The sequence below is a fragment of the Eptesicus fuscus genome, chromosome 22 (genome assembly GCF_027574615.1).
Source record: "Eptesicus fuscus isolate TK198812 chromosome 22, DD_ASM_mEF_20220401, whole genome shotgun sequence".
Lineage (NCBI taxonomy): Eukaryota > Metazoa > Chordata > Mammalia > Chiroptera > Vespertilionidae > Eptesicus > Eptesicus fuscus.
The window spans coordinates 12,756,783-12,828,871 of NC_072494.1; the positions used below are offsets into that span (position 1 = coordinate 12,756,783).

General features: G+C 43.7%; 2 protein-coding genes across 2 annotated transcripts; both read left to right on the plus strand.

Moving 5' to 3' along the window:
• The first annotated feature begins 2,783 nt into the window (after positions 1 to 2,783).
• On the plus strand, positions 2,784 to 5,442 carry CRNN (cornulin). Its single transcript, XM_054712251.1, has 3 exons — positions 2,784 to 2,921; positions 3,958 to 4,542; positions 4,774 to 5,442. Exons 1-3 carry the CDS (start codon positions 2,784 to 2,786, stop codon positions 5,440 to 5,442), a joined length of 1,392 nt encoding a protein of 463 aa, XP_054568226.1.
• A 23,606-nt stretch (positions 5,443 to 29,048) lies between these two features.
• LOC114233571 (filaggrin-2-like) lies at positions 29,049 to 54,099 on the plus strand. Its single transcript, XM_054712252.1, has 4 exons — positions 29,049 to 29,186; positions 29,984 to 35,603; positions 40,455 to 41,414; positions 53,990 to 54,099. Exons 1-4 carry the CDS (start codon positions 29,049 to 29,051, stop codon positions 54,097 to 54,099), a joined length of 6,828 nt encoding a protein of 2,275 aa, XP_054568227.1.
• Positions 54,100 to 72,089: the final 17,990 nt, after the last annotated feature.

The window sequence follows — 72,089 nt, forward strand, 5'->3', positions numbered from 1 at the left end:
TGTAAAAAGCCACCTATAGGATGATAGGTGGAAGGTATTAACCTTCTTTGTTTTAATCAAATATGAGACCCAACTATAGAGAAATGAGATTGGATTCCTTGCATGTCTCATAAACTGGGTATAAAAAGCAATTCCAAAACAAGAATTCCAAGAATGCTCTAAATAATGACATCACCAGAAAAAACATGTATAGCTTCCCAAAGCCACCATTTTGAAAAGGATAATCCTCAACAGATGAGTATGTTCTTGAATGTGTGTATTAAAAAAAACAAATCCCCATGACTCTGCAGTCACACAAGAGACCAGGAATGTTCACCAGGACCCACCCATGCTGACCACGGCTGGGCCCATCACATGGGACAGGAGCCTCCCTGTCATGAGAAGAAGACCCAGGAGAGATGAGGGCTGAGAGGGGGGCTCCACGAATGGTAGGAGGGGTCAGATCCTTAGGCCAACACAGCCACTTGTCAGCAGGTGAAACGGGAGAAAGGTGGGGCTTGGCTGAGCCTTGGGTGAATCAAGCCTTTCAATGGGGTGGGGCATCTTGTCCAAACCCTAGCGCTAACTCAATTAAATCCCCTATAAAAGGCTCCTGCCGCTGACCTGGCACTGCACACACCGCTTAGCAGCCACTTGCCTCACCCTGCCTGTGCATTAGGTAAGTGCCCTCCTGAGGAACCTCTTCCTCACTCTCAGTTCTTGGTGATCTGACCTCATAAAACCAGGGCTGTGGGCAGAAAGTGTCCGCTCTGACTGGGCCTCGGGCAAACCAGTGCACGGGGGAAAGGGCACTTTCCTCCCTGCACTGGCCGGGCAGCAGCGCCTCTCACTGGGAGACTGTGTTGGCAGCAGCAGCAAGACCACCCACATGCCTTCCTGGGTCAGCCACCGTCTCTTATTCCTTTTTTCTTTTTTTTAATATATATTTTTACTGACTTCAGAGAGAAAGGGAGAGGGAGAGACAGAAACGTCAACGATAAGAGACAATCATTGATTGGCTGCCTTCTGAGCGCCCCCTACTGAGGATCGAGCATGAGACTCATGACCTCCTGGTTCATAGGTCAATGCTCAACCACTGAGCCACACCAACCAGGGAGGTCTCTTGTTCTTAAAGTTCTGGAAGCTTCTTGGCAATGCTCAGGGTTTGTGAGACCAGAATCAGGTTACGGTACTTCTGCCAACCCAGACAATGGGGTTGAACCTTCTCAGGGAGCAAGGGGCTCTGACCCCAGGGCAATACCTAGGCAAGATGAGTTTGTGGATTTATTCTAAGGGATCGGAAGTGTAACTAAAAGGCCATCTCAATATTTTTTCTGCGTATAGGTCAGTAGTTGAGGTGGGCTATATGGTTAAAAACAAAATCAAAAACAAAAAGCAGGATCTGTTCATGTCTCTGTCGAGGTGCAATGTTCTGCGTTTTGTGCTGTGATGTACACAAGAAAACAGTCTGAATTTGTGGCTGCCAGATCGTAGAAAGGACACTTCCTGAAGAGCCACGGGGGGTGGGGGGCGGAGGGTGGGGGGCGGGGGGGCGGAGGGGGGTCTCCTTCCTTTTTCCCTCCCCTCTCTTGGCAGGCCCTCCTCTTCCTGCACCCTGTCCTTTCCACCTCCACAGCGCCCCCTCCCCCACCCGTCCACCTCCCTCTGCATCTGAACCCTGCCTCTCAGACACCATCTCCTCCCTGGGGCCTGCCTGGGGCTTCTGCTTCTGCACCTCCAGGTCTCTTTGCCTCTTGCCATCCAGCCACACCCAGAACCCACTTCCACCTGAGCCCACCCCCTGGCTGATGAGAAAAAAATATCTCCCTTCAATTGGGAACCTTTCCTCACAGGCCACCGGGGTTACGGGCTTGAAGGAGCCACATACCTCTGAGCAGGCTGATAAGTCCCATCCTGGAGGACAGAGCTCACATCCAGAGAAACCAGGACTCTCAGAACTGGCAGGCCTCCAACCAGGGAGAGCACCCCTCCTCAGCGGTCCCCACAGGTGGTGGCCCAGCCTCTTGCTGAACACCTTCCTAAAGGGCAGTGAGGAAGGGCAGAGTGGGGCCCTCAATTCTGCCTGGCCCCTACCGGAGGCAGGAATTGACTCACATACGTACTTACTGCCGGTTGGTGTTCCCAGCAGGACTCTTACAGCCTGTGACAGGCAAAGACAGGCTGGATAGGCTGTCCAGAGGGCAGCGTCTCGAAGGTCATTGCATTTGAGTTCAGGAGATGTGGGTTCTAGGATTTCTTGGTCCCTTACAAGGTGTGGCCTTGGGCAAATCAACTTCTCTGTCTGCTCCATCACCTATAAAAGGTGGCGATAATAAGGATGATGCAGAGAGAGAGAGAGAGGATGCATATGAAAGTACTTAGTGAGCAGTAGACTATATAGAGATGTATGCAAACATATGTATATAATGATATTTAATGGGTAACATTTTGTATAAACCAGCATCTATCAAGTGCTTTTAATGAATTATCTCTCTTAATCTGCAAACTAATCCTCTAAAGTAAATACTTGCATTGCCTTCATTTCATGGTGAGTAAACTAAGGCATTAGAGGCAAAGCAACCTGCCGGGTAGGTGGCAGCTGACTCAGGAGCCTGCCTCTAACCACCATGTGCCCCTGCGTCCCCTCCATAAATACGTTATGAAGGAAAGGAAGACAACAGAGACCAGAAGCAGAGCCCAAACATAGGGAAAGGACTTAGAAGCAGGAGTGCTCCCCAGGAAACCACTGGGGCTGATTATGGAGCCCCCGGGGCTTTTCTTCTTCCTCCAGCTTGACTACCAAGATGCCTCAATTACTGCGAAACATCAACGGGATCATCGACGCCTTCCAACGCTACGCCAGGACGGAGGGCAACTGCATGGTGCTCACCCGGGGGGAGCTGAAAAGGCTCCTGGAGCAGGAGTTTGCTGACGTCATCGTGGTATGATGGGCCCAGCCAGATGGGGAGGGGCTCAGGGGAGAGCGAGATGGTTTGTCTGCAGACCAGACCCTCTGCCCCAGGAATCGAGGAGGCAGCCAATAGATCCAAGCCCACAGGTCCTCCTGGAGGCTGTGCAGGCAGAGAAGCAGGCGGGAACAAGGGACAGCCACTGGAGGTGACAGACCAGGTCTTTAGAGAAAACACCTTGCCTTCAGTTGATGCAAATTGGGAGACAAGGTGAAAAGACTCTAATGGGACAGCTCAGGGAGAAACACAGCCTTGGAATATTCTAGAAATAAAAATAATTGCTACTTCTGCGGCTATGGTGATCATCTACTCTGTCTAGCAGAGATTTCGTCATCCGTTAATAAGCATTGATGAGAAGCTCAGGTCCGTGCCTTGTACACAGCATTTGCTCAAAAACATTAGCTGAGTGCTCACATCAGCGATGAGGTCTGGGAGAGCAAACCAGACCCAGGTGCACCTCCCTGCTCTTCCTGCCTTTGGCTCACAGCAAAGCACTGGGTGGTCAAGGTCTTGGGGACAGGGATGTGTGGGTGTATCAGGGTGCTGCGTCCACCTGCTCAGGGCAATCTGTGGTGCCTGGGGATCCCCAACCCCCTAAGTTTGGGAAACACCTGAGCCTCAATAAGGATCTCATAGAATTCCCCCGTAGCCAGGTTCCCACCCTGTTTCTCTTGGTGAGAATGTGGCCTCCGTGCCGGGGCCCAGGGTCCGAGGACAGCCCAGAGAATCACTCCGCATGCAATCATTTATCCATTCTTTATGAAATCTTCGTTCACTTCTCCTGTGGGCCAGAAATTATGCCAGACACAAAGGATACAAAATAAAAGGTGTTTGCTACCCACGAGGGAGCGAGATAGGACTAAAAAAGGAAAGTGATTTTGTGTTCATGCTGCTGTAACCGTGTGGGAAGGGGGGGGCTCGGGGCAGAGCAGGTAGGCTCCAGGCTCGGGGGTGGGGTCCTGGCAGCTGAGTGGGGAGGGCTGCTGACTTTGCCTGATCTTCTCCCCAGAAACCCCACGACCCGGCCACCGTGGATGAGGTCCTGCGCCTGCTAGATGAAGACCACACAGGGACCGTAGAATTCAAGGAATTCCTGGTCTTGGTGTTTAAAGTCGCACAGGCCTGTTTTAAGACATTGAGTGAGGGTCCTGAGGGAGCTTGTGGACCTCAAGAGTCTGGAAGCTTCCCCCGTGGGGCCTCGGCGGAGCTGGGAGAAGGACAGAGAAGTGTCACAGAAGTGGGGGGCGTTGGGAAAGGACAGCGTCACGAGGGGAGCAGTGGTGGCCAGGGCAGGCAGGCTTCCAGAGGGCAAGACGGGGCTGGGGCACACACCCAAGGACCGGACATCAGCTCTTCTCAGGTCAGTCACCAGGATGGGCAGCACGCATCCCAGAGACAGGAGAGAGAGAGCCAGCAGACTCAAGCGAGGGGGCACGTGGAGCCTAGCCAGAGAGTGGGAGAAGACCAGAGTCATCGGACCAGAGAGTGGGTGTCGGAGAGACAGTCACAGACTAGAGAACAGAACAGAGCCCACCAGACTCATGGGACTGTTACTAGCACCGTAACTCAGACCCAGACAGGTGCCACCCAAACCATGGAGTGGGACAGGAGCCAGATGAGCCAGGTAGCCACTAGAGGACACGTTCAGATACCTACAGGGTCACACACCCAGACCGTACAGCATGACAGGAGCCACCAGACAGGAAGCACTAGCACCCAGTCCACCCATGGCCAAACCAGAGGGATTGACACCCACACTCAAGACAGGAGCCAGATGAGCCAGGTAGCCACAGGAGGGCACGTTCAGATACCTACAGGGTCACACACGCAGCAGGGCAGGAGCCATCAGACAGGAAGCACCAGCACCCAGCCACAGGAGTCCACCCATGGCCAAACCAGAGGGACTGAGACCCACACTCAAGACAGGAGCCAGATGAGCCAGGTAGCCACAGGAGGGCACGTTCAGACACAGACAGGGTCACACACCCAGGACAGGAGCCACCAGACAGGAAGCACCAGCACCCAGTCTCAAGAGTCCACCTATGGCCAGACCACAGGGACTGAGACCCACAGTCAAGACAGGAGCCAGATGAGCCAGGTAGCCACAGGAGGGCACGCTCAGATACATGCAGGGTCACATACCCAGACCGCACAGCAGGACAGGAGCCAGACAGGGGCTAGAGAACAGGGACAGACCCAGACACAGTCAGGCAGCTGTGAGGCAGAAGAGACAGTGCCAGGCGGTCAAGCGCAGGCTGGGACCAGCACCCCGACAGGCAGACAGGACGGCAGCAGCACTCACCCAGGGGGCAGTGTGGCAGGAGGGCAGGATGAAAGAGAGCCCCTGGTCAAGGAGGAGTGGGTTGATGACCAGGCCAGGGAGGCAGTGATTGGAAGGCAGGACCAGGGCAGCCTGCACACCGCCCAGCCAGAAGGGAAGCGAGAGCTCACAGCCAGGGGGCTGTATTCCTACTTCACAAGCAACAAGCCATGAGCGTCCCTGCCCTGGATCCCAGTGCCCAGTGCCCAGTGCCAGAAGAAGTCAGCTGGAGAGGCGTTGGCTTGTGCTTCCCTGGCCAGTCTGGCTGGCATGTCCCTGGACATCACATGGTGCCTCTCTCTTAGGCCTTTCTCAGTGAGGCCATTTCTGCAAGTTGCTTTCTCTCCTACACTCTTCTCTCTTGCTGCTTTGCTGTGCAGACCTTCTCAGCAGCAGGAAGACACAGAACAAGTCATCCCTTTCACCGAATGTTCCTCAGCTTGTGGAGTTTTCAGAACTACTTTTCTCTCTGCCCTCTGTCCACCACCCCATCTATCCTGGTGCATCAATAAAACCCATCTAAACAGCTGGGCTCTGTGTCCCCTTCAACCACTATTGACGTAATAGGCTAAGGGCCACGGGGCTGTGATGATGAACTACACATGGTCCCTACCTTTGAAGAGCATCCACTTGAGAAAATATTGCATGAGATTCCAAGAGTTATAAAGAGTCGAAGAGAGGCCCTAGATGGCTTGGCTCAGTGGATAAAGCGTCAGCCTGTGGACTGAAGGGTCCCAGGTTCAATTCCAGACAAATGCACATGCCCGGGTTTCGGGCTTGATTGAGAGGCATGCAGAAGGCAGCCGATCAGTGATTCTCCCTCATCATTGATGTTTCTTTCTCTCTCTCCCTCTCCCTTCTTCTCTCAAATCAATAATATATATATATATATATATATATATATATATATATATATTTTTTTTTTTTTTTAAAGAGTCAAAGAGAGGAGATATCATACTTTTATACTTGGCAGAGATGGATCAGGAGAGGTTTCAACTAGAAGAGGTTGCTTTTGTAATGCCCTTAAAGGACAAGTAGGAATTAGGTAGGTAAAGCTATTCTCAGTCTTTCATGACCTCTAATTCTAGAATGATAAGTCTCTGTTCACCTGTAAGGGCAGAGAGGATGGCTGACTTAAGGTTGCCAATAAGTGGAATAAGACTGCGGGACCGAGGTAGGGGACAGGAAAGGTGTGTGTTATCAGGAACTTAGCCAGAAGCCCTGAGCTTCCCTCTGCCACCTCCTCATCCATGCCAGCCCTGACCGGTCATGATGCCTCACCCTCTGGATATGAAGTTATGGCACAGAACCTTTCAACTCTGGTTTTTTGTAAGAATCACCTCTGGAGTAGCTTTCAAAGTACAGATTTTATTTTGGAAGGACAGAAGGATAATTCTTCTGCATCATACCCAACATATTGAAATGTGTCTACAGACCACTTAAAAATATAATTTATTGCGGTATTCACCTTGTTGGAGTGGACTGGAACTGAATCCACAATGTCTGAGGTGTGCCTGCACACTGCACTGCTGCCCCTGGTGGTGGTGAAGTTACTGCAGTGAATCTTTCTGCTGGAATGGGACGTGGTATCAGCCCAGGGAAGGCCATTGTGGCATTGGGCAAGCAGCACCTGCAGGGAGTGGCCCTGAAATCTCAGTATCGACCCACCACTGGCTGCTCTGAGCCACAGGGCCTATAGTGGGGGAAGGAGGGGTTGCTATGTGTATGTTTGTTATAGAGGTGCCCTTCACAGAGCCACTCCTGCTAACAAATGATCTCTCAGCATCTGGTTTGGGACAGGCCCTGCCTTGATGCTCCAGTGGAGCTAGACCTCTTGCCAGGCTTTGGCTCTATTGGGCAGGGATGGCCCTATGGGTGCCCGCTGGTCTCACCTGGCAAAGTTCGTTTCTGGAGCAGTCCCTGTGGAGAAGCAGGGAGGTAAACACCCCTTGGCTCTCCCTTCTCAAGACAGAAAACAGCAATCTGTACACCTCTCCTGGGGGTCCTGAGACCAGGCTGTAGCCCACCCTAGTCCTGGCCACTTATAAGAACACTATGAATTCATCTCCCAGGACTGATGCAGGCCACTCGGCCCTGTGTGAGCGTTCTCAGTGCTCCCCATTTATACATGAGCTACAAGTAGTAAATGACGGCTCTCTTCTCCACATTGCTGGGAATTGCACTAAGTTTGGAGTGGGATACATCCTATTCTTACATATTTCCATTTAACAGGGGAAAAAACTAAGAAAAAAGAAACCAAATGGCTTTGATTCTATTGTCTGCCTGAGTGGTGAGTGGCTTACAGAGCCACAAGGCTCAGTAACTATGGAGGGGTTGAGGATTAGAGTGTGGGGCCTATTGAAACAGACAAGGCTGAAAGGGGCCCCCAAATCTTACTGTAAAGTGCTAAACAGATAGCTCTGCCGCAGAAGAGGCTCCTCATTCCTAGGAGCTAGGGCAGTTTTGAGGCAAAATGTGGAGAGTTCATTTGTTCTAGTTTATCTGGGGACTCTCTGAAAAACAGCTGACACCACAAAGATAAAATGGAGCCAACTGAAGAGGAATGCCTGGTGGAGAGGTGTCCTTGGGCCCATACAGTAATGCACGCCTTTGGAAACCTCTACTTTCCTTTCTAGAAAAGAAAATAAACCAGTATGGCAACCAGACAGCCAGGTGCCACTCTGGACCCAGGTTCTGTGTGGGTTTTGTGTAATTCTGTACTAAGTGGGCAGGAACTCAGTCAATACATGTCTTTAAATGTCCTAAATAAAGAAACATAAATCTTCAATAGGGTAGTGAAGACTTGGGGGGGGGGGGTAGGGGCTGGGTGGAGGAGTGTAAAGGGTGGGGGGAAATGGGAGATATCTGTAATACTATCAACAATAAAAAATATATTTTAAATAAATAAAAAAAAATATTTTTATTAAGAAAATTTAGTGTCAAATCATTATGTTTGTTATAAAGCAAACAGATGAATACAATAAACACCAATACTCTTGACCCAAAATATCCATTGTTATTTAATTCCAGACCCTCTTCTATATGCAAATTACCATGTAAATCAGCAGTTCTCAACCTGTGGGTCGCGACCCCTTTGGGGGTCGAATGACCCTTTCACAGGGGTCGCCTAAGACATCCTGCATATCAGATATTTACATTATGATTCATAACAGAGGCAAAATTACACTTATGAAGTAGCAACAAAAATAATTTTTATGGTTGGGGTCACCACAACATGAGGAACTGTATTAAAGGGTCGCGGCATTGGGAAGGTTGAGAACCACTGATGTAAATATATGAAAAGTATGTCTATGATTATATGTGCCAATTACAGGATGTGGCAAAAGTAGGGTTACAGTTGTTTGTATGGAAAATAATACAATAATTAATAAGTAATACCAGAATAAACTCTGTTTCAAGTACTCACAACTGTAAAGCTACTTTTGCTCCATCTTCTATATGTAAATCATATCTATAAGTTATATATTTGCAAACATATAAATTATACTTCTATGCAAATTATATTTATGTCTACACATATATAAACATTACACAAACATGTATGGTTATGCAAGCATGTATGATTACACAAACATGTATGATTACACAAACATGTATGATTACGCAAACATATTTCCATGGGATGATCTCAGTGATTAAGAGCAGCCCATGTCAGTTGCATTTGATGGTTGAGACCCAGTGTTTAGGGACTAAGGTTGCCAAGGTTCAAACCTCAGCTGTGTACTTTACATGAGGTGTGCTCTTGATCAAGGTACTTGTATAAGTTATCACACCTAAAAAGTGGAGAAAATAATGGTATTTCCTCACAGTGCTTATGAGGATAGAGAAATCCATATATATGTAAGTTTATGTATGCCTGGCACATGGCATGATAAACATTAAAAATATGTTAAGAACAGAAGGAAGCATTCTTTAAGGTCAGCCATTTATAAAGCAAAGGATGGTACTAAATCAGTCAGCCCAACCTTGACCCAGTATAGAAGATTCTCAGGGGCTGGGCTTTCTCCCTATGAGGGTAATTGTAGCTTTTAGCAGCTGCTCTGGGCAATGGCTCAACCATGGGGATTTCCATCTCAAAGAAAACCTAAGGATTAGGACAGTCATAGTATTGTTTTAAATGTACCCACATAACACGCCCCCCCCCCCCTTCTCTCTCAAGCCCCCATCCAGTGTATCAGGGCAAAATCAGTGTCTTACTGGGCCATCTCTCTCCCTCTATTATTAGGCTGTTACCTAAGAAGAGGGTAGGGAGTATATCTCTAATTGGCTTATTTTCCATAAGACTCATGCGGAGGAATGGAGGGTAGGTGTGTGGTTGGGGAGGGCCCAGTCATCATTAGTGCCTCAACTATTGCATCTGACTTAGAGAGGAACCTTTAACAAACTACAACAATCTGGGCCACAAGCAGAAAAATCAGGGGATTTTTTTTGTTTTATGATATGGTTCATCATGCATCGTGACATACTCTTCATTTGGGTTCTTTTTTCTCCCAAGGGAAAGTCACCATCCACGGAGGCAAATTCCCATACTCAAGCTGAACGCTACTTTATCTTTAATCCTTGTCCCAAATATAAACAATTGTTCCTAATAAAAATTACTGGTATGTTACATGGTTATTTGTATATTACTATGACTTTACTAAGCACTAATTTTGTGATGGGTATATTATAAAATGAACCAGACCTAATCTCTTCATCAAGGAGCTCACACAAAATTAATAGATATAATGGAATATTGAAATGACCAAAGAATCCTAGCTCAGTGTGCAAAAGCCCACGCCGCTGCAGTGGGCCCCCCTAAACTACCTTCGCCGTGGTATGATTCCAGGTGGCTCTACCACAGCCACCATCAACCCAAAATGGCTATTGGGGCCTCATTCTCTGATGCAGAGAGAGATGTGTGTGTAATGAAACTACTCACCATAGCTACAACCTCTCCCTCCCAAAGCACCCTCTGCCCTTTCATCAGGGATCTTTTCCATTGCCTGCCACTTACAACAAACACGTAGCTGCTCTTGTAATGGGGAGGACTAAAATCCAGTTCCATTTTCCATGATACACCAGCCAGGAACTCATTGCTCTAATTACCATCTATTTTGTGATAATATCAGTAGCCATGCCTATTGTTGAAGTATTTATTTGTTCTATGAGTGGATGTTGTAAAATCTAATTATACTGCCTTACCTACCATCAATGAAAGATTAAGTCACACCTTAACATAACACAGGGCCTTACTTATCCCAAATTAAGCAGCAATGCCACAATTTGAGGTAAACCACAGATTTATGGTTTTCCACCCATGACCTATTTTCTCTCACTTAACAGGTCTGGTCTTCTGCTTCCTCTCTAGAGTTTTGCCATCAGATTAAGCTGCTGACTTCTCTGCTCTCCCGCCCCCATCCTTATATAAGCACCTCACCTGGGTGGATGTGGGGCCTGTAGTGGCTCTGTTGTGATTTGTGGTATCTATTGAAATCAATCAAATTATCCAGTGCAGTGGCATGCCACAAGTGCTAAACCCACACACCTTCAAAAATAAATTTGACCTTCCAACAAATGGAGGCACCTTTCATCCCCCTTACACAGAATGGCAACCCTCACCTCTCCCTAGATCCAAGAGCTGACAATAAAATTTGTCTATGCTAAACTTTTCCGGGTTTTTTAAAGTTCTATTTTTATTAAATTTATTGGGGTGATATGGGTTAATAAAATTATATAGGTTTCAAGTGTACAATTCTATAGTACATCATCTGTATGTTGCTTAGTGTGTTTATGACCCAAAGTCAAGTCTCCTTCTGACAGCATGTATTTGACCCCCTTTATCCTTTACTATTCTTCCAACCCCCTTTCTCTCTGGTAACCACATACTGTTGTCTGTGTCTATGAGTTTTTGTTTGTCTTCTTGTTCACTTGTTGCTTTCAGTTTTATATCCCACATATGAGTGGAAGTATATGGTTCTTGACTTTTTCTGTCGGACTCATTTCACTTAGCACGATAGTCTCAAGATCCACCCATGTTGTCATAAATGGCAGTATTTCATCTTTTCTTATGGAAAGCCTCGTCAATAAATAGTGCTGAGGCCCTAGCTGGTTTGGCTCAATAGATAGAGCATCGGCCTGCGGACTGAAGGATCCCAAGTTCGATTCCGGTCAAGGGCACATGCCTGGGTTGTGGGCTTGATCCCCGGTAGGGGGCATGCAGGAGGCAACCAATCAATGATTCTCTCTCAGCACTGATGTTTCTATCTCTCTCTCCCACTCCTTTCCTCTCTGAAATCAATAAAAATATTTTTAAGTAAATAAATAAATAAAAATAAATAAATAAATAAATAGTGCTGAGGAAATTGGAAAGCCATATGCCAAAGAATGAAACTAGACTGCTGTTTGTCCCCATGTACAAAAATTAACTCAAATGGATAAAGATCTAAATATAAGACCTGAAACAATAAATTACATTAAAAAATACAGGTACTAACCTTATGTTCTGTGGTTTTAGAGAAAACTTTATGAGTTTGACTCCAAAGGCAAGCAAAGTAAAAGCAAAAATAAATGAATGGGACTACATCAAACTAAAAAGCTTCTGCACAGCGTCAGCAAAACAAAAAGGCAAACAACCAAATGGCTGAAGGTATTTGCAAATAATAGCTCTGATAAGGGGTTGATATCTAATATATATATACAAAATAAACAATAACAACAAAAATAATCCAATTTAAAAATGGGCAGAGGACTTGAACAGACACTTCTCCCAAGAAAACACACAAATTACAAGACATATATGCAAAGATGCTCAACTCACTAGCTATTATGGAAATGCAAATCAAAACTACAAATCAAAACTACCATATGCCGCCGAAACCGGTTTGGCTCAGTGGATAGAGCGTCGGCCTGCGGACTGAAAGGTCCCGGGTTCAATTCTGGTCAAGGGCATGTACCTTGGTTGTGGGCACGTCTCCAGTGGGGGGTGTGCAGGAGGCGGCTGATCGATGTTTCTCTCTCATCGATGTTTCTAGCTCTCTATTCCTCTCCCTTCCTCTCTGTAAAAAATCAATAAAATATATTTAAAAAAAAAACTACCATATGCCTGTTTAGATCGCTATTACCAATAAGACAAGCAATGTAAATTATTGGAGAGATTGTGGGGGGAGGGGAAAGGAACCCTCATTCATTGCTGGTAGGAATATAAACTGGTACAGTCACTATGGAAAACAGTATGGAGTTCCTTAAAAATTAATAATAGAGTTACCATATGACTCAGCAACCCCTCATCTGCGTATCTACCCCCAAAAATTGACAACATTTATTTGCAAAGATATATGGACTCCTATGTTCATTGCAGCATTATTCAAGGGGGCTAAGATATGAAGACAAGGAAAGTGTCCTTCAATAGATGATTAAATAAATAAATTCATATTACATCTGCCCCATTTTTCCCTCAATGACCTCTCTCAGCTCGCCCCTGCTCCCCACTCCAGGCTTTCACCCCCCTATTGTCTGTGTCCATGGGTTATGCATTAATAATCACTCCAATTGCATTTCCCTGATGATTGGTGATGTGTCTTTTCATGTACCTATAGGCCATCTGTATGTCTTCTTTGGAAAAATGTCTTTAGATCCTCTGCCCACGTTTTAAATGGACTATAGGTTTTTTGTTGTTGTTATTGAGTTGTATAAATTTATACTCTACTATAAAAATTGGTTAATGAATATATACAATACAAAAAGAAAATTCTGACATCAATATTAAGTGTATGGGAGAGGCAGTAAAAGCATAAAATATTTGTATGCAATTGAAGTTAGATTGTTATCAGCTTAAAAGAGACTATTATAACAATAAGAAGTGTTATACAAGCCTCATAGTAACCAGAAGGGGAAAAAACCTGTAGCAGATATAAAAAAGATAAAGAGAAAATAAAATATATCACTATTAAAAAATCATCAAGTCACAAAGGAAGATAATCAAACTGGTTACGGTCAAAGTCATGGATATGAGTAAATCAGAAAAAGGGAAAAGATAAAGAAAAGAAGACAGCTTCAGATGGAACACAGGGGAATGCAGTATTTAAAATGTGCATGGAGGACAGAAGACAAAACCACACACAATGATGAGTGGGAAAATAAAATAATTAGAGGGTAGTGATGTATTACAGCAGCCAAGAGAGAAGATAGTATCAAGGATGGCGCTGACAAGTGTTCAAATGCTACAAAAGAACCAAGAAAATGTTAGGACTGAAAATGGCCACTGAAGTTAGAAATTAGGGTGACTTTGATTTTAATAGTACAGTGAAGTGTGGTGGAAAAGGAGTAAAAATCATACTGAACTGAATATAGTAAAATTAGAACGAGAGGAGTCAAGGGGAGACGACTCTTTCAAGAAGCTTAATTCTGCAGGAAAAGAAATAAATGGAGTGAGATCAAGGAAAAAATTATTTTTAAGATGGCAGAGATCTGAGCATGCCATTATGCTAAGGATAAAAAGAAAATGTATAGAGAGGAGGAAGGGTGGGGGGGAGAGAGAGAGAGAGAGAGAGAGAGAGAGAGAGAGAGAGAGACTGACAGATCGAAGAAGTTTCAAGAGAATATGGGAGATGATGAGATGATCCAGGATACCAAAGATTAGCCTTGGACCAGAGTTGGGACTCTTTTTCCACTGAAAGAGAATATAAGGAGATCAGGAGGAGTGCAGAAGAAGGTAGGTTTCTAAAGGTGTCACACAAAAGTAAGAAATGATCATTATTTTCTCTAAAAGTAGAGAGTGAGGTTGGTGTTTGACTTATAGCTCAATGAAAGTGGTAATAGTTTAGAACAGCTATTGGGGTTGGAAGAACATGTTGGAGTGAAGCTAAAGTTGAATAATCCCTCTGTGCATAGATAGTAGGAAGGTGTAGGTGGTAAGACTGATGCAAAATAGGGATGCTAAGCCGCGGTAGGGGTTCTTATACCAGTGTGGTAAAAGAATGTGGTCAAAGAGTAGAAGGTATCAGTGAAGAGTGGGTTTCTCTCTTGGTCACATGATCCTTGCATTCTTGGAGATTTACACTAGGTCTGCCACATTATCTGCTACAAATTTAGCATCATCACCACCACCATGCCTTCCTAAGCCTGACAGCTACACAGAACCCCTTCCTATAGAGTTCCAGGTTACAACTTGCCAGTGAAAGAGACTTATGTGACATTTGGAAGGTGGGAGCAAAGAGAAAGCCATCATTCCTAGGAGATCGATGCAGACAGACATGATAGCTTCTAGAGCTTTCCCAGTGAATTTTTCTCCAGTCCTCTGGAGACCTTCACTCTCTCAGCTCCTCCCACACTCACATTAAATTTCTTATTCCCATGATACTCATAGTGGCTCTCTTTTTCTAATCAACACCAGATGAATAATACACAGTAGGCCTAGGGTTGACACAGCTGTCCCACCTTTTTTAAAAGGAAAAACAAAAACAAGATCTAATTATTCTGACCTTCGTTCAACCTCATTTTCCTTGGCAATGTTGTTCAGAAAAACAGCTGGGGACACCTCGGACACTGTTCCTTGGATTCTTGAATCCTATCACCCTAAAAAGCTTCCTGCATTCTTGAGAGCGGGCTTCTCCTTGGGTGCCATCATTCCCACAAGGCTCCTGAATCACTGGATGCTGTCATCTCACAGGAAAACCCTGCATCTTTGGCAGTGCTCATTAACATGAGGCCAGTCAAGGGTATGGGATTTGGACACATCAAGGGGCTGACCATGGATCCTTTGTAACACCTTCCTAAGTAGTGATTCACCATGGGCATACTTAGCCAGTTGTTTAGAGAACAAGAAGGCTCTTTACTACTCCATTCTTTACTACCCCATTCCATAGGTAGCATGGACTCCAAAGCCACCTGTATACACAGAGTTTGGAGAATTATTAGAATGTGTCAGAGTTTAAAGGACCAACTTGTCTAGCATAACAGATTAAGTTCTCTTTAGTTCTGGGTACACTGTGGGTGCCTAATTTATTTGAGTTGTACAGAACCTGGATTTCTGAATCTTCTTTGGCAGCCAGCTCCATCTTTCTCTTATTTTGAACTAGTAACCCTGCGCACAAATCCATGTGCCAGTAGCTCTCAGCGGGGCCTGGCCACTCTGCGCCAACTGCACAGAGGCTCTCCGTGGCCCAGAGGCCTATCCGCGGCTGGGCGCAGAACGCTTGCCTCGTTGCCAGGGCGACAACACAAGCATTCCGCCAGGCCGCTCATGCTGCCTGCTCTCAGTGGCTGCCCCCCTGCCCTGGGACTGGGGGACTCCAACAGGACTGAGAGGACTGGGTGCCACCATCTTGTGGCTATGGGCACTGCCATCTTTGTGACAGAGTGATGGTTAATTTGCATATTACCCTTTTATTAGATAGGATAGAGAGGCTGCCTACTGTTGTATAGACTCTGCAGTTATATCCTGGTTTGATTTGGGGAAAGCTGCTTAACTTCTCTATAACTCACTTGTAAAAAGAGATAATAATAGTGAGAATTAAAGAAATATTGCATTTAAATTATTCAATACATTCCTGGCACATAATGAACACATGGTTATAATTACTTTATTGGCTCTGCACTAAAATCTGCTCTCTCTTCCCTGTCGTATTCTTATTGCCATTCCATTTATTTTATTCCAAATGTGGGGCAAATAAGGATGTTTTAGCCTCGGCTTGCTAGGCCTACTCTCTGTCTTCCCCTCCACCTGATATATAAGCCATATCATGAAATAACTTTTTTATTTGTGCCTGGCCAAGTGGTCTAGTTTACACCTCAAAACTTTCCTATCCAATTGCTGTTTTATAATACAAGATTCCCCGCCTTTCTAACCTTGTCTTCCATCCCCCCTTCTTGCTCATTCTACTCCAGCCATAGGTTTCTTGCTCCACAGGGAGATTTTTACCCTTGTTTTTCTGCTTAGAAAACTCTTCCCCTGGGCACATGGCTTGAGTCCTCACTACCTTCTTGCCTTTGCCAAAATGTCACCTCAGTTAGTTCTTCCCTGAACACCCTACATAAAATACACCCACTCTAGCTCCCAATCCTCCTTATTCTGCTTTATTTTCCTCCACAGTTCCTATCGCCACCTGTCATATCATACATTTATTCATTTCTTACTTGTCTATTTCTCTCCATTTCCATTCCTAATGGAGCTTCTCTGACTACACATACCATTGGGGAGAAAGATATTTTATTCCATGAAGTAATAGCATATTAGGATAAGACTATGCAAAATTCTTCAGATTCCTCTCATTTCTCTTTTTTCAAATCAAATATACCTTTAAAAAAGTGGTAGAGTAGTTCAGTGTTCCCAGGAGAGGAAAATCATATTATCCAGTACAGACACTCTCTTATCTTTTGGCAACAGTTAAATAAGAGGCTAGAAGGATACAGTGAAAAGAAGTGGTAAATACTATGGAAAATAAAGACTATTTGAATGTGTGTTTAAAATAATGGGAATAAGGAATATTGATAAGCAGATATCTAGAGTTGAGATATTGCACAAGTTGTTATGTCCAAATTGAAAGTGGTCATATACTAGTTTGGGCTGAAGAAAGACTTCATTGTTGGGTACTTAGAATCCTGTTTTAGTGATATTTTCTACTCCCACTGAGTCCATCTCTCTACTGGAGATCATGCCATTCTGAGTTAATCTCTCTGGTGGAGAAATGACCAACAAACCTTGTCACAAGGTGTTTAGAAATCAAAATCCACACAACTTGCTAAATGACTGGATGTGGAAAATTAGGAAGCAGGAGAAATCCAAGATAACAGGATTTTGAGCAACTGAATTAGTAATTTTATTACTGGCAGACAGAAGATCAGGAAGCTAAGTGAGTAGACTGGAATAGGGAAGTTCTGTTTGGGACATGCTTGGTTTAGGTTTGATGTTTCCATAAGAGATGTAGATGAAGCTCTCCAGGACACTGTCTAGAACTTGGGGACAGGTCAGAATCATGGAGACAGTGACATTCTGCACAAGAGGGTGGGGGTGAAGTATGGAAGAAATATGGGAAGTTGCATGTTTCTGAACAGTAATTATAAAAGCTTCCACTTTTTGAGTGCCTTCAGTGTGTTGGAAATGAGTGGGAGTAATAGAAACTAGCTAGAGCTATTTTAAGCACAATAACTACAAAAATAAAGGATATAGGCATGTGTCAAAGGATTCAAGGGCTGGGTGCAATTGGTCTCAGCCATCAGGACTCTTGTCTTCACTTGTCTCCAGCATTCTTGGTGCCTCTGGTCCCTGGTTCATTATTCTCCCTTGCTAGAGACTGCTTTTCCTAATTCCCAAGCTACCTAACTCTTCATACTTCTGGAGCTTATATTGCCTCCATTCAAAGCAGAAACTAAGAATGGAAAGTGCTAATACTGAATTCCAAGTGAAGGCATTCATTGGCCTAGCTTCAGTCAGGCAGATAACCTAAACCAGTGGTCGGCAAACTGCGGCTCGCGAGCCACATGCAGCTCTTTGGCCCCTTGAGTGTGGCTCTTCCACAAAATACCACATGCGGGCGCGCATGTACAGTGCGACTGAAAGTTTGTGGCCCATGCGCAGAAGTCGGTTTTCGGCTCTCAAAAGAAATTTCAGTCGTTGTACTGTTGATATTTGGCTCTGTTGACTAATGAGTTTGCCGACCACTGACCTAAACCAAATAACTTTGGATAGGGCTTGGAAGAAAATGGGAAGTCCTCAGAAAAGGTAACAGCAGAGGAGATGACCCAAGTTATCCACTACACATATGCTTTAGAATAACTTAGAAAAACACGGTGAGGCATTTATTATTACTATCTCTTGCACTTTAAATGCTCTGAAGGCAAATACTATGTACTCATTCACCATTTTTTCCCAGCACCTAGCACAATGCCTAGCTTATGCTTACTTAATAAATACATTTTGTGTGAGTGGCCACTTGACTAAAAGAACCTCAGTTTTACATTTGAGGAAACTCGAGGTCAGGGAGGTTCAATCCCTTTCCCAGGTGACACAGCCAAGCAGCAGAAAGGAGAATCAAATCCAAATCTAGCCCACTTCAGACCTCAGACCTTGTGCTCTTCACTGAAGAAAACTCACCAGTGGTGAGGCCCTCGATGCTGCCCTGGAAGCCGGAATTTCCTTGGTAAATAAAATTTTCCAGACATTAAAAATAAATCAATAGTGGAGAATCCAGCTGGATCTCAACCAGCCGGTGGGAGTGCTGGTCAGGGGCCTGGCCTGTGCTGAGGGCCGGACAAGCACTGGTGCATCAGCGGAAGTCTCCATGTACTGGGCCAAGTGCTCATGACAGGTATTAGTAACCAAGCACAGAACACTAGAACATGGGGTGGGGGCGTTTGCAGTACAACAGCCCTAGGCGTTATGTCGCACAACTTGGCCATCACACAACTAAAACATCCAGCTGGAAAAGGTCCCAGTGCGTCTCTACCCAGAGGCCCAAAGAGAAAAATGAGATGAACTTAGACTCTTCAAGAGGACTGCGCAACTTTCAGTCCTCTTAATACAAGAATTCAAACCAACTAACTCTTCAGCACTTATGTCCACCATGTTAGTTAGGTAACAGGGGAAATGACCATATGTTCTAAGCATGTCAACACATGATTTGACAAGAGATTTTTCTTGTTTCGTTTCTTTATATAAGGATATCATTTTTCCATGTTATCCTCAGAATAGCCCTTTGAGATAAATAAGGCACATATTATCACCCCATTTTATAGATGAGGTAGCTGAGTAAAGAAAGTTTATCCATGAGGATGTTAAGCAGAGGAATGACATGCTCAAACTTCTGTTTTAAAATGCTCACTCTGCCAACTATGTTGGCATAGATTGTAGAGGATTAAGAGTAGAAGCAGACATGTCAGTTAGGAGGCTAATAGTACTGGCAAGAAATGGACCAGGATGATAGCAATGGACATGGTGAGAATTGCGTAGTTTCTGGTTATTATCTGAAGGTAGAATCAATATGACTTGCCAACAATTTGCCTTTGAGGTATGAGAGAAATAATTCAGAAATAATCTAGTGTTCTTTGCCTTATCATATTTATTTTTTATATTTTTCAGAAAAAGATTTGGAGGTTAGCTCTTCTATTACTGACATTGTATCTAGATATGATCACTGGATGTATATTTGACACTTTTCCTCTACTCCTTTTCCAATGGTCCAGAACAATATCCATCAGCTCCTGTGAATATTTCTTAGGTATAAGAATTAAAACATATAACACTCTCGTTTCCAATTGGCTAAAGGTTGAAGTGCAGTCCTCTGCCATAGGCTTGGTGCACATGTGGATCAGAGTAGCCAACCTCTGGGTTTCCTAGGGTGAGGGCCACAGAATCTATATTTAAATTAATATCAAAGGGTCCTCCCTTCGTGACAATTCTCAAAATAGAGATCCAGCCTGCCTTACCATCACAATGCTGTTTGACAAATAGCTCAGCCTAGCCCCCACATTGCTGGGTTGTGGAACTAATAATAAGGGACCCAGTCCTGCAGCAGGTAGGATCTGAATTTGGTATGTACTTGACTCAACTTGCCTCTGGCTCTATATAAAGACCTAAATTGAATTGGGCTTTGCTCAGCCTGTAGAAGGGAGTAGCAGTTAAACTTGATAGGTCAAGTTTACATGAACATAGAGGAAGGTTCTAAAGCTGTAGAACATACCTCAGTCATCAAATGTCACTTAGACTGACCTGAACTTCTCGGTACTACCTGTCCATCAAACTTCAATTGGATAGGAAGGCAGGAGGCAGGAAGTGGAAAATTCATAAATCTATAATCCATTAGAGATTGCTGAAAATCTCTGGCTTCATGAAAGAGAAGGGACAAAAAGATTTTTCTATCTATAAAACCCCCAAAGAATCCATGATCTCAAGATAAGGGAAGAGTAACCTTTCTGGTGTGGATGAGATGGCTAAGAACCAGACAACCAGAAAGGGGCTTCCAGGGGCTAGAGTATAACCAGAGAAGGAAAGTTATAGATTGGAAAAATAAGACAAATACACACTAGAACTCCTCTCCCCTGTAGATCAGTCATAGAGTGAATGGAAGAAAAAGAATGAGACAATCTGTGTATCCTGCAAGCAGATCTAGGGACTCCGCTGTGCCCTGCTGCTGCAAAATTAAATGCATTTGACTTGAGAATTCTACCTCCATTAAAACAGAGATTGTATCATCATTTCCATCACTATAAATAGCACCAAGATTATTGGCATCCCTAATCACCTTTAACCAATGTGACCCACCAGCCAACTGAGCCAGAACCAAGGCCCTCTTCCAAGCAGACCAATCACAGGCCAGTTTGTACAGTAATAGATGCTCAGAGATGCTGACTAAACCCTAGCACAACATCTGGCATATTTCAGCTCTCTAAATAAAACGGATAGGAGTAATGTTCACAATGATATTATCCACAGAAAATATAGTATTTCAATCAAATGCAAAAAAAAATAGTATTTTTTATTTGAGTAAAAACCAGCAATTCCTATCTCTTATTGAATGGCAGTTTTATTCCAGGCACTTGACTTAACCCTTTTAAGCTTTGTAACAACTCTATGAAGAAAATTCCCCATATTTACAGATATTAATTCACATAACTAGTGGGTGGCAAAGGCAGAATTCCAACCCAGATCTGTCAGAGTCCAAGGTTTATGTTCTTAATCATTGGTCTAAAACAGTTTCCTATAGATTTTGTTTTAGTTTTTAGGGAGAAGCCAAGAAACGTATTCCTTTATGAGTTTTATCCGCTGTGTGCCCTGAATTCTTCTTTGTGAACCAGACTTAGGAGACAGGTATGAGAAAAGCCCCGGAAGAATTCTAGGCTAATACCCTGACAGAATTCTAGGCTAATAGCCTCTCCTCTGTAGCAGAGGCCCCAGAAGCCCCACTCTCCATGAGCACACCTGTCTCTCAAGCCTTATGCATCTCAGAAATGAGTGGATGTCATCTTTGAACGTCTTAAAGGGCTTTATTAGTCTCCCTAGGCCAGCGGTCCTGGGCTTCAGGTATCAGATTCTGCCCTTGTGCCTTTGACCTGCACAAACTGGGGCAATTGGGTTAGAGAACACCATCAATCTCTGAGACCTTAGTCACCCTATAACAGTGACATAAAACAATTACTCTGTCTTTTGCAATTATCTTGCTAAGCTGGTAATCTAGTGTCCCTATTTCAAGAATTAGTTCCCAAGGAAGAAAACCTGCCACTTAAGCAAAACTGAGACACTGGCGATGTGGTTTTCCACAGATCCCACTTTACTATCCTTCCTCTAAGAGTCCAAATGCTCAGAGGTGATTTAAAACAAATAGTCCCAGGAGACCCAAGCTCTGAACCATAAATTAGTGCCAGAGGCAAGGAATTAGCACATGGGTGGAGTGGCTTTACTCATTAAGTAAATTAAGTAAACATAATTAACTTTTAAAGGGAAAACAAATAAAATTATTATAGATAATGGCAATGATCAATACAATTAATTAATCTATAAAGTTAAATCCCAGCCTGATATCCATAAATCACAGAGATCCAGGATTTGTTTCTCTCTAGTTCTATTCAAAGATGTCATCCTAAGCAGCCCAAGGTATACTTTTTATCAATTCTCTCTTCATCCAGCAGGCAAGAAAAATCAACCTTATTGGGTATTGTGGAGCAAGTGTGTCCCTAGTGAAAATACTATATGATGATTTAGGGATGAATAGATGTATATTCATATGTATATTTGTGTATGTGTGTGCACACACATGCACAATGCATCCTGGGCAATCCCAAATGACAGGTCCTTCATACCCTTTCAAACAGGAGAGTGCCAATTTCATTGAAAGGGAGTGAAGGAAAACTCCAGGCTTGTAAGTAATCCCAAACCAATGTAATTTCATTGAAGACATTGCACTTACCACAAACCCTTACATCTTAGATCTTCAATAGTGTATATTAACTGTATATGGAAGTATGTGTAGAGGTGTGTGTGTGTGTGTGTGTGTGTGGTGTGATATATACATACATCTTGAACAGTTTACCTAATGCCCAAACCCCAGCCAAACTTCACTCCTGATCTAGCATCAGCATACTGTTCCACACAATGTTGGACTGCCTTACCACAGAAAGCACATTCCCACGATGAGAAGGATCATGCGACCACAGAAAGTGTTCATGTAAAATTTGCTTCAAAATTACTGAGAGCAACTGGACTAGAAAAATTGGTCTGGTTACTTTACTGCTTAACAATGGACTCCCCACTTATTTTTTAGCCTCCTGAGTTATTCTCTTCATTTATCAAACTTGGTTCCAAATGCTTATGAATGATTCCAAAAATCAAACTCATGCTTCAATGCCAATATTTTCATCTCATAATGATACTCAAAGCATGAAATGTGCCCGGCCGTGGCTTAGTGGTTGAGCGTCAACCTATGAACCAGGAGGTCACAGTTCCATTCCCAGTCAGGGCACATGCCTGGGTGTGGGGAGTGCAGGAGACAGCCGATCAATGATTCTCTCCCATCATTGATGTTTCTATCTCTCTTTCCCTTCTTCTCTGAAATCAATAATACATTTATATGAAATGCTGTGAAAGAAGAGTCCCCCCTAACATTTTGAACATATTTTCATAGCCTTTTCAGGAAATTACTTTGATTGTACAGGTTCTAGATTTTTTTTTAATCAGCTGCCTTAATAATCACATGTTGCAAACTGTTTAGTTCAAGTTCTAGATCATCTTCAAGAATCCTAGAGTTCCAGTACTAATCCAACTTCCTCCCCCTTCGGTCAGGTTTATCAAGTCAGTGAGTTTCCAAATCCATCAGAGAGTAATCTCTCCTCCATGGTGTCATCACAGGTTATTGATATTGTGACTACAAGGACCATTTGAGCTTCTAAGACCCAGTCTTCAGTTGCCCTGAGTAGATTTCAGCAAGTGACTGAAGGTCCCAGGGTTCTGCTCAGTTAGATATGGACTGAACAAGTCTCTGACACCTCATATTACATACAATCTGAAAGCCTGGTTATGTCAGCAGGCATCTCTTCATGAGACTCCATTGCTTGGATATCAACAATGATGTGACAAAATTAAAAAGGTATCTGGGGGTGGGGGCATTCTCAGCTGGTCTTGCTAGTGGTTTCATCTTCCTCATGGACTTTTCATAACAGAAATTTTAAGCTCCTTTTAGGGCTGGGTTACATCAGTTCAACCCAATTGGTCTCTGATTTCACTTAGGAAGAGAAACTACCAGGAAGGAACAGTGTTAAGAATCATCTCTAGCCCTAGCCATTTTGGCTTGGTGGATAGAGGCTTGGCTAGCAGACTAAAGGGTCCCTGGTTCAATTCCAGTAAAGGGCACACGCCTGAGTTGCAGGCTCAATCCCCAGTAGGGGGCATGCAGGAGGCAGCTGATCAATACTTCTCTCTCATTATTGATGTTTCTATCTCTCTCTCCCTCTCCCTTCCTCTCTGAAATAAAAAATATATATATATTTTTTTTAAATCATCTTTAGGCCCAGCTAGTGTAGCTCAGGGGTTGAGCTTTGAACCATGAAATAGGAGGCCATAGTTCGATTCCCAGTCAGAGCATATGCCCAGGTTATGGGCTCAATCCCCAGTAAGGGGCATGCAGGAGGCAGCAGATCGATGGTTCTCTCATCATTGTTTCTCTCTCTCTCTCTCCCCCTTCCTCTCTCTGAAATTTTATATATATATATATATATATATATATATATATATATATATTTATACATATATATTTTTTTACAAGAATCATCTCCAGGAATCATCACCCCTGAAACTGACAACATTCTCCTAATCAGATTAAATTTGAGCATAAAAAGGAAATAAAATAAAATATACTGAACCCTTATCATGTGCTGAGCAATATTCTAATATTACCTCATCTAATTCTCACATATCTAACATTATCCTCATTGCACAGGTGTGGAAACAGAGACTCCCATTTAGAAACTCGCCCCAGGTGTAACAGGTGGTTATGTTGGAGCTGTGATACAAAGACTATCTGTCTTCCTGCAAAGTCAACATTCTCTCCACTTCATCATACTGTGAGCTAAGAGCAGCTTCCTAAGCTGCTTTTAGAGAAAAGAGACATTTAATATGTACCAGTGTTCCTGGATCAACTCTCACATATCTGCTCTAAGTTGAGTTCATTGAGAAACCTCAATATAGGGGTTCCAGCACAGAGAGAATGTTTGGTTCTTATGATAGGCACAGACCTTAAGCTAAAGAAGGCCCCTCTTGAATACGATGTGACATGAAAATAAAATTCAGCTGACATCCAGTGGAAAATCCAAAATCTTGAACTTTCACAGGTATAATTATAGTGATTTTTAACATTCTAAAGTAGAGCTTCCCTCTAAAGACAATCCAGTAGCCAATAACACACTAGCTTCCTCAACTGGGCCTAAAATCCAAGTGCGATCACTCCTGAGAACCCAGAGCAGTGTGGATGTGGAATGAGCAGAGGATCATGAGAAGAATAGAACGAGGCCCACATCCAGAGAAATGGTGTAGCTGGGACCAGCTCTGGACTCCAGGCCTCTGCTTCATTGGGCCAAACAACCTCTCAGATCCCAGGCAGGCAAAAACCTCTGCACGTGTCATCAAGGTGATCCTTAGAAACCATCACTTTGATTCCTTTCCAAACTGTGTGCAGGCCCTGGTAGAACCACACTGTTCTCCAGAATTGCAGCTGAAATGATCTGACGTGTGTCCACTTGTGCCCTGGCACTAATAACACCTTATAGCTATTATGGGGGGGAAATGGCACATTGGGAAGTGAGGAAACTTACTTAAGGACACAGACACCATAATAACAATAACTTAATTGCATAGCTCTGTGGTTATACTAAAAACCACTAAACTGCACACTTTAAAAGGTAGAATTTCACCTGAACAGTGTGGCTCAGTTGTTTGGATCATACCATGCACTGGAAGGTTGTGAGTTCAACCCCAGTCAGGATGCATAGGAGAAGCAACCTATTAATGTTTCTCTATCACATCAATGTCTCTCTCTCTCTCTCTCTCTCTCTCTCTCTCTCTCTCTCTCTCTCTCTCTCCCTTCCTCCCTCTAAAATCAATAATAATAAAATATATTGAATTTTATGGTATGTGAATTATATCTCAGGAAAAGTGTTATTTTAAAAAAACAGAATCATGACTTACCTTCTGAAGCAATCATTTTGACAGAGAAGTAGCACTTTTGCCTTTAAAGGCCTCTTGTTGGATCCTAATTTATTTTTATCAAACATGATTGAGCACCTATGTGTAACACACTGTTAGATGCCAAATTTTTTAAAGGAACTTATAATAATTATACAGTTTACTAAGCATTTATGCCAAGCTGGTACTAAACAATTCCATAAATTATCTTAAGTAATCTCCACCAGTAATGTATTACTATTCCCATTATAAAAGTTGGGAAACATGTTCAGAGGATTAGATAATTGCCCAAGAAACACGGCCAGAAAAGACAGCTGGAATTTGAGCTCAAATCTTTCTGACTCCTAAGTTTATACTTTTATCTATTATGCTAAGCAGGTTAGATGAAGAAGAGAAATATAGACACAAAGAATACAAAAGAGTGAATGCTAGAGTTCTGAGAGCAGTCGAACCATGGAACAGGTTTCCAAGTTCTGACCTAGAACCCTGGAGTTGCAGGGCAAAGATGGCTTTAAAATCTCAGTGTGGAGACTGAGGATCTGAAAGGCAATCATTGCAACAAACACAAGGATAATTCAAAAAAATGTGTACAATTGAAAATGACCATAACATCCAAAGGACCACATGACTTTTTGTGTGGTCACTTTGGTCTAGGACTCCCTGGCTATGAGAGCAGTGGGTATAGCTCAGTGGTGTGGGTATAGCTCAGTGAACACACACTCTAAGTATTCAGCAGTGGGTATAGCGCAGTGAATACACACTCTAAGTGTTTGCTAAGTCCTAGGCACCATCCAGCTTTGGGGTGAATATATGATGGCTCCCCTGAAGCAGTGCCCAGATAGGAACTGATCAACCCCACATATGTGGTATATATGTGGCTAAGTGCAGGGCCTTCGCATCATACTGCATGGGTTTCTATCCTAGAGCGGCCACTTACAAGCTGTGATTTGGGATGTATTATTAAATTTCTCTATACTTTCATTTCTTATTTGTAAAATAAGAATGAAAATACTGACTTTAAGGAGTTATTGTGAGGGATAAAGAGATAAGCATGTAAAACCTTCTAGTCTAGAAGATAGTAAATATTTAAGTAATGATAACTGCTATCTTCATCAGTCATCATCTTCATCATTATCATTATCATCGTCATCATCACCACCTGGTGGCAAAGTACAGAAAAGTTGGTTCTTCCTGCCTACTACAGCCTTCTGACTATGTTTGCTTCCCGCAGGTATTATATTTGATATACTTTATGTACATAAGTGGCATTTTCCAAGGGTTCAGGTCCAAAGCTGCCAGACTACCAATGGATAAAAGAAAGCCCCAGAAGAAAGTTCTCTCTAAATTCACTCTGAGCACATCTGAAAACATTACTTCTGTGTTTAGCCCATTAACTTATACCTTTATAGTCTAGAAAAGAGCCTTCAAAGGGCCAGAGAATATGTTTCTTCTCTTCCTGGCTGACAGCACTCTTTTTATTATTCTTTCATTTTTGTGTATGTGTTTGGATGGACCTGATACTCCTAAAACAAAGCATAACTTTTGCATAATAGGCATATGTAATCCAAACACAGAGATAAGCTGGTATAAAGGTTGAGAGCAAGGGCATTGTCATAAGGTAGATATAGGTTCAAACCCTGGTTCCTCCACCTATTAATTGTATGAACTTAGAGATGACTCGCATACTCTCTGAACCTATTTCTTCATTTGTAAAATGGGGAAAAATACATATCCCATAGAAATGTGCTGAAGATTAAATGAGATGATATGTGAAAAGTATTCAGCATAATATCTTGCACATAGTAAATTCTCAATAAATGGAAATTATTGCAAAAAGACATGTTAGGTGAGCTTAATGGCCTACGTTCATTTTCTTTTTTTTTTTTAATCCTCACCCAAGGGTATGCTTTTATTGATTTTTATAGAGAGAGGGGGAAGAGGGGAAAGAGAGAGAGAGAGAGAATTGATATAAGAGAGTAACATTGGTTGGTTGCCTCATACATGCCCCAACAGGGGATCAAACCGGAAACCTAGGTATGTGCCCTGACTGGGAATCAAGCCTGAAACCTTTTTGGTTCACCGGATGACTCTCCAACCAACTGAGTCACCTGGCCAGGGCACCTACGTTCATATCAATTAAATAAGCATTTATTGCATACCTGCCAAGTACCTTACAGTTTGCTACCTTTCGTGGTACTAGATAAAGGGGATGACCTACACGAGTCCTCTAAAACACAGCTTCTGCTTTTCTCAAGTGTATGGCCCTGAAAAAAGGTGCCCTGCAGCATGTCCTCATGTTGGAAGGGGCTTCAATGCCAGCCTTCCTACAATCATCTCATAGATGAGAATGCAAAGAAGTAGGAAGGTAAACAGGGACAGAGGTGGAGTTAGGTCTGATTGGAAATTAATCAGTCCATCCCACAGAGGGCAGCACCCACATGTTTAGCTATATAAGAGCCACTATCTCCATCATTGTCACCCTGCAAGCTTCATCAGGCTTTTTTCCTACTTGTTCCTTTGGTGAACCAGGTGAGAGAAAATTTATCCAGCTATACCGATGGATATTTGGTTGGTCATTGTCCACAGCAGAAATCCAAGAATTTGAGCTAAGGCAGAGTTAATATATATTTGGCCTTTCTTTCTTCTTCTTCTTCTTTTTTTTTTCTTTCCTTTTTTCTATTTCTACTAGTGTATCTTTTTTTTCTAATCACTGTCATTTATATTATATTTTTTTCTTTTCTTTTTATTTGCTTATTTGTTTGGTTAGTTTAATTTATTCTGGGACTTTTTTAGAATAAATTTGTCATTGTGGAGAAGAGTAATTCAATGGAAGTTTGTCTTCTTACAGGCCATTCCACACTTTCTTCCTAGTCTTTTCGTATGCCATCTTTTCTGGACTGCCCAGCTCAAATGGGGGGGAGGCTGGCACTGTTGTAGAGTCCCTTCCTTGTTCAGTGTCAGTTCCCAGAGCTCCCAGATCAAATCATCTACTAGTCAAATTGCTGCCTGCATTTCTGAGCCTTTCTCCCTGAGGGATGAATTAGGTCAAGGGCTGAGATTAGGATAGTTCCTAAGCTCTCGGGAGGGCTATCTCAGGCCTCTGGAAAGCCAAGAAAGCATTGGCTCACTTTGCCCATTTTTTTTTCTGAAGGTCTTAAGTGTCCAGTTTAGCTTTTGGTAGAAGGTCTGTTGCTTTTGCCTCTAGAAAATCAGTGAAACTAGCAAGAGAAACTGGGGAAATATGTCTGGGCGGTTCTAGAAACTTTGGAAACCCCAGGACAATACCCAGGATACCAAAGTACACAAAGTGTTGAGACATTAAGAAAAGAATATATTCATCCAGGCCATGGGAGACCTGAGATTTAGTCCCAGTTCAGCCAGTAACATGTCCATGACTAATGTTAATGAAGTTATTTTTCACTGTGTTGAAAGGTTTTGTATCATCCTGACCCATCTTTACTTTTTGAGGTATTTTAGGTTTTAAAGAGACAAGAGATTTGAAAACTCACGATGACGATTATTAAAATCAGAACTGCCTATAAATTCAAAGGAAAGAAAATGAATGATAGCCTCTTTTGTTTTTCTCTTTAGGTTCACTTAAACGTGCAAAAAGATGACCGACCTCTTAAGAAGTGTTGTTACCGTCATTGATGTTTTCTACAAATACACCAACCAAGATGGGGAATGTGGCACACTGAGCAAAGATGAGCTAAAGGAACTTCTGCAAAAAGAGTTTCGGCCAATTCTGAAGGTGAGGATCGTGTGCTAGGACTAAAGTTTCCTACGGTCCTGTACATTCTCTGTTATATAATCAAATATTAGCTAATATTAGTTCCAGTAGTCTTGGAGAAAACTCTATAAGCAGTACTTTTTTGGGACATCAGAAAGTCTGTTGAGGCAATGTTTATTTTTAGAAAAGTGACTGTTATTTTCTTGTATATTTCCACCATGTGGACCCTCAGACTTCTTCATGCCTCCCAGACTTCCCATTCTGAAAGAGCAGAAAATGAAATCTGTACTAAGACATGAATTAATAAGTTACCCTATCAAATGGGGAAGAAAAACTATAGAAAGAGAAGTCATGTACAGGGGCAGTTGACCAAGTAGCCAGGATAACTAAAAACAGAAAACAAAATACATGGGTTTTTCCCCCCATCTACTTGGAAAGGATGCAGCTATTAACTTTGAAATTATAGATCCTAACATAGAATATATTAGCATATGTTTTAAATGTATGCAAAACTAAAACACATCAGTACTGAACTTAGTTTATCCAACTCCTTCCTGTATGCCATGTTTGAGTACCTAGTTCTCTAACTTAGGTCCTTGAACTGCATTTTTCTGAGGATTCCAATAGTCTTTATTGTTTTTATTACTTGTTCATACCTGCTGGGTCCTATTAGTCTGCCTTAGCCTAAAGCAATCCTTGATTGGATTAAAAATACTTCATGTCAAACATCTACAATTTTCATAGTCCTATCTGAATGTTTTAGCTGAGTATTTGGGTTAGGCTGATCAAGATTCCTTTGGTGTGTTGCTCATATACAGAACCCAGATAATCCAGACACGGTGGAGGTCATTATGCATATGCTGGATCGAGATCATGACCGAAGACTGGACTTTACTGAGTTTCTTCTGATGGTATTCAAGCTGGCTATGGCCTGCAACAACGTTCTCAGCAAAGAATACTGCAAAGCTTCAGGGTCAAAGAAGCAGAAGCGTAGTCATGGTCACCGGCACCAAAAGGAAGGAAGTGAAACAGAAGAAGAAGATGAGAATACATCAGGACAGAAATCAGGTTCTAAAAATCCAAGTTGGAGTGAGGGAGAGGAGCATGGGGGCTTGAGGGGAACTGCAAAACATAGACATAGGTCCCACTCCAGAAGGCTGGGAAAGCAAGGTAGTTTATCTAGCTCAGAGAAACAAGAGGGTTTTGAGAAAAGGCGCCATGGGTCTAGCTCTGGTCACTCAGTGAGCCCCTCTAGGGAATCCGGGGAGGAATATGAATATGAATCTGAATCTGGATTTAAGAGTGGGGGAAGAAAAGGTCATGGTGATCTGTCACGTGGATTAGAGGCTATTGCATCTAGCTCTAAAGGTTCAGGAGATAGTGGGAGACAAAGCTATGCATGTGATTCAATCAACTCAAGTGGGTGTGGAGGAAGACAATGTGTTTCCAGCTCCTGTCAGGCAGGCAGATATGGAGGGCAAGGAAATAAATCTAGCTGTATTCAGTCAGGTTGTCAATCACAAAATAGTGGAGGACAAGGTCGTAGATGTATCTCAAGAAGTCAGTCCTCTGGATATGGTCAATGTAAGCCTCGCTCCTGTAGCCAATCTTCTGGTCATAGAAGAAGACATGGATCCCCGGCATGTTGTCAACCACAGAACTGTTGTCAACCACAGAACTGTGGAAGACAACGGGGAAGAAGATCAAGGCAGTCCTCTTGTGGTAGACAATATGGGTCTGGATCAAGTCAGTCTTCTAATTGTGGTCAACAGGGAAGAAGATCAAGGCAGTCCTCTTGTGGTAGACAATATGGGTCTGGATCAAGTCAGTCTTCTAATTGTGGTCAACGGGGAAGAAGATCAAGGCAGTCCTCTTGTGGTAGACAATATGGGTCTGGATCAAGTCAGTCTTCTAATTGTGGTCAACAGGGAAGAAGATCAAGGCAGTCCTCTTGTGGTAGTCAATATGGGTCTGGAGTAAGTCAGTCTTCTAATTGTGGTCAACAAGGGTCTGGTAAACAGTCTAGTAACTCTCGTCAAAAAGGGTGTACATCAAATGAATATTCAAAATGTCAACACGGATCTGGCTCAGGTCAGTCCTCAGGCTCTGGACAACACGGGTCTGGCTCAGGTCAGTCCTCAGGCTTTGGACAACACGGGTCTGGCTCAGGTCAGTCGTCTGGCTTCGAGCAACATGGGTCTGGCTCAGGTCAGTCCTCAGGCTTTGGACAACATGGGTCTAGCTCAGGTCAGTCATCTGGTTATGGCCAACATGGATCTGGCTCAGGTCAGTCATCTGGTTATGGCCAACATGGATCTGGCTCAGGTCAGTCATCTGGTTATGGCCAACATGGATCTGGCTCAGGTCAGTCATCTGGTTATGGCCAACATGGATCTGGCTCAGGCCAGTCCTCAGGCTTTGGACAACATGGATCTGGCTCAGGTCAGTCATCTGGCCATGGTCAACATGTATCAGGCTCAGGTCAGTCCTCAGGCTTTGAACAATACGGGTCTAGCTCAGGTCAGTCCTCAGGCTTTGGGAAACATGGGTCTGGCTCAGGTCAGTCCTCTGGCCAAGGCAAACATGGATCTGGCTCAGGTCAGTCCTCAGGCTCTGGACAACATGGGTCTAGCTCAGGTCAGTCCTCAGGCTTCGGACAACATGGGTCTAGCTCAGGTCAGTCCTCTGGCCATGGCCAACAAGGATCTGGCTCAGGTCAGTCCTCAGGCTCTGGACAACATGGGTCTAGCTCAGGTCAGTCCTCAGGCTTTGGAAAACATGGGTCTAGCTCAGGTCAGTCATCTGGTTTTGGAAAACATGGGTCTAGCTCAGGTCAGTCATCTGGTTTTGGACAACATGGGTCTAGCTCAGGTCAGTCCTCAGCCTCTGGACAACATGGGTCTAGCTCAGGTCAGTCCTCAGGCTCTGGACAACATGGGTCTAGCTCAGGTCAGTCCTCAGGCTTTGGAAAACATGGGTCTAGCTCAGGTCAGTCATCTGGTTTTGGAAAACATGGGTCTAGCTCAGGTCAGTCCTCAGGCTCTGGACAACATGGGTCTAGCTCAGGTCAGTCCTCAGGCTTTGGAAAACATGGGTCTAGCTCAGGTCAGTCCTCAGGCTTCGGACAACATGGATCTAGTTCAGGTCAGTCATCTGGTTTTGGAAAACATGGGTCTAGCTCGGGTCAGTCATCTGGCTCTGGACAACATGGGTCTAGCACAGGTCAGTCCTCAGGCTTTGGAAAACATGGGTCTGGCTCAGGTCAGTCCTCAGGCTTTGGGCAACATAGGTCTAGCTCAGGTCAGTCCTCAGGCTCCGGACAACATGGGTCTAGCTCAGGTCAGTCATCTGGTTTTGGAAAACATGGTTCTAGCTCGGGTCAGTCATCTGGCTCTGGACAACATAGGTCTAGCACAGGTCAGTCCTCAGGCTTTGGAAAACATGGGTCTGGCTCAGGTCAGTCCTCAGGCTTTGGAAAACATGGGTCTGGCTCAGGTCAGTCCTCAGGCTTTGAACAATATGGGTCTAGCTCAGGTCAGTCCTCAGGCTTTGGAAAACATGGGTCTGGCTCAGGTCAGTCATCTGGCCAAGGCAAACATGGATCTGGCTCAGGTCAGTCCTCCGGCTTTGGAAAACAGGGATCTGGTTCAGGTCAGTCTTCTGGCTTTGACCAGCATGGGTCTAGAACAAGCCAATCCAGCTCAGCACATCATAGTGGAAGAAGGGGATCGAGTCACAGTGAGTCAAGTGGCAGTGAATCGCATTCTAGAGGCTCACAGGGACACTCAGGGTCCAGTCATGGCCAGGCTGGATCTCAGCATGGAGAGTGGGGATCCTCTGGTAGAGGGAGACAGGGAACTACTCATGGACAGTCAGGAGACACTCACATACATGGGCAGGCAGGTCATGGGCATTCCTCACAGTCAGGATCTCACAGAAGTGGAAGAAGCGGATCTAGTCACAGTGAGTACAGTGGCAGTGAATCGCATTCCACAGGCTCACAGGGACACTCAGGATCCAGTCATGGCCAGGCTGGATCTCAGCATGGAGAGCGGGGATCCTCTGGTAGAGGGAGACAGGGAACTACTCATGGACAGTCAGGAGACACCCACATACATGGGCAGGCAGGTCATGGGCATTCCTCACAGTCAGGATCTGGCAGAGGTGGAAGAAGCGGATCTAGTCACAGTGAGTACAGTGGCAGTGAATCGCATTCCAGAGGTTCACAGGGACACTCAGGGTCCAGTCATGGCCAGGCTGGATCTCAGCATGGAGAGTGGGGATCCTCTGGTAAAGGGAGACAGGGAACTACTCATGGACAGTCAGGAGACACCCGCATACATGGGCAGGCAGGTCATGGGCATTCCTCACAGTCAGGATCTGGCAGAGGTGGAAGAAGCGGATCTAGTCACAGTGAGTACAGTGGCAGTGAATCGCATTCCAGAGGTTCACAGGGACACTCAGGGTCCAGTCATGGCCAGGCTGGATCTCAGCATGGAGAGCATGGATCCTCTGGTAAAGGGAGACAGGGAACTACTCATGGACAGTCAGGAGACACCCACATACATGGGCAGGCAGGTCATGGGCATTCCTCACAGTCAGGATCTGGCAGAGGTGGAAGAAGCGGATCTAGTCACAGTGAGTACAGTGGCAGTGAATCGCATTCCAGAGGTTCACAGGGACACTCACGGTCCAGTCATGGCCAGGCTGGATCTCAGCATGGAGAGCATGGATCCTCTGGTAAAGGGAGACAGGGAACTACTCATGGACAGTCAGGAGACACCCACATACATGGGCAGGCAGGTCATGGGCATTCCTCACAGTCAGGATCTGGCAGAGGTGGAAGAAGCGGATCTAGTCACAGTGAGTACAGTGGCAGTGAATCGCATTCCAGAGGTTCACAGGGACACTCAGGATACAGTCATGGCCAGGCTGGATCTCAGCATGGAGAGCATGGATCCTCTGGTAAAGGGAGACAGGGAACTGCTCATGGACAATCAGGAGACACCCACATACATGGGCAGGCAGGTCATGGGCATTCCTCACAGTCAGGATCTGGCAGAGGTGGAAGAAGCGGATCTAGTCACAGTGAGTACAGTGGCAGTGAATCGCATTCCAGAGGTTCACAGGGACACTCAGGGTCCAGTCATGGCCAGGCTGGATCTCAGCATGGAGAGCATGGATCCTCTGGTAGAGGGAGACAGGGAACTATTCATGGACAGTCAGGAGATACCCACATACATGGGCAGGCAGGTCATGGGCATTCCCCACAGTCAGGATCTGGCAGAGGTGGAAGAAGCGGATCTAGTCACAGTGAGTACAGTGGCAGTGAATCGCATTCCAGAGGTTCACAGGGACACTCACGGTCCAGTCATGGCCAGGCTGGATCTCAGCATGGAGAGCATGGATCCTCTGGTAAAGGGAGACAGGGAACTACTCATGGACAGTCAGGAGACACCCACATACATGGGCAGGCAGGTCATGGGCATTCCTCACAGTCAGGATCTGGCAGAGGTGGAAGAAGCGGATCTAGTCACAGTGAGTACAGTGGCAGTGAATCGCATTCCAGAGGTTCACAGGGACACTCAGGGTCCAGTCATGGCCAGGCTGGATCTCAGCATGGAGAGTGGGGATCCTCTGGTAAAGGGAGACAGGGAACTGCTCATGGACAGTCAGGAGACACCCACATACATGGGCAGGCAGGTCATGGGCATTCCTCACAGTCAGGATCTCACAGAAGTGGAAGAAGCGGATCTAGTCACAGTGAGTACAGTGGCAGTGAATCGCATTCCAGAGGTTCACAGGGACACTCACGGTCCAGTCATGGCCAGGCTGGATCTCAGCATGGAGAGCATGGATCCTCTGGTAAAGGGAGACAGGGAACTACTCATGGACAGTCAGGAGACACCCACATACATGGGCAGGCAGGTCATGGGCATTCCTCACAGTCAGGATCTGGCAGAGGTGGAAGAAGCGGATCTAGTCACAGTGAGTACAGTGGCAGTGAATCGCATTCCAGAGGTTCACAGGGACACTCAGGATACAGTCATGGCCAGGCTGGATCTCAGCATGGAGAGCATGGATCCTCTGGTAAAGGGAGACAGAGAACTACTCATGGACAGTCAGGAGACACCCACATACATGGGCAGGCAGGTCATGGGCATTCCTCACAGTCAGGATCTCACAGAAGTGGGAGAAGCGGATCTAGTCACAGTGAGTACAGTAGCAGTGAATCGCATTCCGCAGGCTCACAGGGACACTCAGGGTCCAGTCATGGCCAGGCTGGATCTCAGCATGGAGAGTGGGGATCCTCTGGCAAAGGGAGACAGGGAACTGCTCATGGACAATCAGGACAGGCAGGTGGAAGACAAAATCATGGATCAAGTCAAAGATGGAAACACGGTAGCTATGGAAGTGCAGGATATGACTATGGGCAATGTGGGTATGGACCTTCAGGGGGTAGTCGAACAAGCAGTCACAATTCTAGCCCTCTTTGGCCAAGGAACAGAACTGAAAACAAGCAAGTGTCAGTTCACAGCCATTCAGAATCTAGTTCAACTTTTAGGCATGGATCCCATAATAATAGTAAAGTGGGTTCAGAAGATTGGGAGAAACCGATTAATAAACAATCAGGACCTGGGCATAGACAGTCAGACTTCAATACAATTGATATATATGGATCTGGTCAACAGCATTTCGGAGATACATCTTCTCAAGATCAGGTAGAATCCAGTATAAGTTTTGCAAGACAGGGATCACGTCATGGACAATCCAGAGATGTCCAGGATCAATCTGGATTCAACACCAATGAAAGGCAAGTATATAGCCATGGCCATTCAAGCGATAGCTACGGACAGGCAAGTGACAGCAGAAGCAGAAGTGAAAGATCCATTTCCAATCACTCTCTTCAGAACCAAGATCACACAGGAACTGAGGAGTATAGATATAGATATTCATCAAGCAGTACAACTGGATGGAGCGGGGGTAAGCAAAAGCAAGAGTCAGAATCAAGGATGTTAGGGAGCATCAGAAGACACAGTCAGCATATGGATAACAAGCAGGCAAGAGACTCTGAAACCAGGGGTTACCATAGAAGGGGAAGAACCGACTTAGGTCCTCATTTAGATAACATCACCCCATTCTATAAATATATCCAAGAGCAAAAGTACTATTACTTTGAATAATAATATGAAGATAATAGAAAACTAACTTAAAACAAGAACTAACTCAAAGAAGAAATTCCATACACATGTTATTGAGATATTTAACATGATCCCTTCTTTTGGTAGTGGGGGTATACATATTTTAACTGTGCTACTCTTTTGTTTGGTGCAAGGTGTTTTCTTTTTTTGTAAGGCTCCTTAACTATTGAGCTCTTTGGCTAAAAAACAGTGAATGGAAGAACTAAATGGCATTTGGGACTATATTTAATACTCTATGACTAAAGTGATTTGGGTGCTTTGGGATAAAATGGGCAATTATCTTTCTGAAATTCAAATTTTAGATTTTCCAGTTTTGTTTCAATTATTTATTGACAAACCTATGCAGAGAGCTAAGAGACATGGTTCAGGAGCCAGTTTTTCTCTAATAGCATTGTAACATATTCCATGTACTGAGCAAAGAATGTTATGTTATTGAAGATTCAGAAGAATTGCTTCTTTTGTGCCACCACTGGAACTCTGTACTACTACTTTTGAACTTATTGTCATGACCTCCTGGATATAGGATCCAGAAAATTGTACTGCAAAGAATTGACAATAAACTTTTCATCAAGGTATAGTTTTGCTTCTCTTTCATCCTCACAACACAAAGATCCCTGTCATGAGGTCAGGTGCACATTTCCTTCTACCTCTGAACACCTAGAGGGCAGTAAAGCATCAGATACCAACAATAGGGAATTCAAAGAAGGCAAAACTCAATAAACTTAATTATATCTGATCTTTTCCTCAATGTAATTACTGTCCAAAGCATTTACAGAAAGAAATGCTTTATATTGATGGGTTGACCTCAGATGCTTTTGTTAATAATGATCATTACAAAAATCATTAAACATAATCCTAAGAGCTATACACTGAGACAATCCATGCTCTGGAAATGAGTCATGCACCACAAACTCTCTCTGTCAAAGATATTAATTGAAATATCACTGCCAATGGAGGCTAATGGCAGTGAAGGCTAATGGTGTCCTAAATTTTCAGTCAAAGAAAAATGATTAAAAATATAACCCTTGCCCTGACTAGTGTGGCTCAATTGGTTGGGCATCATCCTGTGCACCCAAAGGTTGCAGGTTCAATTCTCAGTGGGGACACATGCCCGGATTTCAGTGGCCAAATTAGGAGAAACAAAGATAAAATTCTTCTTTCTTCAAACTTTCTAGATAAAAATGACCTTTGAATGTGGGAAATTGAAGGTCAGTGTGTACTAGACACCTGGCATGCATCGGTTGCTTATTGAAGTGTAAATGTTCCAAGAGTTTTTGATAACGAGAAAAGATCTAAAATAATACTACATGCTCCCCCAGCCGGCGTGGCTCAGTGGTTGAGCTGTCAACCTATGAACCAGGAGGTCATGGATTGACCTGGTTTCTATCTCTCTCTCCTTCTCCCTTCCTCTCTGAAATCAATAAAAATATTTTTTAAACAATAATAATAATACATGCTCAGTGAAATCTGTGTTGACCACTCTAATGCAATCAATCGTGAGTATACATATAAGCTTAGGGGCAATGGACAAGAGAAAGTGAAAAAACAGTAAAAGAAGATTCAGGCAAAATTAGATTTGATTGAAAATATATCAAGCCAGCTGAAACCGGTTTGGCTCAGTGGATAGAGCGTAGGCCAGGCGTCCTCAAACTACGGCCCGCGGGCCACATGCAGGTGTTTTTGCCATTTTGTTTTTTTACTTCAAAATAAGATATGTGCAGTGTGCATGGGAATTTGTTCATAGTTTTTTTAAAACTATAGTCCGGCCCTCCAACAGTCTGAGGGACAGTGAACTGGCCCCCGGTTTAAAAAGTTTGAGGACCCCTGGCATTGGCCTTCGGACTGAAGGGTCCCAGGTTCGATTCCAGTCAAGGCATGTACCTTGGTTGCGGGCACATCCCCAGTAGGGGGTGTGCAGGAGGCAGCTGATTGATGTTTCTAACTCTCTATCCCTCTCTCTTCCTCTCTGTAAAAAAATCAATAAAATATATTTTAAAAAATAAAATAAATCAAGCCAGCAGAGGGCATCTTCCTCTCTAATAATAAACTTTGGCACTATTGAAGGGCCATTCACAGACTCTGAAACTTTTTTTTTAATTAAATTTACTGGGGTGACATTGATTAACAGGATCATATAGGTTTCAGGTGTGGATTTCTACATTATAAGATCTGTATATTGTACTGTGTGCCTACCACCCAAAGTCAAATATTCTTCTATCATATATTAGACCCTCTTTAACCCCCAGCTCTCTACCCCCTTCCCTCAGTGTTGGAGAGGTTGTAGATGAAAGGGAACCCTCATTCACTGCTGGTGGGAATGTAGACTGGTACAGCCACTATGAAAAACAGTCTGACGATTCCTCAGAAAATTAAGAACAGATCTACCATATGACCCAGCAATCCCTCTTCCGGGTATATACTTGAAAACGTGTATTCACAAAGATATATGTACCCCTATGCTCATTGAAGCATTATTCAAGGTGTCCTTCGATAGAGGATTGGATAAAGAAGATGTGGTACAGCTCAGCAGGCATGGCTCAGTGGTTGAGTGTCAACCTATGAATCAGGAGGTCACAGTTTGATTCTTGGTCAGGGCTCATGCCTAGATTGTGAGCTAGATCCCCAGTGTGGGGCATCAGGAAGCAGCTAATCAATGGTTCTCTGTCAGGAGCCAAGAGTTGGTCAAAGGATTAACTCTGACCTTACTTCAGTCACGGAAACTAGGCCCACTTCCTCTTGCCTGAGGACAAAGCATTCCTTCTGTAGCCGCCCTTCAACCGCCACACCCTTTACTTTAGCCGATTATCTAAGTCCCCACCCCTCCTAGACATCTCCCCTTCTAGAAACCACATATAAGGAACACTGTAAGAATAAAATTTCGAGGCTTGATCAGAAACCCTTTTGTCCTGCCTCCATTCTTCTGCGTCCCTTGTCTGTCTCTCATTCTCTTAGGTGCGCCGCCTCAGTACCCTCGTTAGAAGACCCCGCTGGCCAGGGCATTTCTGGCGCCCAACGTGGGGCCCGAGGGTCGGCTCTCCGGGGAACATCTGCACATCGGTCCGGCCGGACACCCCCTTGAGTCGCCGCAGAACGCGCAGTGAGTGAAGACTTGTCCCTTGATCGCCGCGGAGCTGCCCGCCCGTGAGTATGATCGCAGTTGAGTTTTGCAGATGATCTTTTCAGACAAAGATTTAAGAGTGAATTCCTTGTGAGAACGAATTTTTATGCCCCTTGACGGATTTCCTACACTTTGAGCTTCTCGTTTCAACCCCCAGTCCGCTAATAAGCACTCGTCTCGCCGATCCGGGAAGACTTAAGGGTACTGTGATCTGGCTGAGCGAGAACTCTGAATCACCCTGAGGAGTATTTTGTCTCTGGATGGTTCCTTGTCACGTCTCTCGCAAACCCTGAGCTCACTTTGTCTTAGTGGTCGTTAACCTGGCATGGGGCTTATACATCCCGACCTATGATACGCGAGCAGGGGCCTTTGGGCAAACGGAGATCGTTGACGAGACAACTGTCCTAGGCACAACGGAAACTCAGGGCTGACCTGGTACAGGGTTTATACGTCCCAGAGGCTTACGCGGAGGAGGCAAAAAAATTGAGAAGCTCCCGCATCGACATGGGCACCTCTCTCAGTTCTCACGAGGTATTCCTCGATGGGCCCAAGGAGTCCCTCAGGACACGAGGAGTAAGGGAATCCGCTTTCTCTTACTGGAACCTTATAAAAGATATAATAAAAACAGGAGAGACAGTCTTAAAAGACAGCTCCCGCCCGTCCTCAGCTTGCCCGTCAGTCGCGGTAGATATACCAGATGACTCACCTAAAGAAAAAACAAAAAAACCCCATCCTACCCCCAGTACCAAAGTCCCCGGTATCTATCCCTCACTTAAAGATTTAAATAAAACACCCTTCGATGATAAACTCTCCCCGGAAGATCAGGAAACCCTTGATGAACAAGCTGCCCATTATCACAACGGTGAGAATCCCTGGGGTCTCACTGCTCCTGTTCTTCAAGAGCCTAAACCCCCACCTTTTACAACCCCCCCCCCCACCTTTTACTATCCTCCTCCTTTCGTGCTACAGCTCCAAATCCACCCTTTAATTTCGACCCCATCAGACAAGCTAAGGTCTCTCTTACCCAAGACATATCCTCTTTAAAAGAAATCCTCCAACAAAAACGTGAACACCTCCAGCTTATTAAAGAAGTCCAAGCCCTCGAGGCAGAACTTACCACCCTCTCTACTAACCCAAACCCTTCAAAAACCACCCTCCACACTTTTCCCGTCACCCGCAGTCAGGGTTCCCGCCCTACAGCTGTTGAGGAAGAAGATAACTTACCAGAAGAAGGCTCTGACTCTCAAAATCAAACTCCAGACTCAGGCAATGAAGCTTCAGACACTGAAGACCCCAACCCTAGCCAGAGTAACACATCTGAACAAAAATACCGCCGCCTTAACCTTAAACATCTTAAAGATCTTAAAGCCGCAGTCAATAACTATGGCCCTACAGCCCCCTTTACCATCGCCCTTCTCGAAAGCTTAAGTGACAAATGGCTCACACCTAATGACTGGCTATCCTTAGCTCGAGCCACGCTTTCAGGAGGTGATTATGTCCTTTGGCGTACAGACTTTGTTGAGAACTGCCGAGAAACAGCCCAACGTAATAATGAAAGTAAAAACTCCCGCTGGTGGACCAGAGATAAACTTCTTGGCCGACCCCTCTATGAAACCAATGAAGTCCAGGCCAAATTTCCCCCTGGTTTACTAGCCCAAATCCAAGTCGCCGGTCTTAAGGCTTGGCGCCGTCTCCCCACTAAGGATTCTGCCACTACCTCGCTAGCCAAAATTCACCAAGGAGCTGACGAGCCTTACAGTGATTTTATCAGCCGCCTCACGGACTCGGCTGAAAGATTAGTGGGGGTAGGTGAAACGGAAAGTGCCTTTGTGAAGCATCTCGCTTATGAGAATGCTAACCCTATCTGTCAAGAGGCAATAAGACCTCATCGATGTGGCAATCTCTCTGATTATATTAAACTTTTCTCCGGTATAGGTACCTCCCACGCCATTGGATTGGCTATAGGAGCGGCTCTAGAAAATTTTACCCAAAAACAGCCAAATACACAACAAAAAACCTGCTTTAATTGCAAACAGCCAGGACACTTCATAAAGGATTGCCCCAGTGGCAAACAACCACGGGCTCCCCCAAAGACCGCTTGCCCTCGGTGCCGATGCGGTCTCCACTGGGCTAATGAATGTCACTCAAAAACAGATATCGAGGGTAAAGCCCTTCCACCCCGGCAGGGAAACTCCTCGAGGGGCCAGCCCCCGGCCCCGAACACGGTGCCGAACCAAGGGGCCATCAGGTTCGCCCCGCAACAGATTCTTCCCACCCAGGCATCAGCTCCCTCTGCCACGCCACCCCAGGAAGCGCAGGACTGGACCTCTGTTCCGCCTCCGATACAATATTAATACCAGATCAAGGCATTCAACTTATTTCCACTGAGGCTTTTGGACCCTTACCTCCAGAAACATTTGGTTTGATCTTAGGGCGTGGCAGTTCCTCCTTGGCCAGCCTTCAGGTTACCGATGTACAACCTAAGGGGAACTGTAGTGTTGGCTTGCCTTTTAGGATCCAACCTATAGGATTTAATACATCCCTGTGCTTACAAAGCCACCCCCAAAATGATAGCTATGATTTAGACATAGGATTCACTACCTTTACAAATTGCTCCTCTATTGTCAACTATACCTTATCTCTCTGTCCCGCTCCCGGGCAAGTGTTTGTGTGCGGAGGAAACATGGCCTTCACGGCCCTACCTACAAACTGGACGGGGCTATGCATACAGGCCATTGTTCTCCCCGATATTGATATTATTCCGGGGAACGAGCCTATCCCTCTACCCAGCCTTGACTACATTGCTGGACGCAGTAAGCGAGCTATCCAGCTCATCCCCTTAGTTGTAGGTCTAGGGGTCTCTGGAGCCGTAGCTTCCGGCACAGCAGGTCTAGGAGTAGCAATACACTCCTACACAAAACTAATTGATGATGTCCAAGCTCTTTCGGGGACCATTAGTGATCTTCAGGATCAAATTGATTCTTTAGCAGAAGTCGTACTCACAGCAGAACAGGGAGGGATATGTTTGGCTCTACAGGAACGATGCTGCTTCTACGCCAACAAGTCTGGCATCGTCCGAGACAAGATCAAGAAGCTACAAGAAGACCTCGTCAAGAGACGAAAAGAGCTATTTGAGAACCCGCTCTGGAGTGGACTTAATGGACTCCTCCCCTACCTCCTCCCCATCCTTGGTCCCCTTGTTGGTTTTCTCCTTATTCTTACATTTGGCCCTTGGGCATTTAGAAAAATAACCGACCTCGTAAAACAGCAAATAGATTCAGCTTTAGCAAAACCCATTCAGATTCATTATCAACGCCTGGAAATGGCCGATAGGTGGGACTCGATTTACCAAGAGCGCGAGCACCTCCGGACCCAGACTCGCTCCTTCCCTACGGGGACAGCATCTTAACCAGAGGGATGCTTACCTACGCTCTAGCCAGAGCCAGAGGTATGGGTATCGAACCGAGTGCAGAGCAAAGCATTGCAAGGGAAGGTCGGGACATTTTTCCAACCTCCTCTGGATTTCCCTGAGAGTATACCTGGTTTGCATAGAGGTTGACATCGATAAAAATAATGGCTCTGCCTCTCCTCCCCAAAAGATGTCAAGAGCGACACACGGTGGGTGTGCAAAGCCCACGGGAGGAACCAGGTCAATGTCTCCTCGGTCGATTAATGCCCACTCCTGTTTCTTAAACAGAAAGGGAGGAGATGTCAGGAGCCAAGAGTTGGTCAAAGGATTAACTCTGACCTTACTTCAGTCACGGAAACTAGGCCCACTTCCTCTTGCCTGAGGACAAAGCATTCCTTCTGTAGCCGCCCTTCAACCGCCACACCCTTTACTTTAGCCGATTATCTAAGTCCCCACCCCTCCTAGGCATCTCCCCTTCTAGAAACCACATATAAGGAACACTGTAAGAATAAAATTTTGAGGCTTGATCAGAAACCCTTTTGTCCTGCCTCCATTCTTCTGCGTCCCTTGTCTGTCTCTCATTCTCTTAGGTGCGCCGCCTCGGTACCCTCGTTAGAAGACCCCGCTGGCCGGGGCAGTTCTCTCTCATCACTGATGTTTCTATCTCTCTCTCCCTCTCCCTTCCTCTCTGAAATCAATAAAAACATATTTTTAAAATATTTTTTCTAAAAAAAAAAGAAGATATGGTACATATACACAATGGAATGCTACTCAACCATAAGAAAAGATTTAAAAATACTGCCATTTGCAACAACATGGATGGACCTTGAGAATATTATGCTCAGTCAAGTAAGTCAGGGGGGAAAAAGCTAAGAACTATATGATTTTATTCATATGTAGGATATAAAACTGAAACTCGTGCACACAAATAGGAGTCTGAAACCTATTTTAAGCAACATCTTATCTAATCTTTGGAAAGCATAATAAGTGAAAGTGACCAAAGCTCTGCTTACAAGTACACAGAGTTACCTACCAGTAGAAGTTTACAAGTTTTCCCTTAGTTTATGAAGCTACCTAGCACAAGTATGGAATTTGCAAGGGACACATGTCCATTTCCTAAAGATTTTTTAAATATATTAAATTGCTCTTATATTGCTGATTTTTTTTTTCATTTCTCCATAATATACACTGACAAAAATATTGTGTCCTCCTACTGCCTATAAATGAAATACAACAATTAGGAAAAGGAGAAAATGGAGACTCACTCTCTGATTGCCAATCACTTAGATGTGTTTCAGGCTTTGCCTAGTTTCTCTAAAATTAAGGCTCTAAGGGATGACTGGTTATCAGTCCTCATGAGAACATATACATGAAAGGCAGGAGAAGCAGTTTCCCACAGGAAGGCTCCTAGAGAAGAGGAAACACCAAGAATATACAAATGGGATGATCTGCTTGGGCAAAAAAAACAAACAACAGTATCTCTCAGATACCAATGTAGGCAAATAAACCCCAGTTTAAAGTCATTATTACTTCTAGATTCCTCTAGGGCTGGGAATCAAAAAACAGTTTCAGTCCTACTTCTTTTACTTCATATAAAATATTAAATATTTGTGTTATTTATTCCACAGTGGATTAAAGAAAGAAAACTAAAATGTATTGAATGCTTACTTACTATGTTTCAGACACTTCCCTTACAACAACCTTGCAAAATTGGGGGTTATGGAAGTTTAAAAAACTTCCTGAAATACACATAGTTGGTAACCAGCAAAGTGGCAAATTCAAGTCAGACCCAAAGCCCAGGTGTCTTCTACGCCACCAGGCTACCCAACACAGAACTCTAACACCTAGAGAGCATACATCGAATGTTGGTTTCCCTTACTTTCTTTCCTCTAAAAATCGGTTCATGTATCTTCTTTTAGATAGATAGGTGGAAAGAAAGAAGGAAAGTAAGAAGGGAGGGAGGGAGGGAGGGAGGGAGGGAGGGAGGGAGGGAGGGAGGGAGAGAAAAAGAGAGAGAGAGAGAGAGAGAGAGAGAAAGACTTTTAAATTTTTTAAATGTTAACTTTAATTTTTTTTAATTTAAATGTTTAATGTTAAAAAACTTCTCCATGCCTCACTCGGCAGTATCTTTCCTTCCTTTTTGTCAAGAGGGGTTTTAAAAGACAATAATTCAACCCTTCTTCTTCCTCAAATTCTCAAGCTGAATATGTTTACAAGCTCTGATATTATTGAATTGCTCAGCTGGCTGGGTGTCTTAAAAACCAATCAACCAATAAACAAACAAAATAACATCTCACTCAAACTAATTTATTTCAAGTAGCATTAAAAAATGCATTAAGTCAGCAACTGTTATTAATTGGTGCAATTTCAGGGCTAGACAAGGGTTATGTTGCCTCCCAAAGCACACACATACACCCTAAATTTGAATATTTGGGGGAGTAGGGGAATACCTGACAGTCTTTATTTTTCAGGAACATTACTATCTAGTTCCTATTGCTCTTTTCTTCCAAATCCTTGCCTCACTCTTCCTACTGCCTTTCCTGGTACGTTTTGTCAGGCTCAGCTACCAAGCCTATAAGAATAGATGGTTGCACTCCACCTATGTGTGACAAAATACATTTTTATAGCTGTCCTTCATCAAGCAATCTGACAATGTAGGCTAGACTGATCAATCACTCTCTGATTAGTTTGATGACAAAATCCAGATGATCCAGATAATGAGGGTGTTGTCAATAGAACATCAGCACCACTCATTCACTCATTCACTCATTAGAGAGAAGTTTTAATAACTAAGTTGACAGACCCTGTACTTAGCACTGAAGTTACAAAGATGAGAAAGATACCATCCCTGTCCTTTAATAATTTACATGTTCACCAGGGAAATCAACATATGAGACTAGAGGCCCGGTGCACGAAATTCGTGCACAGGAGGGGGGTTGTCCCTCAGCCCAGCCTGTACCCTCTCCAATATGGGACCCCTTGAGGGATGTCCGACTGCCCATTTAGGCCCGATCCGACCTAAACAGGCAGTCGGACATCCCTCTCACAATCCAGGACTGCTGGCTCCCAACTGCTTGCCTGACTGCCTTCCTGATTGCCCCTAACCTGCTTCTGCCTGCCAGCCTGATCACCCCCTAACCACTCTGCTGCCAGCCTGTTTGCCCCCAACTTCCCTCCTCAGCCGGCCTGGTCACCCCTAACTGCCCTCTCCTACAGGGTTGATCACCTCCAACTGCCCTCCCTTGCAGGCATGGTCCCTCTCAACTGCCCTTCCTTGCAGGCCGGGTGCCTCCCAACTGCCCTCTCCTGCTGGCCATCTTGTGGTGGCCATCTTGTGTCCACATGGGGGCAGGATCTTTGACCACATAGGGGCAGCTATATTGTGTGTTGCAGTGATGATCAATCTGCATATTACTCTTTTATTAGATAGGATAGAGGCCTGGTACAGGGGTGGGGGCCAGCTGGTTTGCCCTGAAGGGTGTCCCGGATCAAGTGGGGGTTCCTTTGGGGTGTGGGGCGGCCTGAGCAAGGGGCCTGTGGTGGTTTGCAGGCCGGCCACCCAAGCAGAGGCCCTGGTATCTGGAATTTATTTTCCTTCTACAATTGAAACTTTGTAGCCTGGAGCGGAGCCAAGCCTGGGGCTCCCTCCGAGGCCGGCAGCCATTTGTGTTGGGGTTATAATTGAAACTTTGTTGCCTTAAGCGGGTGGGCCCGGCCAGGGTGTGCAGAAAGCTTTGCTTCCCCTGTTGCCGGTGGCAACTCTGGCCTGCTCTCTCAAGCTCCATTCTGCCGCCATTTGTTTGAATGTGTTTACCTTTTATAATTGAAACTTTGTAGCTTGAGTGGAGGCTTAGGCCTGGCAAGGGCAGGTGGAAAGCTTGGCTTCCTCTGTTACCTAGGAAACCTTGCTCTCTGTGGCTGTAGCCATCTTGGTTTGGGTTAATTTGCATACTCGCTCTGATTGGATGGTGGGCGTGGCTTGTGGGCGTGTCGGAGGTATGGTCAATTTGCATATTTGTCTATTATTAGATAGGATTATATCCATCACTATTTTCCATATAAGAAATTAAAACAGCAAAGTTAAAAAATATATACTTATCTATATATATAAAAGCCTAATATGCTAAGTGCCTGACTGATCAGTCGACTGGTCGCTATGATGTGCACTGACCACCAGAGGGCATACGCTCCGACCAGTAGGTTAGCTTGCAGCTGGGGTCTGGCCAATCGGGACTGGGTGAGATAGGCCAGATACTCCCTGGAGCCCTCCCACAGTCCCTCACTGGTTGGCCGGCCCCTATCAGCCCTGATGGGCCCTGATCACCAGCCAGGCTGAGAGACCCCACCCGTGCATGAATTCGTGCACCGGGCCTCTAGTTTAATAATAAATCCAATACATGTTAACATATTTTTTTAAATAACTATTTATCTGCCCTGGCTGGGTGGTTCAGTTGGTTGGAGCATCGTCCAGACACCAAAAGGTTGCAGATTCTCAGTCAGAGCACATCCTTAGGTTGCAGGTTTGATCCTCAGTTGGGGTGGGTATGGGAGGCAACCAATCTATGTTTCTCTCTCCCTTCCTCTCTCTCTAAAATCAATAAAAACATATCCTCAGGTGAGGATTTAAAAATGATAATAAAATAACTATTTTTCTAAAATAAAAAACTTAATAAGAGTATCACTATTTCACATTTTTGCAAATCTCACTAATGTGGGCAATGCCTGGATACTTGTATCTGCTTCTGCATTCAATCTGTTGTAATATCATGCATCTGAAAACCTCTACTATACACTTGTGAGAGAATGAGACTGAAAAAAAAAACACCCAATAATGTCTTAGTAATATTCTGAAAATAATAATACGTTTTTACTTCACAGGTACCCTAAGACCACATTTTGAGATGCACTGCCATAGAACATTTTAGTGATCACTTTTAAAAGTGTAACTCGATTCTTTGTTCTTAGATTTAATAAGCTTTCTAGACCTTGGATCTTCTAGGTGAGAAAAAAGAGAAAATATGTGGAATATGGGGCCAAATTTGGGGGGAAACTAACAATGATTGAGTACCTATCATTTTCTAGGTTCTGAACAGAACTAAACTCTCATTTCACTGGGTTTCAACTGGTTTTCCTAATCTCAGAGGTCAACTTTTAGAGCTTTTTCAGCCCTATTCATTAACTATTTCAAAGTTAATCACAGTTTTCCAAGGAACTAAAAACAAACAAACAAACAAACAAACAACAACAAAAAAACACAAGCCAGACTTATTTATTGGCTGAGGGATTCAAAGTTGCTGTTGTAACACTAATAAATTCCATTACATCTCTCTTTTTTAAATATCTGCTTTTGGCTTACTATGTGCAAACCATGGTAAAGAGCTTTATATGAATTATTCCATTTAATAATCATATTAACTTTGAAAATTAGATATTATAATCTTCATTTAATTGTTGATGAAACTTGTTAATTATTTTGTGTTTGTTTTGGGAGTTTGACAGAGAAGAAAGAACAGTATAAAAGAGTCTTAATGATTACCTTTAACAGAATTTCACAGCTGAAAAGTACACTGAAGATCATCTAGGTCAAACCTTATTTTGTTGTTTTTCTTGTTCCAGACCATTTAAGCAACTCTCTGTTTTATCTGATATTAATTTTATTAGCGTTTACTGACATATATTTTCCATCTCTCTCTTTCCATCTTTTTTTTTTGTAATTTTGCTTTAGTTATGACTCTAATAAACAATATATAATTAAATATGGGTTATTTATTTATCTAACCTGAGTTTCTATTTGTTAATAGAAAAGGTTAATCATTCATTTTATCATGGAAATAAAAACCTACAGCAAAGGGCCCAGCTGGCGTGGCTCAATGGTTGAGGGTCAACCTATGAACCAGGAGGTCACAGTTGGATTCCCGATCAGGACACACACCCAGGTTGCTGGCTCGATCCTCAGTGTGGGGCATGCAGGAGGCAGCCAATCAATTATTCTCTCTTATTATTGATGTTTTTATCTCTCTCTCGCTCTCCCTTCCTCTCTGAGATCAGTAAAAATATAATAAATAAAAAAAGAATGAAGTCCTGTCATTTGCAACAACACAGATGAAACCAGAGGACATTATGCTAAATGAAATAACCAAGTCACAGAAGGACAAATACCATATGATTTCACTATGAGGTATCTTTAGTCAAACTTAGAGGATATGAAAAAGGATCAACTAGAAATTAAGCATACACTGACTGAAATAAAAAATAATATACAGAGATCCAACAGTAGACTAGAGGATTGCAAGAATCAAGTCAAAGATTTGAATACAAAGAAGCAAAAAACACTCAACTGGAAAAGCAAAAAGAATCCAAAAATATGAAGATAGTGTAAGGAGCCACTGGGACAACTTCAAGAGTACCAACATCCGAATTATGGAGGTGCCAGAAGAAGAGAGAGAGCAAGATACTGAAAACGTATTTGAAGAAATAATGACTGAAAACTTCCCCCACCTGGTGAAAGAAATAGACTTACAAGTCCAGGAAGCGCACAGAACCCCAAACAAAAGGAATCCAAAGAGGACCACACCAAGACACATCATAATTAAAATGCCAAGAGCAAAAGACAAAGAGAGAATATTAAAAGCAGCAAGAGAAAAACAGTTAGTTACCTACAAGGGAGCACCCATATGATTGTCAGCTGATTTCTCAACAGAAACTACACAGGCCAGACGGGAGTGGCAAGAAATATTCAAAGTGATGAACAGCAAGAACCAACAACCAAGATTACTCTACCCAGCAAAGCTATTATTCAGAATTGAAGGTCAGATAAAGAGCTTCACAGATAAGAAAAAGCTAAAGGAGTTCATCACCACCAAACCAGTATTATATGAAATACTGAAAGGTACTCTTTAAGAAAAGGAAGAAGAAAAAGGTAAAGATAAAAATTATGAACAACAAATACATATCTATCAACAAGTGAATCTAAAAATCAAGTGAATAAAAAAAAAAGAAAAATCAAGTGAATAAAAATTCTGATGAACAGAATAAACTGGTGAATATAATAGAATCGGGGGCATAGAAAGGGAGTGGACTGACAATCCTTGGGGGAAAAGGGGTATGGGGGGTGCAGGAAGAGACTGGACAAAAATCATACACCTATGGATGAGGACAGTGGGGGGGGGGGCATAAGGGCATGGGGTGGAATGGGAACTGGGTGGAGGGGAGCTATGGGGGGAAAAAAGAGGAACTGTAATATTATGAACAATAAAGATTTATTTTTAAAAAACTTAAAAAATAATAAAAAATTAAAAAAAATAAAATAGTCAAACTTAGCCCAGCAGGAGTGGCTCAGTGGGTTTAGTGTCATCCTGTGCACCGAAAGGTTGCCGGTTTGATTCCCATATGTTCAGATTTGATCCCTGGTTGGGTTACACATAGAAGGCAAGTGTTTGATGTTTCTCTCTCACACTGATGTTTTTCTCTCTCTCCCTTCCTCTCTCTAAGCATGTTCGCATGTTCTTGGGTAAGGATTTTTAAAAAATAAATAAATAAAATAGTCAAACTTACATAAGCAGAGAACAGAATCATAGTTGTCAGAGGCAGTGGAAGCAGGAAAGGGGGAGTTATTTAATAGATTATATAAAGTTTGTTATGCTAGATGCTTAAGTTCTAGAGATCTGCTGTACGACATAGCACCTATCCTATCTAATAAAGAGGGAATATGCTAATTGACCCTCACACCATCGCAAAGATGATGGCACCCTCAGCCAATGAGGGAATATGCTAATTGACTGCCCCACCCTCAAAGATGGTGGCACCCACAGCCAATAACAAGGGAATATGCTAATTGACTGCCCCACCCTCAAAGATGACAGCACCCACAGCCACAAGATGGTGACACTCAGTCCTCTCAGCCCCGCTGGGGCGACAGATGCGTGGCCGCTCCACACGCCTGCCTCCGGAGTCCCCCAGTCCCCTCAGCTCCCCAGCTGCCCAGGGCTGGCCTGAGGTGCAGGCAAGCTTCAGATGGCAGCTGCCCAGCCACCCAGGGCTGCCCGACGCTCAGGTAACCAGGGCCAGCCAAGGCTTGCACTGCCAGCAGTGGCAGCAGTAGAAGTGTAATGCGGCGTTGTCTTCCTCTGATCGCTGGTTGCCTCCCGCTCCGAGAGCTCCCAGACTGTGAGAGGGGCAGGCCAGGCTGAGGGATTTTCCCTCCAATGCATGAATTTTCATGCACTGGGCCTCTAGTAGTTAATAATACGGTATATTGTGCACTTCAATATTTGTTAAGAGGGTAGGTGTCAAAAAAAGAAAAAAGAGAGAGTAAGTCTCATACCACACACACACACACACACACACACACACACACACACACACACACCATCACCACCACCACACCAAAGGGACAAAGGAAACTAGGAGATTTTGGATATATCTATTATCTTGATTGTGTTGTTGATATTACAGGTGTTTGCACATGTCCAAATTTATCAAATTACAGTATACACATTAAATATGCACCATTCTTAGTATATCAATTATACCTCAATAAAGCTGTTTTTAAAAACTAAAAAAACAGATTATCCAGCTCAAGCTATTACAAACATATAGAACTCTTTATCCACTAAACTGAGAATATGCATTCTTCGAGTATATATTATGCAGTCAGAAAAATAGATCATTCGGGCTATTAAGGAATAAATTCTGAAAGATCAATATCATATAGCCTACAGTCTCTGATCATAATACATTAAATAATTAATAGTAAATAGCTTTTAAAAACTTGGTTCTGATATTCACCTTATGAACCTATCAGTTCCCAGACATTAGACTATGCAACCCTTCTGGCCATACAACTAAGCCAGGTGCGCTACTTTGGGGCCTCCCCTGATTATACTGGGGTGTGGTGTACTCAAAGTCTAAAACTAGGCTACACCAATAATCATGGAGATTATCAATCAAACATCTGCCTAATCTACAGGGTGTAGGTGATGAATTATGATGGACAAATAACAGGAGGCTTGCAGAAGGAGACTAAAGTCAAAGTTGATAAAAAAGTGGGTGCAGAACAAATAGAGGGGTCCTCAGGTTCTGGAAGTTCAGCAAGATTTCCATCAGGCAGAACAAATACTGACCTTCAGCAGGAGGAATTTAAGGATGGAAGTTCCCCAAAGCTCAGGAATCAGGATCAGGTCACCTGTGCTGCTACACTAGCTTTGATCCCTCTCAGTTGAGATACCAAGGTCTCTATCTGGCTCCTTGTGCCTTGGTGTCTCATGTTAGGAACTATTCTTGGTTTTTCAGCTTTTCCTACTTCCCAAGTTAAAATTCTGGCCTAAAAGATGACCCTAGGGTCCTGATCCCCACTAACTGATATTGTTGATTCCAACTCCCCATCACCTGCCCATCTAAACTCCTTTCCTAGCTTCTCCATCATTTTCTTTTTTCCCCCCCAATAATTTTCTTCTATCCACCTGTCACACCATACTTTATTGAGCTTGCCCCTCTCAAAGCTGCCTATCAAGACTCTAAACCAAGCATGTCAAACTCAAAGGCTAACACGGGCCAAATAAACGAGGCATGAGGCGCCTGCAGGCTGCAAGTTTGGCATGCTTGCTCTAAACTATTGCCTCTTGTTCTTCGCTCTCCCTCAGTCCTCACTTCAATGTATCTGTGAGCTCTACTTTTGAAATGTCTGCTCCCTTCTCCAAAAGCAACACTTTTGTTTGAAACTTTATCTCTCCTTTCTTCAAAATGCCAGCATCCTTGAATGTATCAAAACTCAATTCACCATCCATATTCTTAGCAAAGTTATTTTAATAAAAGTAATCTGATCCTGTCCCTTTCTACTTAAAAAACTCTTCACCTGTTAAGCAATGTAAGTAAGATAATATTCACTTACCATGGCTTTCAAGTCCTTTCCAAAAGGCCTTTCAAATCCATCTCCTCTTCTTTCCCACACAATCCAATAAGTGCATTCTTTAGACCTCAGTTCAAATACCAACTCCTTATGATCTGTCTAAAAGAATGAATTAAAATAAAGGAGTGGAACTACATCAAACTAAACAGTTCTGTACAGCAAAGGAAATAATCAATAAATTGAAAAAAGCAACCTTCAGAATAAGAGAAAATATTTACAAGCCATATATCTGATTAGGGATTAATATCAAAAATACATAGAGAACTTATACAAGTCAGTAACAAAAAAGCAAATAACCCAATTTTAAAAATAGGCATTTTTTTAAATAGACATTTTTGGGAAATTGTATAAAGGTTCCTCAAATAATTAAAAATTGAACGGCTATTCAATCCAGCAACCCCACGCCTGGGTATATATCCAAGAAAATGAAATTAATTATCTCAAAGAGATATCTTCATTCCTATGTTTATTAAAACATTATTCACAATAGGTAAGATATAGATCAACCAAAATGCCCTTCAATAGGTAAATAAATATAGATATTGTAGGATATATTTATAACCTGGAAAGTTATTCAACCTTAAAACAAATCCTGTCTTTTGTGACAACATAGATGAGCCTGGAATTCCAAATGAATTAAGTCAGACAGAAAAAGACAAATACTGTATGGTATCACTTATATGTGGGATCTAAAAAAAAAAAAAAAGCCAATTTCATAGAAACAAAGAATAGAAATGTGGCTTGCAGGAGCTGGGGAGTAGAGGAATAGAAAAATTTAGGTCAAAGAGTGCAAGTTTTTAGTTATAAGCAAAATAGTTCTGAGGACCTAATATTAATCATGGTGACTATAGTCAATAGTATTATATTGTATACTTAAAAGTTCCTAAAAAACAAAAACAAGAAGTTCCTGGCAGTATATTTTAAGCATTCCCACAACACACAAAAAGTGTTAAGTATATGAGGTGATTAATTATCTCAATGTTGATAATCATTCCACAATGTGTATCAAATCAGAACATTGTATACTTTAAATGTATATATTTGTCAATTATTATTCAATAAAGCTGAGGGAAAATGTTAAAAATAGAAGAGAATGAGTTGTTTCCTCATCTGTTCTCTCATAATAATTTATAAATGCCTTTATTATAAAACACATCACATTGTTTACATGTCTGCTTTCTTCATTAGATTATGAACTCTTTGAGGACAGGACACATATCTTCATCATTGATAGTCCTCTGACAAGCATGGTGACTGGTGAGACGTTAGCTGAAAACAAATGCTTGTTGAATGAATAACTGATTCATTCATCTCTTAATACTCTGGCCTATCTCTTAATCAGAACTTCCCTAAGATACCTGCAGAAAATGTCCCTCAAGAATACATCCTAAACTATCTATCTATCTATCTATAAATATATATATATAAAAGCTTGATATGCAAAGTATCCCCTTGGTAGTTCGACCGATCGGGAGTTCCATCGCTCGCTATGACATGCGCTGACCACCAGGGGGTGGCGTGGAATGAAAGGAGGCCCTGGCCAGCAGCTGGGGAAGGGAGGCCCCAGCCCGCAGCCAGCAGCCACTAGGTACCCTACCTGTGCACAAATTTTGTGCACTAGGCCTCTAGTATGTCTATAATGTCCCTAAACACAATGGAGCAGGAAGAAAGAGGAGCGGGAGTTTATTCCAAGTTCCAAACCATCCTGATCTTCCACATTGTCCTGTAGTCACTGGTCTATTCCAGACGCTGGCTGAACGATGACAATGGTAAAATCTGGTCAGAATGACTATAATGTCCCTGCCCTACCTTATACTTGGATTCTTTCTTTCTTTATTCCCCCCCCCCCCCCCCCCCCCCAGTTTCTTAATGCTGTACCGCTTGTCACCAATCTCAGTGTTCCTATGGGACATAGAATGGTAACTGGTCCTTCTTTTACTACTGATATTAGTCTTGCTAATATGGCCACTCTAAAAATTTCACAATCTCTCTGTTGATAACCATTCAAAAGTAAGTCATGAAGGCTTTTTCCTTAACTATATGGGGTGATCTGTTGTTTTTCCATTATTTCATGTATTTTTTTTTTCAGTTATTGCTTTTGTTCCTAATTATTAGAAAAAATTTTCCTATAACACAGTTACTGCATAGATGTAACTCCCTTCAAACCTACAATGCTTCTGGCCATCTCTGCAATTGTATTGAAGGAATTCAACAAACCACCATAATTTTTAGAAAAAATAATAGCTTATTGATATAAGTACTTCCTTGAAAATGTCTTCACTATTCCAAAGATTTATCTTTCATTGTAATTTTCTCTGTTCTGTCTGTCTCACACAAATTCTCATTGTGTGCATGTATGTCTGTGTGTGTCACTTCTGCTTCTGCAGAAGCTGAAATGACATGTTACACACACACACACAGAGAGAGAGAGAGAGAGAGAGAGAGAGAGAGAGAGAGAGAGAGGAAGAAAGAGAGAGAGAGAGAGAGAAGAGGCTGATGAAAACAGAATCTGAGGTCACTATAGGCAACTTGAAAATTTTTATTGGGATCAACATTACTTTCCTTCACTTTTGTCCAGTCAAATACAAGCTCTCAGTAAATGTGTCCTTGCCAGATACTACTCCACAATTGTATGATTAAACAGGAACATCAGCTACAACTATGCCAAGGAATCCATGAGAATATTCAACCTGGAAAATACCTCAACCCCAAAAGAGCACCTCCCAGGAGATGACGACAACTCTTTTAGGAAATCTTTTAACCACAAAGTCCAACTCCCCTTCACTCCTACAGCCTCAGTCACACATCTCAAAGGGCTGATCCCTTCAACTAGGACAACCTGACCCACATCAGCAGCCCAGAGGCATTATGGCAACATCACGCCTTTCCAACAATTGAAGCAACTGAAGAAAATACGAGGGACAAACAATTGAATGACTGTAATTGAAATCCTATAATTGGTGATTTGTCAATAACCACTGACTTTGTCGAGTTTTCTTCATTCCTAAGCCAATACTGATAGCCACAATATGTAAGTGCAAACACCATAATACATCTGAAACCATTTCATTGTCTCATAGCAATTAAATGAACAATAGATTCTCTCTGAGGATAGAGAGGATGCATCTCCAAGTTCACCATTCAATGAACACTAATTTTAAAGGCTTAAAGAAAAAAATACTTTGGGATGTTGAATGTAAAAAGCTAAAATGCCAGAGGGATCAGCTCTGTTGGCAAGAAGTAGGGCACTAAAACCCAAAGGCTGTCCTGTTCATACTAGGAAGTAGAAATGATAGTCCTGTTTCCCTTCAGTTACTAACCTGCACTGGTCAAAGAGCCACCTGAGCTGAGCTGAATCAAGTCAGACAAGATATTTACTTGTGCGTTGGTGAACACACAATATACAGATGATGTATTATAGAACTGTACACCTGAAACCTATATAATTTCATTAACCAATGTCACCTCAATAAATTCAATTAAAAAATAGATTTACTTGGATCTTAGGATTACAGCTCTCAGGTTGAAACAGGGATTTATCAGACTTCAACCCAATATTCCTCTACTTAACTCCCCTCCAAAATATCCCTATCTCATCTCCAAGTAACTGATATAACCTGGTGTGATGCATAGAGGATTTGGAATGAAAAGTCCTAGGTTGGAAGCCTGGGTCCTGATTCTTAGATTTATCAGTCATACAACACTAGACCTACTTATCTTCAACTACAATATGAGGAGACTAGACTAGTTAATTGCCAACATCTCATCCAGTTCAAGATTCTCTAGGCAGTGACAGAGAATGAACTAGCTCCAAAAATAATGATTTTCATGTTTGGAAAATTATGATATTAAAAAGTTCTTCCTTGTACAAAGTCAAAATATGCCTTCAATGGGTTCTATCCATTTATCTGAGTTTTTGATACAACTTAAGTATAATCTCTCTCCCATATAACTGCCATTCATATAATGAAGACAGATATTTATCTCCCATCCATCTGCTTCTCACTTGGTTCCTTCATCTACCTAATCATCCTGCTTACTTTACTCAGAACTCATAACAACTGTCCACATCCATATTGAAAAGTGGTCATCAGATCTGAACAAACAGTCACAGAAACAAGCTGACAAATACCAAGAGAACAACACTGCCACTTATGTTGTTCTGGTTAATACATCTTTTAATGCAACCCAAATCAGCATTACCTTTTCAGCTATGACATCACACTGTCACTGTCACCATACCCTTCTTTTACTCATGAGTTCTTCCCAGTCTTTATGATGCTGAATTTAGCAAAGTCAGAATTTTACTTTTATTTCTGTAAGATTTGTTTTATGAAATTTGAGCTATTTGGTGAGACAAGCTAAAATCTTCTCAAATCCTCAGTCTATCCTAAGAAATTCTGCCATCATCTGTTGACATTTTCATCCAAGTTATTGATAAAATATAATGATCATAACATGGTCAACAAAACAGTCCTGAAACAGACTTTTAGAGACTGCCCTCCATAATAACATAAATATGCAAGATTTGAATCTTCAGGCCATCAAAAGGTTAGATCCCAGTTTACCCCATCCTTGCCACTCTCTGGGCTCCACTTTTCTCGCTCACTCACTCTCCCTGGTCTTTTCTTTCTGCTGCCCCTGCAATAATACCCACAGAAAAGAATGCCCAGGATTTGGGGCACTTTGAGAGAACCACTGTTTTAAACAGTAAACATATAAAGAAAGATAACAAAAAAAGAAAAGTCCACACCCAGTACAACGTGATGTAGTGGAAATAATGTGGGAGTTGGAATCAGAAGACCTGGAATTGATCCTAGTTTTGTAACTTACTCGCTGGATAACCTTGGGCACCATATTCCTATCAGTTTCCTCATCTCAAAAATAGGGATAATAATGATGACCTCATGATATTGTTCTGAACATTAGAAGCAATATGTGCAAAATCTTTGTACATGATTGGCACATACTAGGCATGAAATATAGTGCTATTATTATTATAGATGGTGAGAGAGAGATAAAAACACAATAGCTACATGCACACAAAGACAATTAAAACCAAGAGGAGGAGAAAATGAAGATTTGTGTTCTGTGAATGTTAATTAATTTTCCACAAAAGAAAGAAGTCATGGTCAAATAAAGTTAGAAATGAGAATATTAAACAAAATTTTTAAAACCCCAAACATTTTTCTATCTCATTGGCTCTAAATAAGATAATCTACACACTTGCATTTCTTATCTGATCATGTCCTAAGAATTGTTATAGGGTCCTGGAACATTAAAGATGATTGCAACCCAGGCAATACAGAGTAAGAAGAAACGCAATTTGGGAGGTGGGGTGCAGGCACATAAGCAAATAATTAAAATAAAACATTACCAGTGCTACAAGAGAGATCAATACAGAGTTCTATAAGTGAGGGAATAGCAATCTATTTGTAGATATCAGGAAGGCTTTATGAAGATGATGATTATCAAGAATCTTCAAAGATGAAGAGAAGGTAAGGTTGAGGGACTGTCCAGTTAGTAAGGATAGCATTCAGAGATTGTGTACAGTGGTGGACCACAGAAGGTTCATCCAAGGAATTTTAATCAGTCTAGAGTTACTTTCACATAAAATAGAGGTGATAAGGGAAGCAGCTAGAAAGATACAGACTTGTACCTATTGTGAAGGAGCTTGTACGACAGTAAAGGAGTTTGTAATTCTATAGGCAAGGAGAAGCCATGGAGGGAATGACAGGATAATATTAGGTGATTCAGGCAGCCTATTAGTAGAGGGGCTAGTTATGACACTGTTTACAAATACTCCGTTGAAAGATGGTGAGGTCCAGAATTAAAACTGCAGCACTGGATATAGGTAATAGGCCCACATACAAAGAATATAAGGCTAGGTACAGTTTACATGATGTGGCATGATTATGGAGGTAAATAATGGGGAGTAGTAAAAAATTACTTTGTGTAGCTTGAGAAAATCAGTGGATGGGGATATAATTAACCAATATGTGGACATCTGTAAGACAGTGCATTTTGTTATAGGGCATGATAATAAGTTCAGATTTAAACACTATGGACAGAGGTAACTAAGACACATTCAAATAAAGATGTAAGGTCCGACATAGTCTGGAAACCAAGAGCAAGGTCAAAATAAGAGTCTCCTGTGTATTTATGAGAATAAATGGGGGGAAAAAAGCATGTTTTAACCCAGAGGAAGAAGATGTGGAACATGTCTCTGATACACCAATGTGATAACCTTGAAAACAATGTAAAATAGACTAATGATTCTTGCCTAATAAACTCATGCTAGATCCTAGTGATTACCACTTATAATCCAAAACTCATTGTCTTGCTCTCTTTTGAAAAGACAAAATTAAATTTGCCTCTTTTCTCTACCTTCATCGTAATTTCTAGAAAAACATTCATCCCATGGCAAGTTCTCCCAGTATCCAGCAATGGAATTCATTAATAAAAAGGGACATGCAGCCTGACCGGAGTTGCTCAGTTGGTTGATCATGGTCCTGTGCATTGGAAGGTTGCCGGTTTGGTTCCCAGTCAGAGAATATACCTGGGGTGCAGGTTCAATTCCCAGTTGGGGAGTGTATGAAAGGCAACCAATAGATGTTTCTCTCTTACATTGATGTTTCTCTCTCTCTCTCTCTCTCTCTCTCTCTCTCTCTCTCTCTCTCTCTCTCTCTCTCTCTCTCCCTTTCTTTCTCTAAGCATGTCCTTGGATGAGGACTTTTTTTAATGCAGGTAGGTGCTTGTGATGTCTTCCTACCATAACTTAAAGTTTTCCATGAATGCATATTCTATCCCTTTAAGGAGAAGAATAAGATAGTGCATTTATCAATAGATGTTTATCAAGCACCTACCAAGTCAATTTTTAAAAAGTAAGTGTGAACACTGCACACAAAGAACCTATGACAGTCAAAGGAAACCTTCCATAAATTCTCCAATATATGGGGTTCATATAATTTTGGAACTTAATCAATCAAGTACAGATGAGTACGTGAGGAAGTTAAGAAGTAAACACATGTCACTGGAGAAATAGAGGTGGAGATGTGGGTGGATCTGGGTTTGGTTAGAAATGAATCAGACCAACCTACAGAGGATGGCTCCTCCTTGGACAGGCCGGCTATAAAAAGGTTATTATTGCAGACTTCAGCACCCAGCAAGCTCCTTCTGGCTACATTCTACTTGCTCTTCTGGTGAAGTAAGTAAGAGGGAATGCATCTAGCTTTGCCTACTTGGTGTTAAGCATGGTAGAATTCTGGATGTTCTTGTACTCTAAGGCAAAAAGTTCTGGGTGTGCGACAAGCATGTCAAACTCAAAGGCTAACATGGGCCAAATAAACCAGGCATGCGGCCCGCGGGCCACGAGTTTGATATGCTTTGTGTACGGGGTTCTTTACCTTTGCTGGAACTGTTACTAAAAGTTTATTTCAATACAGAAGAAAAATAAGGGCATAAATTTTTTCTATGAGGCTACTTAGTATTCTCTTCATATTGTAGTTTCTATTTTTTCATTCATTCAACAAATTTATATTAACTACCTTATTTTGCCAAGTGCTGCTTTTAGCTGATTATGTAACAGTGAACAAGCTACTCTCCCTACTCTTAAGAGGTTCCATTTTAGTAGGGGAAGACTTTTGGTAAATGATGAATAAGTAAAATTTCAGAGTAATAAAAATAATGAAGAAACAAGTGAGTGATGCGGTAGAGTAATAGAAGGAGAGAACTTTAGATGCAGGAAAAGAATGGCCAGGGAACACCTCTCTGGAGAATTATCTTTTGAGCTGAGATCTTCAAGACAAAAAGAACAAGTCAAGGCAAAGTGCAAGATTTTAAAGCAGAAGTAAATTTTTTTGAAGAAGAAAAAAAGAAGCTCGTGTGCCTAGAGTATATTTAACTAGAGGAACAGGAGTATATGATGTCAGAAAGACAGAATGGAGTAGACCATGTAAGAAGGAGCATAGCAGAGTTTGTACATCATTTTAAGTACATGAGAAGTCATTGACTGGGGCAGTAACACAATTGAGGGCACGTTTTAAAAATATCATTCTGGGCTGCTAAATGGAAAAAGGGATAATAAAATGACGAAAGTCAAAGCAGAGAGATAGATGGGCTGTAGTTTTAGGTAAGAGATGATGAGAATAATAGAAATGGTGAGAAAAAACTCTTTGCTAGAGCCAAAATCTAGTTATTATCCCCACCTTTTTTCACCATCTACCCACCTCTCTCCCCTTTGGCAATTATCAGCTTGTTCTCTGTATCTATGGATCTGTTTCTGTTTGGTTTGGTTTATTCATTTGTTTTTTTTTTTTTGGTTTTTGATTCCACAAATCAGTGAAATGATATGGTATTGGTCTTTCTCTGTCTGACATATATTACTTGGAAAAATTACCCTATAAATTCATTCCTATTGTTGAAAATGGCAAGATTTCATTCCTTTTTTTATTGCTGAAAAATATTTCATTATGTATCTGTACCACATATTCTTTATCCATTCATTGATCAATAGGCACCTTGGTTGCTTCCATATCTTCTTGGCTATTGTAAATAATGCTAGAATGAACACAAGGGTGCATATATCATTTAGAAGTAGTGTTTTTGTTTTCTTCAGATAAATACCCAACAGTGGTATTGCTGTGTCATATGGGAGCTCTACTTTTACTTTATTTGAGTAATTTTCATACTGTTTTCCATAGTAGATGCATTAATTTATAATCACACTAACAGTGTACAAATATTTTCTTTTTTCCACATCCTTGTCAATACTTGTTGTTTGTTTATTTTTTTAAAAATAGCCATTCTGACAATAGTTGGGTGGTATCTCATTGTGTTGACTGTTGGATTTAAATTTACCATATTATTAGTTGGTTTCTATTATCTCACCTGTTTTACTTTCCTTTTCTCGTCTTGACTTTTTTGGATGAATTAAGTATTTGTTAGTTAATTTTCCACATACTAAGTTATTAATTACATATTTCCTTACTCTTATTTTTATGCTTGCCCTAGAAAGAACAGCATCTGTCCTTGAGTTACTGAGTATATTAAAAAATACTTTAACCAAACTCAAACATTCAAGTATCCTACAATACTTGGACTCCATTTACCCCCTCTAGCCTTATCTGATACTAGACTAGAGGAACGAAATTCATGCACTGGGAGGCGGGGCGGGGGGGGGTGGGGAGAGGTCCTTCAGCCTGGCCCGTGGCCTCTCGCAATCTGGGACCCCTCGGGGGATGTACAACTTAGTCTGGGAATCGGGCTTAAGCTGGCAGTTGGACATCCCTCTCGCAGTCCGGGACTTCTAATTCCTTACGGCCTGCCTACTTGCTGCTCCTTACTGCTCAGCTCTCTATTTCTTAGCACTGCCACAGAGGCAGGAGAGGCTCCCGCCACCGCCTCTGCTCTTGCCAGCTATGAGCCCAGCTTCTGGCTGAGCAGTGCTCCCGCTGTGGGAGTGCACTGACCACCAGGGGCAGCTCCTGAGGGTCTGCCCCCTGGTGGTCAGTGCACATCATAGTGACCGGTCGTTCTGCCATTCGGTCGATTTGCATATTAGGGTTTTATTATATAGGATTGTTATGTATCTTAGTTCTATCAATCCTAAATCCTGAAAGATATGATGCTGATGCTGATGATTTTATGCAATCATTATCCACTTTTATTTCCCCACACATTTGCTCTTTTACTTTTTTTTTCATTCTTTCTGCCTTGCTGAGCTTTCAACTAGGATCATCCTATATAATAAAAGGGAAATGTGCAAATTGACCGTAACAGCAGAATGACCAGGTACAACCAGTCGCTATAATACACATTGACCACCAGGGGACAGACGCTCAACACAGGAGGGCTCCTGGGCTGCCAGAGGGATGTCTGACTGCCAGCTTAGGCCCAATACCCTGAGGAGCAGGCCTAAGCCAGCAGGTGGACATCCCCTGAGGTGTCCCAGTCTGCAAGAGGGCGCAGGCCAGGCTAAGAGACCCCCCTACACACAAGAGCATGAATTTTCGTGCACTGGGCCTCTAGTCCTTTAATAAACAGTCTGTTGTTGAGTGTTTATTTTATTAGCTTGAAAAAATCCTTACTTAAGCACTTTTTAAATTGATTTGAGAGAGGAAGGAAGAGAGAGAGAGAGAAACAATGATTTGTTTTTCCACTTATTTATGCATTCATTGGTTGATTCTTATCTGTGCCCTGACTGGAGATTGAACCTGCAACCTTGGTGTATGGTTACATCACTCTAACCAACTGAGCTACCCAGCCAGGGCTTAAGTGTTCTGATGGATACTTTTACTGGCTATGGACTAATAGGATAGAACTTATATTCCTTCAGAAATATGAAGATAACATTTTGTTGTCTTCTGGCTGCCATCCATGGTTTCATTTTAAAAGCCATACGTCAGTCTTGTTGTTGTTCCTTTCAGGATAACATGTGTTTCTCTGGCTGCTTGTAAGATTTCCTCATTCTTTAAATGTCCAGCAGTTTGGATTTTTTAAATTAAGTATGTAGGTATGGTTTTCTTTTATATATCTGCTTGGAATTGATAATATATTTTGAATATGTGCCTGATAACTTTTATTAGTTTTAGAAAATCTCATTATTTTAAAAAACTTCCCCAATACTGTACCTCACTTCCAAGTTAAACGTAAGTCTCAATAATTATCACAATCTTGATAGCATTCTGATGCCTTCACACACTCACACAAACACAACACACACACACACACACACACACACACACACACACACACCAGCTTTTTAGTTGTTGTCAAAGAAAGGTTACTCTGAAACAACCTTATAAGCCAAGGCACAAAGTGGTCTTTTTTAAACTGAATCATAACAGACCATCTAGTAACTTCCTATCACTCCTAGAATAAAATGCACCTACACTACCCTATTTAGAAGATCTTCATTATCTGACCCTGCCTATATCTCTGACTTTTAACTTATATCACTCCTCATTTGGCCAAATGTTCTGGAGTTGTTGTTTTTTGTTTTTGTTGTTTGTGTGTGTGTGTGTGTGTGTGTGTGTGTGTGTGTTTTCTATATTGCAAACATTAAAAGCTGATGCCCATGTTAGATACATTGCACAACTCCCTTTACCTCAAAGTCTTCAACTAATCAATAAGGTTAGTTCCTTCCTGGTTTTTCATTTTAAACCCAAATATCTCCTTTACCACAAAATTTCTGATTGGCCTAAAATAACTCCAAAACTCTATATGCTATGCTATTCCTTAAGTGGCAAAGTAAAAGCCAGTCAACAACAAAAAAATTTTATAGTATGGAAAAGCCATTAAAGTCATACCATCCAATTGAAAATATTGTAACCATCATGAATTGTTGGGGAAAAGAAAAAGAATGTTCAGAGTCACTTGGCTTTCAGGACATTATCTCTCAACAAACTGATCAATTAGCAAATTTGCTTCTAGAGAATTGATTGTCAGCAAATTGGTATGAGTAAATTCTGCTGCTTTTGATCAGTGGCTTCCTACTATCCTACTGTGGTCTTATCTAGAGCACAGTGAGGTCTATGAGATTAAGTCCTGCTATAAATGGGTTCATGAACAAGAAATAGACAGGTTTCATAATTCATTCAAACTCTCTGTTGATTTTCACTATGTACATAGTAAAGCAAAGTTTTCATAGCTAACTTCCATTTTAAAAGATGAACTTTAGGAGATAATGTAGGTTTAAAATGTGAAAAGTCACAATAATAATTGATATGACCTAAAAAAAAACACAATGTAAGAAAAGTACACTTTTATTTCTTCTTTCTAGGTTCACCTACATTTCCAAAAGATGTCTACTCTTCTGGAAAACATCATTGCCATCATTGACCTATTCCATCAATATTCAAACACAGACAAAGAAACTGACACACTGAGCAAAGAAGAGCTGAAGGAACTTCTGGAAATAGAGTTTCGTCCAATCCTGAAGGTAAAGATATTTGCTGAGATTAGAGTATAACACCTCAGTATTCATTAATAATCTCACAAAATTGAGTTGATCGCATTTCAAAACAGATATAAATTTGTTTTCTCCCTTTATGTCTTTATATCCACCATACACATTCCCTCTATGAAGGATAATAATATGAATATTTAATGACAAAGAAATAAGTACCAATTAGTTAAACCTTCACAATATTCTTCCTACATAATGAACATTAAGATAGTATGTTTAAAAGATATTTCAAGTATTGGCTTCATAATCTTTTGATATTTGAAGTAGGAAAAAAAGGAAGTTGGCCAACAAATCTTTTCATGTTACCACATGTATTTAATATTTGTTTCTTTTACTCTATTACCTCTAATTTTCTCCAGAGTCAAAATAATCTAAACTATATTAAGGAAAAAACACCTGATTTGCTTTCAATTTAAGTAGCAAAAATTCACATTCCCTAAATTGACTTTGCATTATTTATTTGACCACGTGAGTCTGCCTAATGGACCCTCCCTTCTATATATCTTCTGTACAGAATCCAGATGACCCAGACACTGCTGAAGTCTTCATGGATATCCTTGACATAGACCACAACCAGAAATTAGACTTTGAAGAATTTTTTCTGATGATATTCAAGTTGGCTAAAGCATACTATCACTCTAAAATGAGACAGAATTTCCAATCATCAGGACAAAAGCAGAAAAAGAAGGGACACCAAAAGAAACAGGGAGAACATGATATAAAAGAAAAAGAGGAGGAAGAGGATAGAGAGAGGAAATCCAGGCATTCAAAGAGTGATGGAAAGGGGGGGAAAGCAAGATCCAAAAGCCCAAGAGGAAGAGAGGAGAAAAGGCATAGGTCTAGCTCTAAAAGAAAAAATAACAAAGGTGATACATCTACTTGCAGACATAGAGACACATATGGGGGGAAAAATCACGACAAAAGAGGAAAAAAGAAAAGTAGGTCAAGTTCTACTGAAGTACAAGGAAGAAGGCAACACTCCAGTGTTAGCCCTATCAGAGGAAATAGAGGCAAAGATGATGAAGAGTTAAATTCAACAGAGGAAAGCTTAAGAATAGAGAGATATACAGAAAAACAGAAAAACAAAAAGTCACAAAATAAGTATGAACATTACACCTCTAATGACAAAATAGTCAGAAACCTAGGGACAGGCAATAATCAGAACAGTGATAGTGAGGAACACTCAGAAGATTCAGAGACACAATCAGAGTCAGGTTCAGGAAACGACCAAACATCTGCCCATGGCCAGTCAGGAGATAGCACCCATGGACATTCTGAGTCCTCACATGGACATTACACATCCAGGATTGGAGGGCGACAAGGACCTCACCAGAAGCAGGAAAAAGACAGCTCTAGACATGCAGGGTCACAACAAAACCACCGAGACTCCCAGGGTCAGGCTGATTCCAACAATGCTCAGTTAGGATCAAGAAGTGCAAATACTCAAAGATCAAGCCAGGGACAATCAGAGGACAGATCTCAGCAGCCACGAACAAGACACGGAAAACCATCACATGCATGCGGGACAAGCAGAAACACGGAGTCCAGCACTAATCACAACGGTGATACAGAAGAACATTTAGAAATGCAATCAGGGTATGGTTCAGGAAACCACTATGGATCTTCCCATAGCCAGTCAGGAGATAGCTCTGGACATTCTGGGTCCCAGAGAGGTCATAGAGCCGATCATAGGCCATCTGAGTCTCTCCATGGAAATTCAGAACCAAGTGTGAAAAAAAGACAGGGATCTAGTCAAAGACGATCTGCGGACACCTCTAGACAATCTGGCTCTGCCCATGAGAGGACTGGATCCAGTACGAGACAGCACCATGGGTCTACCCATGCCCAGTCACGAGACAGTTCTAGACACTCTGGTACCCAACGAGGGCAGACAGCCCAGCATGGACACTCCGAGGACACCCACGGACACTCAGACTCTGATGCCAGCACAAGACAGGGATCTAGACATGGACGGTCTGCGGACACCTCTAGACAATCTGGCTCACATCATGCAGAGACATCCTCTCGAGGACACCACGGGCAGTCAGGATCAAGCTCAAGAGGAAGACAACAATCCCAGCATGAGCAGTCACCTGACAGCCACAGACACTCGGGCACTGGACGTGGACCATCCGCTTCTGGGCCCAGCACAACCAGACATCGGGGACACAGTAGCACTCAGGCCAGCGACAGCGAAGGACAGTCTGGCGATTCAGGTAGACAATCTGGCTCTGCCCATGAGAGGACTGGATCCAGTTCGAGACAGCACCATGGGTCTACCCATGCCCAGTCACGAGACAGTTCTAGACACTCTGGTACCCAACGAGGGCAGACAGCCCAGCATGGACACTCCGAGGACACCCACGGACACTCAGACTCTGATGCCAGCACAAGACAGAGATCTAGACATGGACGGTCTGCGGACACCTCTAGACAATCTGGCTCACATCATGCAGACACATCCTCTCGAGGACACCACGGCTCGTCCCACGGGCAGTCAGGATCGAGCTCAAGAGGAAGACAACATTCCCAGCATGAGCAGTCACCTGACAGCCACAGACACTCGGGCACTGGACGTGGACCATCCGCTTCTGGGCCCAGCACAACCAGACATCGGGGACACGGTAGCACTCAGGCCAGCGACAGCGAAGGACAGTCTGGCGATTCAGGCAGACAATCTGGCTCTGCCCATGAGAGGACTGGATCCAGTTCGAGACAGCACCATGGGTCTACCCATGCCCAGTCACGAGACAGTTCTAGACACTCTGGTACCCAACGAGGGCAGACAGCCCAGCATGGACACTCCGAGGACACCCATGGACACTCAGACTCTCATGCCAGCACAAGACAGGGATCTAGACATGGACGGTCTGCGGACATCTCTAGACAATCTGGCTCACATCATGCAGAGACATCCTCTCGAGGACACCACGGCTCGTCCCACGGGCAGTCAGGATCGAGCTCAAGAGGAAGACAACAATCCCAGCATGAGCAGTCACCTGACAGCCACAGACACTCGGGCACTGGACGTGGACCATCCGCTTCTGGGCCCAGCACAACCAGACATCGGGGACACAGTAGCACTCAGGCCAGCGACAGCGAAGGACAGTCTGGTGATTCAGGCAGACAATCTGGCTCTGCCCATGAGAGGACTGGATCCAGTTCGAGACAGCACCATGGGTCTACCCATGCCCAGTCACGAGACAGTTCTAGACACTCTGGTACCCAACGGGGGCAGACAGCCCAGCATGGACACTCCGAGGACACCCATGGACACTCAGACTCTGATGCCAGCACAAGACAGGGATCTAGACATGGACGGTCTGCGGACACCTCTAGACAATCTGGCTCACATCATGCAGAGACATCCTCTCGAGGACACCACGGGCAGTCAGGATCAAGCTCAAGAGGAAGACAACAATCCCAGCATGAGCAGTCACCTGACAGCCACAGACACTCGGGCACTGGACGTGGACCATCCGCTTCTGGGCCCAGCACAACCAGACATCGGGGACACAGTAGCACTCAGGCCAGCGACAGCGAAGGACAGTCTGGCGATTCAGGTAGACAATCTGGCTCTGCCCATGAGAGGACTGGATCCAGTTCGAGACAGCACCATGGGTCTACCCATGCCCAGTCACGAGACAGTTCTAGACACTCTGGTACCCAACGGGGGCAGACAGCCCAGCATGGACACTCCGAGGACACCCATGGACACTCAGACTCTGATGCCAGCACAAGACAGGGATCTAGACATGGACGGTCTGCGGACACCTCTAGACAATCTGGCTCACATCATGCAGAGACATCCTCTCGAGGACACCACGGGCAGTCAGGATCAAGCTCAAGAGGAAGACAACAATCCCAGCATGAGCAGTCACCTGACAGCCACAGACACTCGGGCACTGGACGTGGACCATCCGCTTCTGGGCCCAGCACAACCAGACATCGGGGACACGGTAGCACTCAGGCCAGCGACAGCGAAGGACAGTCTGGCGATTCAGGCAGACAATCTGGCTCTGCCCATGAGAGGACTGGATCCAGTTCGAGACAGCACCATGGGTCTACCCATGCCCAGTCACGAGACAGTTCTAGACACTCTGGTACCCAACGGGGGCAGACAGCCCAGCATGGACACTCCGAGGACACCCATGGACACTCAGACTCTGATGCCAGCACAAGACAGGGATCTAGACATGGACGGTCTGCGGACACCTCTAGACAATCTGGCTCACATCATGCAGAGACATCCTCTCGAGGACACCACGGGCAGTCAGGATCAAGCTCAAGAGGAAGACAACAATCCCAGCATGAGCAGTCACCTGACAGCCACAGACACTCGGGCACTGGACGTGGACCATCCGCTTCTGGGCCCAGCACAACCAGACATCGGGGACACAGTAGCACTCAGGCCAGCGACAGCGAAGGACAGTCTGGCGATTCAGGTAGACAATCTGGCTCTGCCCATGAGAGGACTGGATCCAGTTCGAGACAGCACCATGGGTCTACCCATGCCCAGTCACGAGACAGTTCTAGACACTCTGGTACCCAACGGGGGCAGACAGCCCAGCATGGACACTCCGAGGACACCCATGGACACTCAGACTCTGATGCCAGCACAAGACAGGGATCTAGACATGGACGGTCTGCGGACACCTCTAGACAATCTGGCTCACATCATGCAGAGACATCCTCTCGAGGACACCACGGGCAGTCAGGATCAAGCTCAAGAGGAAGACAACAATCCCAGCATGAGCAGTCACCTGACAGCCACAGACACTCGGGCACTGGACGTGGACCATCCGCTTCTGGGCCCAGCACAACCAGACATCGGGGACACAGTAGCACTCAGGCCAGCGACAGCGAAGGACAGTCTGGCGATTCAGGTAGACAATCTGGCTCTGCCCATGAGAGGACTGGATCCAGTTCGAGACAGCACCATGGGTCTACCCATGCCCAGTCACGAGACAGTTCTAGACACTCTGGTACCCAACGAGGGCAGACAGCCCAGCATGGACACTCCGAGGACACCCACGGACACTCAGACTCTGATGCCAACACAAGACAGGGATCTAGACATGGACGGTCTGCGGACACCTCTAGACAATCTGGCTCACATCATGCAGACACATCCTCTCGAGGACACCACGGCTCATCCCACGGGCAGTCAGGATCGAGCTCAAGAGGAAGACAACGATCCCAGCATGAGCAGTCACCTGACAGCCACAGACACTCGGGCACTGGACGTGGACCATCCGCTTCTGGGCCCAGCACAACCAGACATCGGGGACACAGTAGCAGTCAGGCCAGCGACAGCGAAGGACAGTCTGGCGATTCAGGTAGACAATCTGGCTCTGCCCATGAGAGGACTGGATCCAGTTCGAGACAGCACCATGGGTCTACCCATGCCCAGTCACGAGACAGTTCTAGACACTCTGGTACCCAACGGGGGCAGACAGCCCAGCATGGACACTCCGAGGACACCCATGGACACTCAGACTCTGATGCCAGCACAAGACAGGGATCTAGACATGGACGGTCTGCGGACACCTCTAGACAATCTGGCTCACATCATGCAGAGACATCCTCTCGAGGACACCACGGGCAGTCAGGATCAAGCTCAAGAGGAAGACAACAATCCCAGCATGAGCAGTCACCTGACAGCCACAGACACTCGGGCACTGGACGTGGACCATCCGCTTCTGGGCCCAGCACAACCAGACATCGGGGACACAGTAGCACTCAGGCCAGCGACAGCGAAGGACAGTCTGGCGATTCAGGTAGACAATCTGGCTCTGCCCATGAGAGGACTGGATCCAGTTCGAGACAGCACCATGGGTCTACCCATGCCCAGTCACGAGACAGTTCTAGACACTCTGGTACCCAACGAGGGCAGACAGCCCAGCATGGACACTCCGAGGACACCCACGGACACTCAGACTCTGATGCCAGCACAAGACAGGGATCTAGACATGGACGGTCTGCGGACACCTCTAGACAATCTGGCTCACATCATGCAGAGACATCCTCTCGAGGACACCACGGCTCGTCCCACGGGCAGTCAGGATCGAGCTCAAGAGGAAGACAACAATCCCAGCATGAGCAGTCACCTGACAGCCACAGACACTCGGGCACTGGACGTGGACCATCCGCTTCTGGGCCCAGCACAACCAGACATCGGGGACACAGTAGCACTCAGGCCAGCGACAGCGAAGGACAGTCTGGCGATTCAGGTAGACAATCTGGCTCTGCCCATGAGAGGACTGGATCCAGTTCGAGACAGCACCATGGGTCTACCCATGCCCAGTCACGAGACAGTTCTAGACACTCTGGTACCCAACGAGGGCAGACAGCCCAGCATGGACACTCCGAGGACACCCACGGACACTCAGACTCTGATGCCAGCACAAGACAGGGATCTAGACATGGACGGTCTGCGGACACCTCTAGACAATCTGGCTCACATCATGCAGAGACATCCTCTCGAGGACACCACGGCTCGTCCCACGGGCAGTCAGGATCGAGCTCAAGAGGAAGACAACAATCCCAGCATGAGCAGTCACCTGACAGCCACAGACACTCGGGCACTGGACGTGGACCATCCGCTTCTGGGCCCAGCACAACCAGACATCGGGGACACAGTAGCACTCAGGCCAGCGACAGCGAAGGACAGTCTGGCGATTCAGGTAGACAATCTGGCTCTGCCCATGAGAGGACTGGATCCAGTTCGAGACAGCACCATGGGTCTACCCATGCCCAGTCACGAGATAGTTCTAGACACTCTGGTACCCAACGAGGGCAGACAGCCCAGCATGGACACTCCGAGGACACCCACGGACACTCAGACTCTGATGCCAGCACAAGACAGGGATCTAGACATGGACGGTCTGCGGACACCTCTAGACAATCTGGCTCACATCATGCAGAGACATCCTCTCGAGGACACCACGGCTCGTCCCACGGGCAGTCAGGATCGAGCTCAAGAGGAAGACAACATTCCCAGCATGAGCAGTCACCTGACAGCCACAGACACTCGGGCACTGGACGTGGACCATCCGCTTCTGGGCCCAGCACAACCAGACATCGGGGACACGGTAGCACTCAGGCCAGCGACAGCGAAGGACAGTCTGGCGATTCAGGCAGACAATCAGGCTCTGCCCATGAGAGGACTGGATCCAGTTCGAGACAGCACCATGGGTCTACCCATGCCCAGTCACGAGACAGTTCTAGACACTCTGGTACCCAACGGGGGCAGACAGCCCAGCATGGACACTCCGAGGACACCCATGGACACTCAGACTCTGATGCCAGCACAAGACA

Bases quoted from the DNA above. Each gene is read 5' to 3' on its own strand.
- LOC114233571 (XM_054712252.1), top strand. From the start codon at position 29,049: ATGACCGACCTCTTAAGAAGTGTTGTTACCGTCATTGATGTTTTCTAC. The intron at 29,187-29,983 runs GTGAGGATCGTG...GCTCATATACAG, and splicing joins AGTTTCGGCCAATTCTGAAG to AACCCAGATAATCCAGACAC. The intron at 41,415-53,989 runs GTATAGGTACCT...TTTCTTCATTAG, and splicing joins TTATATTAAACTTTTCTCCG to ATTATGAACTCTTTGAGGAC.
- CRNN (XM_054712251.1), top strand. From the start codon at position 2,784: ATGCCTCAATTACTGCGAAACATCAACGGGATCATCGACGCCTTCCAA. The intron at 2,922-3,957 runs GTATGATGGGCC...TCTTCTCCCCAG, and splicing joins AGTTTGCTGACGTCATCGTG to AAACCCCACGACCCGGCCAC. The intron at 4,543-4,773 runs ATGGAGTGGGAC...ACAGGGTCACAC, and splicing joins AGACAGGTGCCACCCAAACC to ACGCAGCAGGGCAGGAGCCA.